Source organism: Martes martes (assembly GCF_963455335.1).
Source record: "Martes martes genome assembly, chromosome: 6".
Classification (NCBI taxonomy): domain Eukaryota; kingdom Metazoa; phylum Chordata; class Mammalia; order Carnivora; family Mustelidae; genus Martes; species Martes martes.
In genome coordinates, this window is record NC_137893.1 from 16,712,976 (window position 1) to 16,785,064 (window position 72,089).

The window sequence follows — 72,089 nt, forward strand, 5'->3', positions numbered from 1 at the left end:
GGACTGGACGTATGAGAGGTGGCTTGGTGCACCCCTGCACCTGAAGCCCCATGGCCATGGCAAGGTGCAGGGACTGGGAGGGAAGACCCGACCAGAGGCCATCCTGGCTCCACGGCGGCTGCAGGACCCCTCCCACCCCCACCAGGCGTGTCTGTTGAGAACCAGGAAGAAAGCCTTTCCCCTTGAAAACGCTTCGTTCTTTTTAAAGAGGGTTGCTGAGCATGGACACAGAAATCACCCAATATAAAACTGGAGCCACTCACAGCTGAAAATGACCCAGAAGTTATCAAACTGCGGTGACCACAAAAAGAGGACCTTGTGTCCCCAGGCGGGCCTCCTGTGTGCGGGTGCAGCTGGGGCCCTGGAAATGCCCGTGGAGGCAGGGCTGGGCTCCACGGTCTCCCTCGAGGGGACAGAAGTAGGAATCTGCTTTGACAGCTCTGCTCAGGACAGCACCCCCTGATGGAGACAGGGACAGCGCCTCATGAGTCCTAGATGTCCTGGTGATTCTTGGGCACAGCCTGAATCTCAGCTTCTTCATGAAGGGCGGGGAGGGCCGCTCAACCACCATAGGTCCCACAGGTCCTCCAGGGGACAGCCCAGCCACCGCAGGTCCCACAGGTCCTCCAGGGATAACACCTTGGTGGGCTTGTGGTCCAGCAGGTGCCTGTTCAAGTGGCTCTTGTCACACCACACAACCTTGATCCCATTGGCCAGGTCGACCCCCATCACTGGGTGACAGACCAAGGTCAGTCAGTGAACCTCCACCACCAACCCCCCAAAAAAGGCCCCCATGTAGTAAATGTCACCCTGGTCCCTGGGGATGTGGGCCGGGGACTGTGGCCAGCGCTGGTAGCTGAAGTCTTCATGGAACGCCCGGTAGAAACTGGGGTGCAGGGTGCCAAAGAGGGAGGACAGGATCTCCATGCCCACATGGTCACGGAACTTCCTGTCCACACCCGCACATGCTAGGTCCTCCACCTCACGGAGGAAGCGCTGCTCACAGAAGCAGCTGACCTTCACCATGTGCTGCATGGACACATCCTGCCAGTGTGGGGCGCCAGGGACCTCGAGGGCTGCCACCCTCCAGCCTTCTCAGGAGGGCACGTGGGCCTGGCAGCCCACTGGTCGGTGATGACCTCGTAGGTGAACCTGTGTCCCACCATGATGGGCTTCTCTGCCCTCTGCAAGGACAGCTCCAGGAAGACCACCTATCTACAGGGATGAGGGACAAGGTGGGAGGAGGTCACTGTCAGAGGCTGGCGGCAGGGACCCAGAGCTGGGGGCCATAGACGTGTGCACCTGCTTCAAGGGGGCAGGCCCTGGGCTGCTTTAAGCTACAGCCACTCTCCCAGCCTGTCCCAAGCAAGTCTGCTTGTGTTGCCTCCCTACTTTCTGCTCCCAGAGATGGGGGGCCATCAGCACCCCATCATACAAAGGGGAGCCTGAGGATTCAGAGGCGGGAAGCCAGCCCCACAGTCAGCACGCTCCCCCATGCCAAGTTCCCAGGCAGGTGTCCTCCCCTGGCTGACCCCCTGCAGGTTCTGTCCCCACCTGCCAGGAGTGAGCACCTTTGGGCACAGCCCTCCTTTCTATGGCCTACAGACTGGCTAGAATCAGCAGGGCTGGCCTCCTGCTCCACTTTGCTTTGGGGGGCTGTCGCAGCCCCGCACAGAGCTGTCTCCACCACCACAGGCTCCTTCCTTGAAGGCTACTGGGCCTCTTGCTGACAAGGTCCATCAGTCAACCGCTGCTATTCCTAGGAATGGTCACTCTCGGACTCCCCCAGATCAGGAATCAGGTCTAGCCCATGGGCAGGGAAGGGGAAAGAGGACCGCTGGAAGAAGAGGGGGCTTGCTTAGGTCCCAGCCGTGAATCCAAGAGTGGAAGCTTCCAGGTCCAGGTCTACATCTCCCAGGCCCCAAGAAGTTGGAAGTCTTGTCTCTCTGAGGGGACTACCTGTGGGGACAGCAGCTCCCCCATTGTCAGCAAGGGTGGTGAGCCCCTCTGAGACGGATTTTTGTTAATGTTCTATTTATTTGTTTGACAGAGAGAGAGAGAGACAGCTAGAGGGGGAACACAGGCTGGGGGAGTAGGAGAGGGAGAAGCATGCTCCCCACTGAGCAGGGAGCCCAACATGGTGGGATTCGATCCCAGGACCCCGGGATCATGACCGGAGCCGAAGGCAGTTGCTTAATGACCGAGCTACCCTGAGACTGATTTTTTCACACAGGCGCTAAGGCTACTTCCCAGTGCCTGCCCCATACCTGGCAGCTTAGTAAATCGCTCACACAGGGAAAGTGGGCACTACATTTAAATAGGTGACAAGGCCACACCCAGCTGACAGACATGAGTCAGCTCACTGGGGGGGCAAGTCCAGGTCTAGCCAACAGGGGAACAAGCCAGACATGAAGCACGGGGAGAGAAGAGTGCTCCTGGCAGAGGGCAGAGAGAACGTAAAGGCCTGGAGTCGGGCCCGAGGCACATGTGGGACAACCACACACCTGGAAGCCCCAAGGGGGTTGGGGGGATACGGTGGGAGAGAAAAGGCTGGAGAGGACAGGCAGCTGGGGAGCAGATCACAGAGAGATTCAAAGGTTATGTGCTGAAAAGATCACTCTGCTGGTTACTGGAGATGAATGGGCTCTGTACAGTGGCAGGGAGACCCCCAACCTAAGCCCTAACCCTAACCCCACCCTAACCCTAATCAAACACTGTGCTCAATTTTGAGGACTGACAGCTCTACTCTGAGATCACAAACAAGTCCTTCATGCTGCTTTCACTCCTTGCTCAGTGTTGCACTGAAAGTTCTACCCAGAACAGTAAGGCAAGAAATAAGGAATCCACATGTGAAAGGAAACAGTAGAACTAGGTCTATTCGGAGACCAGAGATGACATCATCTTACATAGAGAGTTTCCTAAAGAATCAACCAAAAATGATCACAGCCAGGTCCCTAATTCTGCAAAGTTACAGGATAAAATATCAATACACAAAAATCTCTCGTATCTGTATACACTAGCAATGAATCATCCAAAAAGGAATTTATTGTTTTTTTTTTAAGATTTTATTTATTTATTTGACAGACAGAAATCACAAGTAGGCAGAGAAACAGGCAGAGAGAGGGGGGAAGCAGGCTCCCTGCTGAGCAGAGAGCCCGATGCGGGGCTCGATCCCAGGACCCTGAGATCATGACCTGAGCCGACGAAGGCAGAGGCTTTAACCCACTGAGCCACCCAGGTGCCCCCAAAAAGGAATTTAAAAAAACAATTCCACTTTAGGGAATATCAACTTGGACAAAATACTTAGAAATAGATGTAATCAATGTGTATGTCTTATACACCAAAAATTACAAAACATTGCTGAAAGAAAGTAAGGGAAACCTAAATAAATCTGAGGATACCCCATGGTGACGAAAAGGCATACTATTGATAAGGTGGCAACCGTAAAAAAGCAATGTGGAAATTCAGTATGCTCCCAAGAAATTTCACAAAGGCCTTTGGGAAGAAATGCAGAAGCTAGTCTTAACAGTCATATGGAATTTTAAGGGACCACAAGATAGCCAAAACCACCTTGAAAAAGAAAATCAAAGGTGAAAGGTCATACTTTCAAAGTTCAAATCTTAAAACAGAGCAACAGTAAATAAAACATTATGATACTGTCATAAAGGCATGCATACAACCTGAAAGAAATAATATATTATATGTTAATTATATTATATGTTAATTAATCAATTAATTAATTGATTTTTAAATTTACAAAAATATTTAAATAAATAAAATAAATTTCTTTTTAAGAGTATGCATACAGATCAGTGGGATTTAACTGAGAGCCCAGAAATAAACCCCTTCATCTATGGTTCACTGAATTTTGACAAGGGTGGGCAACATTACACTGGGGAAACAGAATGGTCTTTTCAGCAAAGGGTGCTAGACAATCGGCTATCCATGTACGGAGGAACGGAGCTGGACCTCACACCACATATACACATTAATTCAAAATAAGTTAAAGGCTTAAATGTAAGAGGTAAAATTATAAACCCTAGAAGAAACAAATGGGGATAAACCTTTATAACCTTGGATTTAGCAATGCTTTTAGATCTGACACCAAAGCGTAAGAAGGGAGAGGGGAAAAAAAAAAACAGATAAATATCCTCAAAATTAAAAATCTGTCCCAGGTGCCTCAGTGGCTCAGTTGGTTAACCGTCTGACTCTTAATTTTGGCTCAGATCATGATCTCAAGTTCATGAGATTGAGCCCCACGTCAGGCACGACACTGAGTGTGGGGCTTGCTTAAGATTCTCTTTCCTTCTCCCTCTGCCCCTAACCACTTGCTTACTCTCTCTCACTCAGTCTTAAAAGAGAAATGTAAAAAATTTAAGAATATTTGTACATCAGAAAATACTATCCAGAAAGTGAAAAGACAGCCCCCAGAATGGAAGGAAATATTTATACATTATTTATCTAATAAGAGTCTGTTGCCCAGAATATGTAAAGAACTTTTACAACTCAACAAAAAGACAACCCCATTTTTAAAATGGACAAAGGACTTGGATAGACCCTTCTCCAGAGAAATCATATAAATGGTGAAAAGCACATGAATAGATGTTAAACATCATTAGTCTTTATGGAAACGAAGATTTAAACCAGTTAGATGTCCTTCTACACAAGTAGAATCACTATGATCAAGAAAACAAGAAATAACAAAGGGATGTTGAGAAATTGAAACCCTTAAACTTCACTTGTGAAAAATGGTGAAGTCTACACATAAAATAGTTTGACATTTACTCAAATAGATCCAAGCAGAACTACCATAGGGTTTAACAATTGTACTCCTAGATATATACCCCCCAAATTGACAACACTGGTTCAAACAAACAAAAATGTACAGGAATATTCATAGCAGCCATGTTCGCAACAGGCAAAAACCAGAAATGTCCATCCATGGGGAAAAGGATGTCCTTTTGCAAACGACATATGCAAATGTCCATCCATGGGGAAAAGGATAAACAAAATGAGGTAGACCCATAAATGGCTATCTTGTTCTGCCCTATGAAGGAATGAAGTAAAATGGTTCATTTGTTGGGGGGGAAATATGGTGGTTCCTTAAAATATTAAATACAGGGGCACCTGGGTGGCTCAGTGGGATAAAGCCTCTGCCTGCGGCTCAGGTCATGATCCCAGGGTCCTGGGATCGAGCCCCACATCTGGCTCTCTGCTCAGCAGGGAGCCTCCTTCCTCCACTCTCTCTCTCTCTCTCTCTCTGCCTACTTGTGACCTCTGTCTGTCAAATAAATAAAATCTTTAAAATATTAAACACAGAATTCCACTACAGCCTATATGCCCCCCAAAATTGAAAGTAGAACTACCCATATTCAGAGCAGCATTTCTCACAACGGCCAAAAGGTGAAAGCCGCCCAAGTGTCCATTGACAGATGAACAGATAAACAAAATGTGGTTTATACACCATGGAACATGATTCAGCCTTAAAAACGAAGGGAGTTCTGACACAGGCTACAACACAGGTTGAACGTGGAAGTCATTACACTGAGTGAAATCAGCCAGTCACGGAAGGACAGATACTGTATGATCCCACTTGGATGAGGTATCTGGGACCCAAAGCTGGATATGGCTGCAGGGGGCCGAGGGGAAAGGACAGTGGGGAGTTGGTGTTTCATGCATACAGCCTCCCTCATGGAGAATGAGAAAATTCTGGAGAATGATATATGACCGTGGGAACTCAGTTAAGGCCAGAGAATTGTGTACTTGATATGTTTTAAGGGGTCAATGTTCTTATGTTCAGTCACTGTGAAAAAGTGAATGAAGGACCGATGCATGTCACAACGTGGATGGACACTGAAAACAGCCCCAGTGACATGAGTCAATAGAAATACCACTCAGATGGGAGCCATCTGTGCTCCTTAATTAAGTCCATCAAGGTTACCCAAATAAGGGAAAGTCCTGGAAGAAGTTTCAGAAGAAGAAAACTGGATCCAAATGGAGAAGACATTTCAGACCATTGGGCAGGTGGTGACAGCTGAAGTGGGCCCATGGTCTGGGTTCAAATGTGGGAACCATCATGATTTCCTCACTTGGGGTTATGTGGTGGTTCCACGGGACACTGTCCCTGTTTGGGATAAAATGCACCGAAGTAGCCTGTGTAAAGAGGCAAACGTGGTAAACAAACAACAGCTGGGGAGTCTGAGTGTGGAAATAAAGCATATTTGTGCTGCTGTGACAAGTTACTGCAGATTTGAAATCACCGCAGAGTAAATGACTCTTCCAAACATCCACGTTAGCACCACGTCACAGAAGCAGAGAGGACATCAGACTTCAGGACGGAGGCCAAGCCCTCCCAGATCCAGTTCACCCACCGTGAACAGGCCACTCACCCTTGGAGGAGGCCACATGTTAGCAAGAGACTCACGGGAGGATTAATCGGGTGCCCCCATGTCTTGGGTGCAGTAGAAGCAGTGGGATTTGGAATTCCAATTCTCCACGACGCTCCACCACAACCTGGTTAGAACTGTGAAAAAGCATGAAGGGAAGCCTCAGGAAAGTGGACTGGGAATGCTAGAAGAGGAGGCTGGAAGGGGGCACCTGGAATTCAGTGCCCAACAGACCCCACATTACAATTCCCCATGGGAGAGACTCATCCATTCCAGGCCCCACAGGAGAAGCTGGGGGCTTCATCTCCTACAAGAAATCTACCATCCCCACAGCTCAGCCAGTGAGAATCCTCCATCCCCCCGAACCCTTGCCTTGCTCCAGTGGACTTTCCTTCCAAGCACCCCTCCCAACTTCTTCCTCCTCCTCCATGAAATAGTGTTCCGCTCCTTTGTTTCTTGCACTTGCCTGTGATGTGCCTGTATATTGTTCATCCCAGGTTGCCATTCTCTGCGATTCCCAAATAAACCCATTCTACTGGTCAAATAACTGTCAGTTTGAGTTTAAGGCAAACAGAACTAATAAATTCGAGAAACTTGCAAGGAACAAAACCGATATACACAAGTCAACTGCATTTCTGCGTGTTCCAAAGGAACCATCAGAAAGAGACTATGGAGAACAACCTCATTTACTACTGCATGCAAAAGAACAAGATCCCTAGGAGTCCCCTGAACCAAAAGGGGTGACAGACCTGTCCTCTGACAGCCATGGGACACTGATGACACACAGGGAGGGAGACACATGGAGATGGGAAGACACCCTGTGCTCAGGGTGCCTGGGAAAATACCTACTCTCCCCAAAGCCATTACACAGTCTGTGCTGTCGCTCTCGAACTTCCAGACTCTGGACTAACCCTGGGAACATGGGGACATGGGAAGGACCTTGCGGGGCCGAGGCAGGGGGAGGATGAGCACCAAGGGCGGCCGCCGCTCCCTGACTACAGACTGTCTCAGGAGCCCCAGGAACTGAATCCGCACACAAACACAGACGCGGGACCCGGGGCACACATCCAAGCCCAGAAAGGGGGGAACCCACAGCCCCACAAACAGCACAGAAGGAAGCCACGTCACCACACACAAAACCGAAGAAGCCCCAGTATCTACACAGCGCACCCTTCCTCTTTGGGGTCCTGAGACCACGCACCCCCTCACCAGTCCCCACTCAGGCGGGTTCTTCTCACCTTCTCCAGTAGCCAGTCCTGAGGGGGCGAGAGTGCTGCCAGTGTGGACATGTCCCCCACCCTCCACAGTGGGTCCTGTCAGTGTGGATGTGGGCCCACATCCTCCCCAGCTTGTCCTGTCAGCATGGGGGCAGCCCACGACCTCCAGAAGTCTCCACAGCGGGTCGAGGAGGCCTGACTCCTGTCCCAGCTGCGGATGCGCAGGCCAGGCTTAGGGCGGGAGCTGGGGTCCTGTGCCCTCTGCAGGCAGTGGGGAGCAGTGCAGGACTAGGGAAGCTCACCCTTCAACAGAAGCACCTGCTCCCTCCCGGGGTCCAGGTGGAGCCATTTCATTCTAATTTCAAGCTGTATGGAGCCAAATATCCTCCAAATTCTCCAAAAATAGCTAAGGAAAAATGAATTGGAAACAATATGGAATGACAACAGTCCCTGACCCAAACGATGGCACCAAACATGACCCTAGCCCTGATGCAGACCCCCACTCTGACCTGAACTTGCTCTCAATCCTAGCCCTGACCCCAATCCAAGACCCTAACCCTATCCCCCTACCCAAACAGTGTTCACAAGAATCAAAAGGTAGAAACTGCAAATATCCATCAGTGGTGAATGGATAAACAAAGTGTGGCGAAGGGTTTCATTCGGGTTGAGGTTCAGGTTTGAGCCAGAATTCTAGATCAGGCTTTGGGGATAGCGTCAGGGGAGGATTTAGAGTGAGGGGCAAGGGAACAGTTAGAGTTTAGGGCTTCAGGTTTATGATTTAGAGTTTAAGACTCAGGGCTTCTGGGATAAAGTTCAAGGTCAAATTTGGGGTTTGGGTTCATGCTGGGATTTGGGTTCAGCGTTCATGGCTCAGAGTTCTGGTTTAGGGTTTGGGTTCATGGTTCAGGGCTTGGATCCAGGGCTCAGGTTCAGAGTGTAGGCTTCGGGTTCAATTTCAGGTTTGGGTTTCGGGGTTCCAGTTTCGGCTTTAAGGTCAGATTTGGTTTCAATTTTAGAGGTTAAGGTTAGGTTTAGAGACGACACATTTTCTTCAATTGTCAGCATGGACACAAAATTTCTATCTGAACTTTCTAAATCTGAAATGCATTTCACCTGGGTGTCAGGAGCTCGTTTAGAATTTAAGATCTCAGTAACTCCCCACCAACAGCATTCTGATCCCAGGGTCTCCCAGTCACTGAGAATCCGCTTTTGTCTTGGCTCAAGCATACCCTTGGCAGACAAGGGCAAGCGGCTGCCAAAGTTGGGATGATTTCCTGATGGTAGAGGTGTGAACCCAAATACTATGGAACTGTTCATGGAAAATGAAACAGGTGACAAATAATTGGTCGACTCCTGATTCTTCCACAAAGATCAAGTCTCCAATAGAATCTGATAATGTTCCCTAGGAAAGCCTACTGTACTCATTACCAGTATTTAAAGGGAGCCCCCTCCCCTGCTTTAAACTAAGAATCATGGCAGGATACATCCTACTTTGTGTCAAAAATAAAATTTTATTATTTGGATGTTCCAGTGTACAATTTGCAGAAGCACTGACAACATTTTCCTTTCTTGAATCCTCATCAACACAAGAGTAAAATGCAGACAGTGTTGTAATGCACTGCTCATTGGAATACCAAGTACAAGGTGGGCTATTAGAAGCAATAAAAAGATATTGAATATAAAGCTCAGAAAAAGCACCCTTGATGGGCACTTAATGAGGATCCCTAACCATAAGATCTAACATCTCACCCTATGGAATTCACCCATAAAAATCACCAATAACAATAGCCTGCTGACCACTGTAACCACCTCACCATTGACCTCTAAGCTTGTAATACACACTCCAACCGCTAGAGACACACTTCTCAGCAGCAGAACAGGACTTGCCCACTCCCAGTGACCAACTCTTACAGTGAAGCCAAAAAATCCCATCCTTTGGAAATCCCAGCCATGAGGACACAATCACAGAAACCACACCCAGAACTCAATAGAGGACAGACATCTCATGAAGCAGATGCTGAGATCACCAACCCTCCCACGAAGTAGCTCTACAGTGGACCCCAGGATCACAAGGGGCACTGCATTCTTCCAAGACTCCATCCTCAGAACAAAACCGTGACTGGCCTCATCAGTCTTGCGTGCAGGCACATAGGGAGCCCTGCGAAACCCAGACACCTTCTTGAGAGCACTCAACCTCTCACGCCTATCCTAGTAGATGGAGGTTGCTGCTCTCCATGACTTCCGTACCACCTAGAGAATGCTTGGAACAAGTCTTGCCATACTCCACGCAAAAGGCATATTCTCCATTTACAAAATGATGAATGCTGAAACACCAGGACTCCCTGCACCTTCTTGAACCTAGATAAGCTGGAGCTACAGCTTGGCCAGAGCTATTATCCCCAACCCCCTACACACACACACACACACACCCTTCCCTTGTGCCCTCCAGACGAGTTTCCATCCACCTTGTTCATTCTCAGCCATTGTCTCTGCAGAGTGGTACAGTAGTACTGAGGTCCTGGGACTGAGGTGCTAGGTGCTAAGACAGCACCTTCAACCAATTACTATCATAAATTAATATTTGTTTTATTAACAGAGGCATCACAGAAGATCTTGCAACCATAGCCAATAGAAAAGTCATTGCAACAGAGGTCCTAACAAACTGCCAAATTACACGTCTCCGCTCCTGGCTCTGGGGATTGGCTTATAAATGGGCATGTGACCTGGTCCCAGCCAATAAGGAGGGAGGAACTTTAAGTCTCAGCCTATAGAGCTAATCATAATGTGGACCTCCCAGGACAGGGGCTTATCCATGGCGACTGCACCAGTGGCCTAGGCCAGGCCTGTGCCAGTGCCACAGAGGACCCAGGAAGCCAGATGCTGCATAACATTGCTGAGGGCTGAATAGACTCATCCTGAAGCCCACACATGCTAGATCCTCTGCTAACTCAGGAGAACCCCAAATGTGCTCATGGTCTTGGCCTGAACAAGACAAGCATCTGTGTGGTGTAGAACCCACAAGATATACCCGCCAGACAATGGGGACTAACTCAGCCAAACAATACCTACATGGGATTCAGCCACAGGCAAACGTGTTGTGGGAAGCTCGAGGCCCACAGAGAAATGGGGGGGGGTGGGTAGGGCGGGGAGAGGGGATTCCTGAGGCCTTCATTGTTGGCCAATCTCACTATCATCTTTTTTTTTCCTCTCACGTGCAGGGGCCAGGGTCAGGCAGGATAGATCCCAGTGTCTTCTCACTCTGCCACTAGAAAAGAAGAGCCCTCTCCCTGATCATCCATCGTGTTGCAGATCTGGGGTGTGGGAAACTACCACCCATGGGCCAAATGGACCTCCCCCCATATTCTTGCAATCCAGTGTGTCTGGAACATGAGTTACAGATGGTCTGTGGCTGCTTTCAAGCCACAGTGCAAGAGTGGAGTCATTGCCGGAGACACCACATGGACACCACATGGACAGCAACACCTAACAGAAAACCTTTACAGAAGACTTCCCAGAAGAGTCTGTGCCGATCCCTGGTCTCAAAGATCCTAGGATCGTGTCCCTTCTTTGAGTAGAACATAGCGCCTTCTGGGTCCAATCTAATTTCTTCAACCCCAGAGGCAAGGACTTCCATCCTTTTAGCCAGAACTCCATCTCCATCCTCCTCTACTGGCACCTTGAACGGCACGTCTACAGGTCTGCAGCCAAACGGGAATTCACTGTCATTTCCATTGTAGTGATGCTCAGAAACGGAGGCGTAAGTGTGAACTTGTGAGGGTGAATGTGTGTTTCCTCATTGGTAGCCACCGTGTGCAAGGAGACTACAATAGAGTAGCATGCTTCTGTCCCACAGGAATGGCCACGCACTGTGGTTGCACAGTGATCTCAGAAGGAAGCCACCTTCACAGAACAGACCGAGTCCCTTGTCCTGGACACTAGGTTCCACCGAAGCTGGCGGCACACAGAGGGACAGAGACTTCCCCTGCCTCTCAGGGTTTTGAGGGACGCCTGCTGCTCCAGTGCCAAAGATCCTGAAACCATTCATCTGCCTGTCATCCAGCCAGGCATCTGTGAGAGAGATCTACTCCAAGCAGAAAGGACAGACCGAGAGACAGCAAATGACAGCCTTGTGTGACAAGTGCCATGACAGAGGACACTCAGGAGGACTGGGGGTGTGCAGGGTTGGCCAGATGTGGGGGTGGAGGGACAGGGAACACTCCAGAAGGGCGATCACAGCTGTGTTCGATGGGGGATACTCGGGAGGACTGGGGTGTGCAGGGTTGGCCAGACCAGGGGGGTAGGGGGGCCAGCAGTGCTCCAGGAGGAAGTCACAGCTGTGCCCTAGGGTGGGTACACGTGTCCGTGTGACTGGGCATTGGCCAGACCGGAAGTGACAGCATGGGCGAGGGGTGGTGTCCTTAAACTGTCTTCTGCAAGGCAAAAGTTCAGTAACGAGATGTCTTTCAGTACGATTTCATGTTACATATGTCCATGAGTCCCTAAAGCTGATTGTGTAGAACATGAAGTCTGTAGTAGGCCATGGCTTTCAAACCTGAGGTGCCCGGGATAGAGCACATTCGGTATTTCTTTTGGCTGCTTCCAGAGTAGGATGACTTTTCCCACCTTCACCTCCGACCCCAGGACAGGGAACAACGGCAACACACATCTACACTTCGAAATGTCCACAGAAATCTGCAAACCCAAGTTCTTCCAGGAGCTAAAGGTTCAGGACCAGTGTGACAGAAAGGGGAGGCTGACAGCAAGGAACCACGGGAACACGTCACGTGCATGTGAGCAGGCCCACTTCTCTGCCTGTTGGAAGCGAGCCGTGCCTGACAGGAGGGAGTCCCACCTGCACCTGGTGCGTCTGGTTGCTGCCCTTGAGCAGAGCAGAGGATGGGCTGAGCTGGGTGTGGTTGTTGGGGGGAGATGGCCGGCTGGCCGCAGAGGCCACCTGCCAAGTCCCTAGAGGACCAGCTCCTGGTCCTACTACGTCAGTAGTACTACATACGTCAGTATGTGTAGTGACGTATTTCTGGGGACAGTTCATGTGCTCAGTGATTTGGTGACTCTATATCCTCTCCTACTGTATTTTTTAAAAACAGCTTAGACAGGAAAGATTGACATACACAAAGCTGTCCATAGTTAATGTATATAACTTGACACTGACCCTGAGCCTAATATCTAGTTAAGATATACTCGATTTAGAATATTGCTTGTAAATTAGAGGATGGTTTTTAGGAGCTAAGGAATTCAGGGACCCACCTCCTTCGGTCTTATTCTCCCTTGAATCCTGCAAATGGGAACACATTCGGCCACGTGCTATTGGGAGAGTGGCCACACGGGGGCAACGGGGAGTCAACAGTGTCCCAAATCCACTGAAAAGCCCATTCTTCCTTCATCCTGTCAAACCCTGTTCATTCAATGCTTGCAGGTCATTGCATAGATGATGAAAAGTGTGACGTTGTCGAATTTTTAAAAAACCGAACTAATTCTTTCACCCTGTTGAGAATTGAAGATGTTTTCTAAAATCTTGGCCTTGGAGAGCCCGTGAAGGCCCAGGGGCCTGGGAAAGGGCTATGACTATGGAATCCATTCAGGTCTACTCAGGAAACAAGGATGGCTTCTATTCCACTTCTCTTCAGGAAGAACTTGTGTCAACTAACAGCCCTGAATCCACACCAATGAAACAGTGCAAAATGGTGCAGCTCGGAGGAAAATAGAATCAACAGCCTCCAAAGGCACAGAAAGAGCCACACCCAGGAAGAAAGAAGAGGTACCAGGAAGGCTGTGCTCAGGCCAATTGGCATTTCTGTAGATCCTCTGGAGCTAGAATGTCCCCAGTGCCCCCAGGGGTCATGGGTCAGGCAGAGCACACACCCTGACGCTGCCCTGTTGGAACCCCTGAGGAGCCTCCTGGTCCCTTCCTCCATTTGACACCCCCTACCCCCTGACGACTCCAGCCTGCTTCTTGGAACTCCCACTCCCCTTTCTGACCCCATCCTTCACTTTTCCCACCACTGCCATCATACAGAATGTGATGAAATACTTACTCTTCTGTCATTTACATTTTTTTGGTCATGTTTGCTGTGAAACGAGACCTTGTATCATCTACCCTGATGGAGAATCTCTTGTCGCCTTGCCTGACTTTGCTGTGCCCTCACAGTGTCATGGGGCTAGTGTCCTGGGCAAGGTCCTCGCTAAGCCGGCTCAGCGGTTGCAGTGATGACCTGACCCAGCCACTGCTATTTTTGTGCAAGTCAGGCAGCACAGCCAAAACCTTGGTTTGGGTTCAAGATGGCTTGTGGCCCCTCAGCCACATCAGATGGCCTGGAGGCACACCCTGAAGACACTGGCTAGTCCAGTGTTGCCCTGGGGAATCTCCATGGAACAGCCATTATGTCCAATGGGGGAACTCCATGGGAGCGGGGACAATGAGGGTCCGAACTCCTGAGATAGAATCCATCCCAGAGACTGCCCAGAACTTCCTAGGAGTTCATTCCATTGTCTTGCATGAATCAATTCATCGAAAACCATTTCTTCCTTTTGGAAAGCATGAGCCTCAAGCTCCAGTGAAGGGACTCTCCTCAGTCGTATTGGCCGTCAGCGAAAGAGCCACACTGAGATGAGAGATGTCCTCCAGCATGATCCCCCAGAGAGGCTTTAGCTAGAGCCACAATCACCCACTGATCTTTCCTGGACTCCAATTCTCGCAAGCTTTCTGCCCAAAACAATGTCAATTTGGGCAGAAAGCTGGTGAGAATTCTCTGGGAAATCCTGGTGATCCTGCTTCTCATGGCGAAGGCCTTCCGGGAGCCACCTGGGCCCAGCTAGAGGTCCCAGCCTGAAGATTATGATAAAGCCCTCTACAGGCTGGGAGCACAGGTGGCCTGGATTGCCTCTGAACACCAGCCAAACACGCCCTCTACTCATCTGTCCCCAGGGGAGCCCGCCTCAGGGCCTTTTGATGGGGCCTGCCATGCCCCTAGGTCCTAACCCTAACCCTGGGTTGTGTTCTCAGTCTTCCACCCCCAGGGGCCTGGCCATCCCGAGCCTTCCAGATTGGGTACCCCTGAGCCACACCCCAGAACTCAGCCTGCCACCCAGCAGGAAGCCAGTGCCTTTGGGAGCTGCCCCAAACCCTCAAAGCTGGAGAGGCCTGCATGCCCCCTCAGGCCACCCCAAGCTTCGGGGCCTCCCGGGCCAGAAACCCAGAGCCTGATGCTCAGTCTCACCCTCTCCCTCAACTCTGTCCCCAGAGAGTTCGCCTCCACGAGGGCCCTCAGGGAGCAGCATGGGACTGGCTCACAGTTCCCCAAGGCCCCAACACGCACCTAAGCGAGAAAGAGCTCCCAGTAGGGGGGCAGGCACGTGGCCCAAATCGCCACCCAACACCTGCCAATTCTAAAGAGTTTTCTGCCCCAATTGACATGGATTTGGGCAGAAATCTTGTGAGAATCGGCCAGAAACCCCCAGCGAACTCGCTTCCGGGTTCTGGGACTCAGGGGAGCCTCCAGCGCCTGGCCCGTGGTCTTGAGTGGTCTCGGCACAAACCCTGCGAGGAGGTGCTCTAAAAGCCATGCCCACACGTGGCCAAACACTCTGCCTACTCAGCCCTCTGGTGTGCCCATCTCAGCGCTGGCAGATCAGGCCTCACATTCCCCTAGGCCCTAACCAGAACCCTAGGTTGAGTATTCAGCCTTCTGTCCCCAGGGGCCTGTCCCCCAAGCTCTCCAGATTGGGGACTCCGGGCCCACACCCCAGGAGTCTACCTGCCATCCAGATGGAAATTGCCATCTGGAGCTGCGCAGAACTCTCAGACAGGGAGAAACCTGCAGGCCTCCCTGAGGCCACCCCAACTTTAGGAGGCCCCCCGGTCACCAACCCAGAGCCTGACACGCCCCATGATGTCCTCAACTCTGCCCCCCGGGGATCCTGCCTTAGCACCAGCAGATTGGACCTACCATGCCCCTAGCCCCTAACCCTAATTCTAAATTGGGTTTTCAGGCTCCCATCCCAAGAGGCCTGGTCCCCAAGCCCTCCATATTGGGGACCTCTGAGCCACAACCTAGGACTCCGCCTGCCATCCAGGAGGATACTGTGCCATTTTGAGCTGCACAAAACTCTCAGAGTGGGAGAAATCAGCATGACCCCCGGAGGCCACCCCTACCTTCAGCGCCCCACCGGGCCACCAACATGGAGCCTGAGCCTTGGCCTGAGCCCCTCCCTCAACTCTGGCCCTGGAAAGCTCCCCTCAGCTGTGGCCCTCAGTGGAGTCGAGTGGGTCCATCCTGAGTTCCCAGATGGTCCCAACACACCCGTAGCGAGAAAGTGCTCTGAATAGCAGGCATGAGCGCAGCCCAAATCACTGCACAACGCCAGCCAATTCTCACGAGCTTGCTACCCAAGTAGATATTGATTTGGGCACAATGCTCATGAGATTTGGCCAGAAACCCTTGGCCAACTCGCTTTTGGCTGTGTGGACCTTCAAGGAGGCCACCTGGGCCTGGCTGGAGGTCCCGAGTGGTTGCGGCCCGAACCCTGTGAGAAAACGCTCTAAAAGCCAGGACGCCTGTAGCCAAACCCTCCCTCTACTCAGCCCCCTTGGGGTTTCCTTTTCAGCGCTGGCAGATCGGGCCTCCCCTGATGCTAGGCCCTACCCCGAACCCTAGGTTCGGTTTTCAGGCTTCCATCCCCAGGGGTCTGTCCCCCAAGCCCTCCAGATTCAGGACCCCAGAGCCACACCCCAGGAGTCTGCTTGCCACCCAGATGGAAACTGTGCCATTTGGAGCTGTGCAGAACCCTTCAGAGCCTGAGAAACCTGCATGCCCCTTGAGGACACCCCGACCTTCTGCAGCCTCCAGCTACAAACCCGCAGCCTGACACGCCGCCTGACCCCACCCACAACTCAGCACCCCAGGGAACCCACCTCAGCCCTGGAAGATCGGGTCTGCCATGCCCTTAGCTCAGCTCACCTCAGGGACCCCTGTCAGCTCTAGGCAGACCTGGAACTCCCAACTGCGGCAAAGCTCTGGGATCCCCCTTCCTTCTTTCAAAATTACACTGGCCTGAGTCTTTCATGAAAAAGGGAGAAGACTGCCTTCTGAATGCTTAACACCTCCTTTCCTCTTCTGCCATATTTCTCTCCACTTACCTTGTACCTGGGCCAACTGGAAGGAACGTATCAGTGGGACATGTACATGCTCTGAGATCTGAATCTTTCCTGGCGGCTTTCTGAGGGCTCCTTACACAATCAGAAACTAGCCTATCCTACCACAGTGTGTTTGAAAATGATCATCCAAAGAACAGGAGAGCGAAAGTCACTCCATTTTTACCTCACTCTTCATGAGGCACAACGTGGTCTTCTTCTTTCCTTCATTGACTTCAATTCCAATTTGTTTCCGTGCAGTGGTAAGTCCTTTGCTTCAGGGGTAGGATTTCATGATTCCTCATCTGCATAGAATACCCAGAGCTCATCACAACAAGTGTCCTCCCTAACAGCTGTCACCCATTGAACCCTTCCCCCCACACCCCTGCCCTCTAGCAACCCAACAGCCCGCATGCCCACCAACAGTGCAGGTGGGTTCTGCTTTAAGCAGAACATTCCTTGCCAGCAATTGCCTAAGGAGGAAATGGAAAACCTGTGGGATAACCTGACTCATGCATTCAGGCATGAAATTCACCCCAGGGTTCCTGATGCCAAGCTCCTTGAAGCCACCAGCATGCCTCTATCCAGGAGAATTCCCAAACACTCTCCTTCTGACTTCACCACCCATGAAACTGGGTGTCCCCAGCCAGAGTTCCCAGATGTTTGCAACACATCTGGCCAGAAAGCGCTCTCAACAGCAGGCACGAGTGTGGCCTGAATCGCTGCGCAAGGCCGGCCAATTCTCACGAGCTTTCTGCCCAAATCATGTCAATTTGGGCAGAAAGCTCGTGAGAATTGGCTGGAAAGCCTGGGCGAACTCGCTTCGGGCCAAGGGGGCCTTGAGGGAGCTGCCTGGGCCTGCCCGGGGGTCCCGTGTGCTGTCCCCCAAAGCCTACAGGAAAGTGCTCTAAAGGGCGAGTGCACGTGCAGCCCAGTTGGTCTCCTCAGAATGCCGGCCACACCCGCCCTCTACTCAGGCGCCGAGGGAGCCGCCTCACACCCACACCCTAACTCCTAATTTCATTGCACAGCTCTTTGCTCATCAGCGATGGATCCAAATATGGCTACAACATGTTCTTAAAAGTCAAAATTGTTGCAATAATTAGTAAAAGGGTGGGAAAAAATGAGCAGATGATCTCAAAGGCAATTGGAATTGAAATTACAATTGGAAAATTTTGTTTAAAAAACATAGCGTAGCACGTTGTCCATAGCTTTGCCTATGAAGTAAAACCAACCTTTTAACCTTCTTTTCTCTAGAACAAAGATCTCTTTGTCCCCACCTATGGAGCTCTGGCTGCCCAACTGTGTAAAGATTATGAAAAAGATGAAGATGTGAACAAATACTTAAATAAAATGTAAGTAGAATTTTTTATTCTCATGGAATGTATATTGTTTGTTAACATCCCTGAATTTTGTCCACCTCTAATGACTTCGTTTCATTTCACGAGCTTTTCTATTACTTCAATAAATCACATTTTCGAACTGAACATCATTTCTGGCAACTGCCATTTGGGTTGTCATAAGTATAAAGTAAGAGGGAGGAAAGTTTTTTCTATGAAAATCAAGCATGGAACTTTTTTTTTTTTTTTTTTTTTTTTTTAGGTAGAACTCATCTCTTTGCTGGTCACTTATGAGCAAAAGTATGGTAAAAAGAGATTTTTCCTTTAACAAATGTGACGGATCATCAAATTTCATTCTTTTCAGAAGTCGTTTGTACTAATATAATTCCTTCTAAAATAAACATATGCTTACCTAAGTACAGACCATCTGGGAAGGATATACAAAGAATTACTAATGGCATCTGCCTGAGAGAACTTGGATACAGGGGATGACATGTAGAAGACAGATTTACTTCTTCCTATGCAGTGTTTTTATTGTTTGAATGCTTTTGCCGTTGCTATGCTTTATTTAAAAATATATTAAAGGGAGAAACCCACCCCTTCCTTTTAAAATAAAGTTCATTATCCTTGTCTTTATTAATGGAGATTCCTCCTGCACAAATTCAACCTTAAATTTTCTCAGAATAATTATACGATCATCAGATTATTGCACAATAATATCTGTCAACATTTTTGGAGCCTCTTAATTATGGATCCTGAAAAGGAATCTAGCAGGGCAATGACTAGAAAGCCTGTACTAACTAGAAAACTTAGTTAGAAAGGTTGAAGGGGAAATTTAGCCTACAGGAGCATTTTAGAGCTTTTAAAAAGGGTTCATTGTGTTTTTAGTTGGAAAACAGAAAAAAAGACAACGTAAAGGAAAGCTTGAAAGGTTTTTTTTTTTTTTTAATTTTTATTTATTTTTTAAATTTCTTTTCAGCGTTCCAGGATTCATTGTTTATGCACCACACCCAGTGCTCCATGCAATACGTGCCCTCCATAATACCCTCCAACAGGCTCACCCAACCCCTCACCCCCCTCCCTCCAAAACCCTCAGTTAGTTCCTCCGAGTCCCCAGTCTCTCATGGTTCATCTCCCCATCCAATTTCTTCCAACTCCCTTCTCCTTTCCATCTCCCCATGTCCTCTGTGTTATTCCTTATGCTCCACAAGTAAGTGAAACCATATGATAATTGACTCTCTCTGCTTGACTTACTTCATTCAGCAAAATCTCTTCCAGTCCCATCGATGTTGATACAAAAGTTGGGTATTCATCCTTTCTGATGGAGGCATAATACTCCATTGTAAACATGGAGCATGTCTTCTTTATCCATTCATCCGTTGATGGGCATCTTGGTTCTTTCCACAGTTTGGCGACCGTGGCCATGGCTGCTATAAACATTGGGGTACAGATGGCCCTTCTTTTCACTACATCTGTATCTTTGGAATTAATACCCAGTAGTGCAATTGCAGGGTCATAGGGAAGCTCTATTTTTAATTTCTTAAGGAATCTCCACACTGTTTTCCAAAGTGGCTGCACCAACTTGCATTCCCACCAGCAGTGTAAGAGGGTTCCCCTTTCTCCACATCCTCTCCAACACTTGTTGTTTGCTGTCTTGTTAATTTTGGCCATTCTAACTGATGTAAGGTGGTATCTCAATGTGGTTTTGATTTGAGTCTCCCTGATGGCTAATGATGATGAACATTTTTTCATGTGTCTTTTAGCCATTTGTATGTCTTCATTGGAGAAGTGTCTATTCATGTCTTTGGACCATTTTTTGACATGATTATTGGTTTTGTGTGTGTTGAGTTTGAGTTCTTCATAGATCTTGGATATCAGCCCTTTGTCTGTACTGTCATTTGTAAATATCTTCTCCCATTCCTTGGGTTGCCTCTTTGTTTTGTTGACTGTTTCCTTTGCTGTGCAGAAGCTTTTAATCTTGATGAAGTCCCAAAAGTTCATTTTCACTTTTGTTTCCTTTGCCTTTGGAGACATATCTTGAAAGAAGTTGCTGTGGCCAATGTCGAAGAATTTACTGCCTATGTTCTCCTCTAGGATTCTGATGGATTCCTGACTCACATTGAGGTCTTTTATCCATTTCGAGTTTATCTTTGTGTATGGTGTAAGAGAATGGTCGAGTTTCATTCTTCTACACATAGCTATCCAATTTCCCCAGCACCATTTATTGAAAGGTTATTTTTGAACCCTGGTTTCCTCCCTTTCTAAGCTTCTTCTTCTTCCACTCGGAAGTTCTTTTTCATTGTCCTATATTTATTTTGGTCCATGCAACTTTTTTTTTTCACTGAGTACTTGCTAAGGTAAAGTGTCTTTAATAGTGGGTGCTGCTTAACCTGTTTTACCCTTAGGTCATCCTTAAACATGTGATACAGCATTTCCAGAATACACATCATTTTATGTAGCTTATGTTAAATTTGCATTGTTTTGTGGAACAACTGTAGAAAATGAAAAAACTCATTTATTTGACTGAAAAAAAAAACCCTTGGTTAACTACTTGGGTGCACGTTTTAACAAATAAGAATGAAATATTAAGGAATAAATTTTGAGAGGCTACCGAAAGGCCTTGCCTTGAGAAAAGCAATAATTTGCATTTGGATTTCTTTACTACCTTCTGCTAAAAACATCTTGGATTTTTGTTTATTTATTTTTTATAAAGATTTTATTTATTTATTCGACAGACAGAGATCACAAGCAGGCAGAGAAACAGGCAGAGAGAAAGAGGAGGAAGCAGGCTCCCTGCTGAGCAGAGAGCCCAATTCGGGGCTCAATCCCAGGACCCTGGTACCATGACCTGAGCCGAAGGCGGAGGCTTTAACCCACTGAGCCACCCAGGCACCCCAACATCTTGCATTTTTAATCTTATGTATAAACTATCTACTTTACACAAACAGACCCTTTGACCAAAGCAAAATGTGTGTGTACGTGTGTGTGTGCTGTGTATATGTGTGTGCTGTGTATATGTGTGTGTGCAGACACACACACACACACACACACGCACATGCTGCACTGACCATAACATTCTGGCTTTCTCTCTCTCTCTCTTTTTAAGATTTTGTTCACTTATTTAAGAGAGAGCAGAGCAGGAAAGAGAGCACACATGAATGAGGGAGGAGGGGCAGAGAGAGGAATAAACAGGCTCCCCACTTGAACAGGAAGCTTGATATGGGGCTAGATCCCAGGACCCCAGGATCATGATCTGAGCCTATGGCAAACCACTTAACCAACTGAGCCACCCAGGCACCCCAGCATTCTGGCTTTCTATCACTGCCCACTGTCCATGGCTGTAGATATACATTAAAAGTAGGAAACACTGGCAACATTTTTTAAATCCTCGTACAACTATTTCCACAAGGCATACATTTTGTTCTTCAAAAGTTTTTTTTCAGTGTGAACTTTCTAGCTGGACTCACAAAATAGTTTCCTCAGAAGGCAAGTAAGCCAAACCGAATGTCTCTACCTACTCCGAAATAGCAATAGAATAGCTCATAGATGTCGTGAAGTAATGAGCACTCTGACATCAAACCCGTCTCCCCCAACCACCCAACCACCAAGTATCTTCCCCCTTTTAGGCCCCACGGGACAGACATTCCCTTTACGCACGTGGTGTCTTTATCTCAGTGGGCCTTCTGTTGCTCCATTCACATCATTTCACTTGTCTATGTACATGTGGTTGTGAAATCAAAAGACCAATGTCGTGCCAGTTGCTCAGCAAAAGCAGTCTTCTTCCTTTTTATTCCCACCACGGAGGTCATATTTGCTCCACTAGATGGAAAGTTCTTAGCTCCGTGTTGTCGGAAGTGTCTGCTCAGCCATTTCAGCCTCGTACTCTGCTGTGTTGTGACATCTCGGATGCCTTCAGCTTTGTACGTCAGGAACCACTCAGCCCGTGTGCAGGAGGGTGGGGCCAACAGATAATGCAAGGACTTTCTCCCAAGTCCCCTAGATTCAGTTTCCCTAGAATGAAAAATGAATTTTCTGAATGTCGCTTTTTTTTTTCTTTTCACTAAACTTCAGAGTTCTAACTGCAGAAACCTACACGGGCAACAAAAACGGGTTTTTCTTTTCCCTTCTTCCTCTCTTCCTGGAGCCCCTCCTGGACATGTCTCTCCTCTTACCATGATAACTATGCTAAGGGAAGAATGAGCGCCCAAGGGCCACACCTACGGCAGACAAGGTAGCTAGAGCCCCATTCAGTTTCCATCAACAGCTGCTGATGACAAAGTTAGTTGCCAATAAGACACATTAGGCTACAAACACCAACCTCCCTTAGCTTTAACACACACTGCCAGATTTGGGCCAGGCTTACCTCCTCAGGCTTCTCTGCTCATAGGAAACTAGTTACTATTTCCCGGATAATTGTTCTCTGCTTCTGTGTCTGTAAGACAAAAAAAGAGCTCACTGCCAAATAGCCACTGATTGAACTTGTCAAATTTGCTTTACTTTGTAATCCATGCCAGTGCAAAACAGTGGACTCCATTCTTAAACACTGATAGAGTTCCCTACTCAAATATTATTTTTAGACCATACTCTTTCCTTCATCACAGGGGATACCGCATTGGGACAGGGCTGGTGGAAGACTTTTTGGCTCGGTCTTGTGTAAAAAGATGCCGTAGTTATTCAGAAATTACAGACATAATTGCCCAGGTAAGTGCATTTATAGCTCTTTCAAGATGTTTTGAAAATCTTTGATTTGTCCTCAGTTCTGTGGCTTTCTGCTCTGGTTGGGTAGGTTCTATCTGTATTCATTAGCAGGTGCTAAGAGATTCTGATTGAAAAGCATTTTATTTCATCCCAGGAATAAAGCTATTGTGAACAGAGATAAGTGCTTTTAGGCACTTAAGCATCTATAGATTTTTCTGACCACACAGTGTGTGTGGAGTGTATGTCGCACACTGGGAAAAATGTTTTGAGACAGTAAACTGAAAGGGAGGGTAATAAGGGCAACGTCATAACCTGACGCCCAAACCGGGTTCTTTGTATAATCACTTTAGCACATGGAGGAGGTGGTCTTTGGCTGTCTCGGAGAATATTGTTGTGGCCATTTTATTCCCAGAGCAATGTCTCCCCAAGGGAAAAACAAAGCTTCCTGTAAAAGTACATGCTGTAAGAACTTTCACAGCCCTGATACACGAGAGACAACTTGGAATCATCTGAGACCAGCTCAAACATTGTAGGTAGAAGATGAGGCAGGAAATGCATCCTTAACCAGAATCCCTTTGATCTGCTGGTCTGTGATTATTATCCTCGTGTCGTTCATTTGGGGGAGACTTGGAAAATATACATGGGTATCAGATATGTATAAGGCTCAAGTATATTGTCTCCAGATTCTCACAACAGACCTATTAAGTTGGTCTCATTCTTCTTTTCTCTACTGACCCTTAATATTATTATTTCCATACTGACTCTTCACATGAGTGGCAAAAACCATTCTACATAGTGTTTTGTGACTCTAAATGCAGTTTTATGTATTCTCCTGTCTTTTACTCTTCCAGTATCCCTGTGAAGTAAGCAGAGTAGGAGTTGTTCCCATTTTCTAGATAAGAAAACTGCATCCCAGAAAAATATGATAAAAATTGAATACTAACATATCAAAAAAAGTATGCATTCAAAAACACAATCCAAATGAAAGATTTTCCCAATCCTTGTTATGATCACTCTCATTATTTCATTTCATTTCTCATTATTTCCTGAATAATGTGGTTGAAATTGAAATCCAGGTCATCTAGTCTCAGTGTAGTGAGTTTACCACAAAACTAAACTGATTAAAAAAATTCTCTTTCCCTATTTGCTGAATATAACTGAAATAATGAAGCAGTAATTTGAAAAGTAAAATAATTTTTCACTAAGCCAAGTTTATGGGCAATGCTAGAAAAATACTAGGTGTTTTAATGGGAAATATTTGAAATATATAAATGTAGATGGTTGTATTCTGTTTCTGTAAAAATGTCATGGGGGGTTGATGGGTACTAATTCCATTGAGTTAATAGATCGCTTTGGGTAGTATGGACATTTCAATATTAAATCTATCAACCTATGAACATAGGATGTCATTCCATTCGTTTGTTTTGTTTAATTTCTTAATATACAAGTCTTTCACCTTCTTGCTTCAGTTTATTCCTTGGCATCTTAACCTTTTTCACTGTTACTGTGAATGCGATTGTTTTCTTAATTTTTTTTCTGGATCATTTGTTGTTAGTGTATAGAAACACAATGGATTTTGTATCCTGCAACTTTACTGAAATCACTTCTTAGTTCTAGATTTTTGTGGAGTAGTTAGGGGTTTCCCACATAGGAGATTGTTTCATCTGTAAAAAGAGATAATTTTACTTTTTTCTTTCTGGTGTATATGCCTTTTATTTCTTTTTCTTGACTAACTACTCTAGCTACGACTTCTAGTACTATGTTGAGTAGAAACGGTGAGAGGAAGCATCCTTCTTGTTCTTGATCTTAGAGAAAAAGTTTTCCATTTTGTTACCATTGAGTATGGCAATGAGGAAAGGACTGTCTTTTCAGTAAATTGTTCTGGGAAAACTGGCTGTCCACATACAAAGGAATAAAATTAGACCCTTACACCATATACAAACATGAACTCAAATGGATTAAAATATAAACATAAGACACCAAACTGTAAAACTCCCAGAACAGGGGTGCAGGTGGCTCAGTTAGTTAAGCATCTGACTCCTGGTTTCAGCTCAGGTCATAATCTTAGGGACACACGTGTGCACGCGTGCACACACACACACACACACACACGTTTTGGTGAAGATGTGGAGACATTGGAACCCTTGCATACTATTAGCAGGAATTCAAAATGGTATAGCCGCTATGGAAAACAGTTTGAAAGTTCATTAAAAAATTAAAAATAGAATTACCATACGACCTACCACTCCCACTTCTGGGTATTTATCCAAAAAAATTGAAATCGGGATCTTGAAGAGATGTTAACACCCTATATTCATTGCAGCACTTCACACAATAGCCAAGATGTGGAAACAACATAAAAGGCAGTTGACCAATTAATGGATTTTTTAAAATGTGGTATATACATATAATGGCTTACTTTTTAAAAAGGGACATTCTGCAATGTGAAACAACATGGTTGAACCCAGACACAAAAAGACAAATACTGCAGGATTCTTCCTAGATGAGGTATCTGAAATACTCAAATTTATAGAACCAAAGTGGGGAATGATGGTTTCAGGGAGAAGGAAATAGGGAGTTATTAACCAATGGGCATAAAGTTTCAGTCAAGCAAGATGAATGAACTTTAGAAGTCTGTGGTACAACATTGTACCAGTCATCAATAATATATTGTACATTTATAAATGTGTTAGGAAGGTAGATCTCATGTTAAGGGTTCTGATCCCAATTTTTAAAAAGCTTGAAAGAAACAGGTCTGTTTGATGTAAAACTAAGAACATTCACTTTCCAAATATCTCTCCTCTAAACTTTTTTTTTTTTTCTCCTCTAAACTTTTTACATCTTTTTTATTTTTCTCATGTCACGGAAATTCTTATCTGTTCCTCCTGTCCTCAACAAACCGGGGAAGTTCTACTCCTTTGCAAGATTCCTTCTTGCAATGAAGAGAATGTTTTGACACCCTTACCCTTCTCTTGTGCAGAGGGGTTGTCTCCTGGCCTTTGCACTCTCTTTCAGAGGTCCGATTTCCTCCCTCTTTGCCATTTTCATCTCTCCAGCAGAATGTTCTTTCACATGTGGGAATGATGTCACCCAATTCAGAAGCACTTTAACACAGAGGAAGGGGCAGACCTTAGTTACATACTCGCCTACTGATAACTGGTTTTTATAACTGGCAGGTTTCATTAGAAGGTGTGGTCTTCAGCAGCAGCATCTCATTCATCCTTGTAAACTCTCCTGAGAGGAGGCAGGTGTCAAATGTTAGAGTCAGTTTTGGAGGGGAGTGGAGCAAGGTCGGAGGAAATTTACCATAGTCACGTGCTGCCGGTGGAACCTAGCAAGGTCAGGAATAGTACCTAAACCTTGTGACTTTGGTTTGGCTGACCCCTCAGACCATGCCCTCATACAGAACACGGCCATCATCCTTGCGTATCAGCATTTTGACGAGCTTTAGACTTCAGACGGCGCCATCTAGTGGTGGGAAGAGAAATCCCATGACAGAGGCCAAACCTGTTCCAAAAAAGTCCCTCATCAGGCCTTACATTTCATATAAAAAAGAGACGACAGGCTAATTCTAAAGCCATATTCCGGCAACGTTAAAATGTGTCCATTTAAAAAATATGATTTAATCACATACAAGTCTATTTTTGTTTTAATTGCCTCAAAGTACTTCGTATTTTAAATAAGATATATAATTTATAAAGGTTGTCAACAGCATTATAACACAATGTTAAAAAACTGTTAGCAATACAACACCTTTCTTTAGAAAAGCTCAAAGTAATTGCCACCTATTATTTTTTTGCCTTTCAATATTCTTGTGAAGTAAAAATGATAGTCATCATTAGCCTCATTTTACTGATGACATAATTGAGTCTTAGGATATGTCACCATAGTTACATAGACCAAAAAGCCCGCTGAGAATTTAATTTTTCTGATCTTATTCCTGTGCTTTTCCCAAATTAATTGTTTCTTCAAAATGTACCTGTGGGCTACATTTCACTTTATACTTTACACCTTACACTTGCATGACTTTACACTTTGCGTGACTCAGTCGGTTAAGCGTCTGCCTTCTGCTCAGGTCATGATCCCGGGGTCCTGGGATCGAGCCCCACATCTCAGGCTCTCTGCTGAGTGGGGAGCCTGCTTCTCCCTCTCCCTCTGCCTGCCACTCCCCCTACTTGTGTGCGTGCTCTCTCTCTGTCAAATAAGTAAATAAAGTCTTTTTTAAAAAGGATATTAAAATGTACTTTTAAAGATTTTCTCCTGTTATGATCACTGCCCTGAGAAAATTGAAAATGTGGAATTTGCAGTAGAGTCACCATAGTAATGAAATATTGTAGAGTTTAAATGTAATCTAAAACATAAATCTTTCCGTTTATTATAAAAGCGAGTTGAAAATACAATTGTGCCTCACTCTGGTCTGAGGTCTACACCACACCTCCTTAGTGACCCAAAAATATATTTCACGGTTTCCAAACACATCCGTGATAAATGTTTTATTATGAAGAGAAACTAATTAGAGATCAACGTCATCCTTTAAAGTCAAGATGACCACAAAAGTCATCTTATTTTATTATACCTCTGTCTTTTAAAAGTAACTGAAATGCAAGAAGCTCCGACCCTCATCAGATAAGTGATCATCTAGCCAAGTCCAGTGTAGTCGAGATGAAGAGAAGAGTCCACTTCCTACTCACCCTCATTCCCATCGCCTGCCCCTGAGCAAGTCCTTAAGCCTGTCTGAACCTCAGTTTCCCTGTCTGTCAGGTGGCACCTCCTTCAGCGGGAGTTCTTGTGAGTTTCAGGCTTTGCTTTCCCTAGGCAGAATGTGGATGAGGAACTATAATCACACGGAGCTGAGTGTGATGAGTCAAGTTTCCAAAGCCTCCCACAGAGCATCCATACCGTCCAGGTACTGGTGCCACTTACAACTGCTGGGCTTAGCACAAAGTCTGCTCATCAAAGCTGGGAAATTTTTTTACTATTACGTCAATGTCATCATGACGTCATTATAAGGGTTAGAAGGAATGTATGATTTTTCAGTATAAACGTCACATCAGGGTGTTGTCCCAGTCAGATGAAATTTTTAGAGAAAAATATATGATACGTGAAAAATAGAAAAAGACTTGTAAAACTCGAAATTCCAATCTTTAGGTTAAAAAAAATTGGACCCCCAATATATTGTCCCTGGAAATTCTGAAAAGCAAAAATGCAATCTTTTCCTTTTAATAACATAAACTCAAATTTTACCTTAATTATATAATGGGAGAAATTTTTTTTTTTTTTTTTTGGTGAGTGATATAAAATCAATGAAATAACCGAAAGGAAGTATTCGTAGGAGGCCATATAAGCAAGGATGCCTAAAGCAGGGAGGAAATCTAAATGGTGAATGTCAGAAGCATGAACTCAAGGGCAAAAGATTTAGGAATATAATCCAAAGAGGAACTTGAATGGCAGAAGGGTTATTTTTTAACTGGACGACCATTTTTATATCAATAAATCGGTCCATTTAAGATTAGAGTTGAGGCTACACAGAAGGATTCCAACAAAACATGCCAGCCTTATTTCTTCTTTTATCTTGTTCCGATCTGAATACACAAAACTACCATGGCTGGATGGATGTAGATAATTCGAATATTTTGAAACATAAAACTCCTGAGTCATTTCAGAATTGGGGCAGCTGCAGAGCCATAGAATTCCAATCTCCAATACAGATTTGTACCCAAAGCTCTGATTTTATGCTTCTGCAAGGACATCCAAATCTGACTTTATTAGACATTTTCAGAGGAGTGTGCCATGGCTTGAGAGGTAGACCAGGGAGGGCGCCATCAAGAGAAAGAAACCGCAGGATCATTTCAATCGAGAAGTTTAATAGAAAGCATTATTAATTATGTATATGGGACTAGCTACTGAGAAAGGGGGGAAAATGCTAAAGAATTTCTTCGTGCTGAGAGAAAGCACCCAAAGAAATACCACAGTTTGGAGAGGGACCCTTTTCCCATGGTTGGGGTTCAGAGACACGGGATTGCAGCCCACGGGGGCTGGAGAGGGACTCTGGCTTGTCAGGCCGAGACGGGGATAGGGAATTATGGATCAAAATGGTAAACAGCAACCCCCCACAGGGGTGCGAGTGGGCTGAGGCTGGCCTTGAGGGAGCCACGGGAAGGGAGCCGGAACTCGGAAGGGAGGGCCACTGGGTGTCCCAGGCCCAGCCAGTCACCATTTCCAGCAGGAAGTCAGCCAGGAAAAGGCACTCCAGGGCCAGGAAGAGGAGTCTGTCCTCCTGCCGTATCCCCACAGAACCCTCTCCTGCCTAAGGAGAAATGTGTGCAAGGTCTACGTCCGGCCTCCTGAGCAAGGCAAGGAAGAGTAGGTTTGGAGCCGAGGGGCGGACATCGGACACCCAGCTCAGAAGGCCTGTGTCGGTGTGATTGTCACGAACATTTCCGTGGCCATTTTTTTGACTTCGGTGGTCTCGTGTTTGACCCTGTCCATGCTGCTGGGTCCAGGAACTACTCCCACCTCTCAGCACGGTCCGCTCACGCTGCCTGGGGGATGCGGGATGAGAGGAAGAAGGCTGCATTCTTCTCTTAGCAGGCTGCTGCCACATCCTTACGAACAATCTGCAAACTCCTGACATACAAAGTGCCCGTTACACGCTGACATCTGTTAAATCCAGCCACTGCCTATTCCCAGATTTCTCTATAACCAAATCTCTTCTGTCTCCCATGACTCTTAAATCTCTCCTCTCTTTCATTACTGTCCGAAGTGCCATTAAGTGACCTCATGGGCCTCGAACCTCAGAACAGGACTGGCTCGCCACCTGTGCTCTCTTCCCTGAAGTCCAAAGCAGGGAGAGGAAGGCACTGGGGTACATTAGCACCCCAGCGGCCGCCCCGTCAAAGGTATAACAGGGCCTAGACTCACCATCTGGGGAAGGGGGTCCTACGTTCGAAATGGACCAGCTCTGTTTTTTGAAATGTGCCAAAGGGTGAAACTTAGTATTCTTTGTAGGAGGCAGGAGTTGACGTCTCCGTGAGTAAGCAAACATGACCGAACAACTTCAGAAACATAAGGGAACCCATGATTATTACCCTTACTGAGAACCTTTTTATTGTGAAAAAAAGAATAAGGCAAGTCTGCATTTTAGCTTAATGTGTTAGTCTGTGAATAGAATTTTACTGGGTTTGGGGCCTGCTGATCTTTCAAGAATTTGCGGTTGTCCAGCTTTTTTCTTTGCTTTCTTTCTTTCTTTCTTTTTTTTTTTTTTTTGGTATATATTTCTATTCTCCATGTAACTAACTACAACCAAAGTATTGTACAAAGAACGGAAATAGTACAGAATTTTCTTGAGTTTCTTTGATTTGACCCCGGAGTGAAGTTATATTTCATTTCTGGGAAATTTCATTGCCCTGTCCCATCTGTAAGCTTTTCAAAAGGAGGGGTAATGTCAAACGTTCTTGGGGTTTGGCCCACAGGGCCATGGCAAGCCAGAACAAAAAATTTGGAAAATATTTGTAGATCTTTTCCCTCAAGGACAGGCTGTTGCGCCTCCTCTTCTGTCCAGCAGAGGGCAGTGGTCCACATTCATCTCCAAATTAAAGCCTCCTACCCCACCCGTCCTGGCTCCCACCACCTGCAGAAACTCTCTTATTTCAAGCAGTACTTACTACATTGAAAACCCAGCGCTCCAAACGTGTCTGTTGGCTCGCAACAGCCGATCTGCAATAACACGATTGAACCGAAATAGGATCCCGGACAGGAAAAGAGCTGATTCTTATTAAATAATGGACACTGAACTCATCTTGGTAATTTTATTGAAACACTCGGGGTTTTTTCACCACTATTTGTATGAGTGTAGAGAGTTCTAGGAGAAGAGGAAGATTCAGTCTTGCTACCCTGAGGTCAATCATGACTACAAAATGCAAGGATTAAATAGATAATCGAATCATTAGCTACCACATTTCACTTAAGTTCTCAACAGGCATTCATCACTTCCGGTTTATATAAGGGCAGATAGAAAATACAATTATACCTTTCTCTAGTCCAAGAGCTAAAAATCATCTCCTTAGTTGCACAAAAACATATTTCGTACTTTCCAAAACCACGAACGGTAAGATTTCATGATGAAGAGAAGCTAATTAAAGATAAAATTGATCATTTAAATAAATCATTTCCACGTATTATAGAAAATATTTGAAATGTTTCCTAAAGTTCATCATAGAGCCAAATTGGGTTGGGTAGACTCCTTTACTCCGCTGGCTGGTGGGTGATGTGAGGTCGTCTGGTTGATGTAAGGATGTTCTGGGACACAACAGCTAGGCCTCATGGCAGAGCAGAAGTCAGGGAGTCCCTCAGTCATCCCGGTCGTGTCAGGAGCGGGCATCTGTGGTCCCTTGCTTCAGTCCTGGTCGTTTAAGTGACTCGACTATTCTCTGTTTATTTTGCTCTTGCTACTACCTGCTGACGTCTCCTATTCTGTATCTTCTCTACGCCCCTGTGACTCTGCTGCCTCAGGACTTCTGCTTACTCTCCTTTACTCTCCTCTCTCTGGTGTCTTTTGTCTTCTGGGACTCTCTGCGTCTCATAGTCAACGTCCCAAAAAGAGCGTCTAACCTGTCCAGTCAATCACTTGGCCTCTGTGGGTAACGCTCGCATGCCACGCGTCTTCCGGCCCGTGGCCAAGCTGTGGACTGACCGCCCAGGCTTCCACATGCCCATCCTCGTCCATGACCTGTGGCCAGAATGGCCGTGGAGTGAGACGCAGAGCCTGGTCATCACAGGGAGACCCCCAAGAAGGGGACTCGGGCACGACACACATTCCGAGACCCCCCAGAATGGGGCAAAGCAGTTGGAAAAGACCTCGTCCTTCCTGTCTAGGAAGCTATTTATGATCTTCCTTACCTTATGAAACCTCTGCTCATGTTCCTTGTCTTACCGAGGCTGGTGCGGGTTTTCCTTTGTTCCAGAGGGTAGAATTCCTGTGTAGAAGAGTGTAGCAGGCTCCAGGTAGCATGTTAACTGTAGGATATGGAAATCAGGAGAAATGTCCTTGCCACGTGTTTTGCAGGTAATAATCAAGTAAGAAAACTTAAAAAAAAAAAAAAATGCCCCCCCCCCCTCCACCGGAGGCAATCCAAGCCAAACCACATTATTTGTTGGAAATACGTCTTTTAGACCACTAGCTAAGGGTGGGGCAGACATTTCTCAGAACAGTAAACTCAGAGGGGTGCTTCAATGGCGGGGAGGTAGCCAGATGAAAAACGATGCTGTGCTACAACACACAGGATTAGGTTTTCTTTTGAATTTCTTATAAAGGAATCAATCATAACAGTTTATTCTGGTCCTCTAATCCCATGGGGCTTTTGCATTTGTTTCTTTTTCTAAATCTTTTTCAGTCCCTTTTCTTGGCATCCTCTGTTTTTCGTTTATTTTTCAAAGAATGTTACCAGAGATGACCTGATTTTTTATGTGAATAGGAGAACCGCCCAGGTGACATGAACTTGAACCAGACCATTCAACACAGAGACATCAGCCTATCTTAGGTTTCTCTCTTTCTCTTAAAAACAAAACAAAACAGGTTTTGTTCCTTATGTTTCTCTATTTTACTTTCCCTCCTTTCTTTTTTTAAATTTTTTGAAAGATTTATTTTAGAAAGAGAGAGAGTGTGCGTGCATGGAGGGAGGGGGCTGCAGAGGGAGAGAGAGAATTCCAAGCAGACTCCCCGCTGGGCGCAGAACCCCATCTCACAACCCTGAGATCATGACCTGAGCCGAAAATCAAGAGTCAGACGCTTAACCCACTGAGCCACTCAAGAGCCCCTCCTTTCTTTTTTTCTGATTATATTTGTCTTCCTTCATTTTCTCAATGCTGTACATGTTTAAAAGGAATGCTTTTCCTAAGAGGCATCATATCTCACAATTCTGGGTGTAAGCTTAAGGGTAATGCACCCAGCACAACGCACAACCCTTGAATTGTGTCCACATCCTAATTCTTTGCACAAAATTGAGAGATTCTTTTCTGTCCTTTGAATATGCTTGCTTTAACCAGGATGAAAGTTTAAATCTCCATTCTAAAGTTACCTCCATTCCAACCCACCACCCCCATCGTCCTCCTCCCCACCCATCCATGCACACACCCTCCTCCTCCTTACACACAATTTATTTGAAGGGTTGGACTAAGAAATGTGACCTGAATGGCACAGAATAGAGGGAAACCTGGAAGCTTTTTATTACCAGGCAACAGCTGCCCTTTGTTAAAATCTCCCACGGATGGCGGAGGTCTGGTCTTTGCTGATGATCCTCTCCGAAGGTACGGATCTCTTCAGGGCTGGGAGCCCCTCACTGCCCCGCCCCGATGTCGGCATCATCACATGATACGCCCCGGCTCAGCCTTCTGCCTTCCAGGACGCAGAGAGGAGGCTGGGTGCTCCCCACTCAGATGCTAATGGAGGGAAACTTCTACTCAGGCAATGCAGGTAATTCGGGTGAGAAGCAGGGATTGGGTACAGGGTGGCTAACCACTCACCTCAACTACATCAGCCAGCAGTTGGGACTGTCGGTTCAAAGACCCACCCCTACACACCGCCATCCCAAAATGTTTAGGTGTCCTGCCACTGTCTTATGCCAGAATACTCTGTAAATAGATGTTTGAGAATGTGGCCTTAATTGTATGTGCCTCCCACCCGCACCCAGAGGACTGAAGTGGGAAACGGAGGCATTAGAACAGCAGAGTCCTCAGAGCCTGGGATGGATTTGGGCCCCGGGCACTCATCATGTGACCTATGTGGGGAGCCGGGGGGTGGGGAGAAAACCAGTGAAAGGCTGAGCCATCCGTCCAAAGGGTCTGGACGGTAGTGGCACATGCACGTTCACAGGTGACAGGGTACAACTGGAGAGACCAGGTCACAGAGAGCGCCTACCCCTCCTCCTCCACCCTGCCCCGAGGAGCAGGTAGGGCTGGATCCCAGGGGAGGGCACTGTCCGGGCCTCACCCGCAGCCGTCCTAGAATTATGCTTCCTTTCTTTGCTTCCCCAACCATGAAAGCTAATCACATTAATTAAGCCCAGGCAGAATATCTTCTTTTGCTATTAGTTACTATGTTTCTTTCCTTTTTAAAAATTTATTTATTTGACAGAGAAACAGCCAGAGAGGGAACGCAAGCAGGGAGAGTGGGAGAGGGAGAAGCAGACTCCCCGCTGAGCAGGGAGCCTGAGGCAGGGCTGGATCCCAGGACCCTGGGACCATGACCTGAGCCGAAGACAGACACTTAAGGACTGAGTCACTCAGGAACCCCTAATTACTGTTTTTCAAAGGCTAACTCACAATGCAGCATCGAGGGCCTATTGAATTGCTTTACTTTTTCCATTTTTCCAACAGATGATATTAAAATAAATGGGAGCCCTTGATAAACAGGGATTGAATTCCATGCAAGTCACAGCCCAGCACCACACAGCATTCCAGAGAAGCCCAGCCGCACAGCTCACTGAATGTCAGGCCATTTTCCTATTTAGTAACATTTCTGAGCAGGGAAGAAGGGAGTGGAAAAAATTAAATGGGAAAAAAAAACCCTTTATAGTCCTAAAATCCTCCGTATTCAAAAAATGATGAATATTAACAGCAAAAGGAACTCAACGAGTATTTTCAGAAATCTTTCCCTTGGGGCCAGAAATATAGCAGATGGATTATTAAAAGTAAGAAACTTGTTTAAAGGGATATCACTGGTTAGGCTTAATTCCTCCCACTGAGTAGACAAGCGCTGCCTCACATAAACACCCACACGTGCTTGATCTATTCCCCTTTGTACCTCTGGGAGGGGTGAGAGAAGAGAGCGTAGGAAGATTTCTTTTGAGGGAGAGCGTGTGCACACAGCCAGCCACAAGGTCTGGGGACTCTGCCGACTGCTTAGGCCTAACCCAGCAGCGCACATCAGTTACTCACGGCAGAGCTCCCAGATGAAAGCGAGGCACCTGGGGGAAAATTACCCCGTAAGCTTTTATTAGGACGACACTTGTGTCATATTATTTTCCCTTTAGTCTCAGAAAAGTGTCTCTCAAGGTTCAGTTGTCCGTAAATTCTGCAACGTGTCCCTCCCCTTTCCTACGCAGGTCCAACTTCGTTTTCTGCGTATCATCAGGTGTCCTAGCACATCTGGCTTTTTCTAGGCGTCTTATCTCCTTGGCGCCGTTACCAAGGATGCCTCAATGCTCCAGATATGCCAGCCCATGAAGATCTCGGCTGTCCTAACTTTCCATTGGAGAGTCTCAGCTGTATTTCTTTTTTTTTTTTTTTAAGATTTTATTTACTTATTTGACAGAGATCACAAGTAGGCAGAGAGGCAGGCAGAGACAGAGCGGAAAGCAGGCTCCCCGCTGAGCAGAGAGCCCGATGCGGGGCCCGATCCCAGCACCCTGGGATCATGACCTGAGCCGAAGGCAGAGGTTTTAACCCACTGAGCCACCCCGGCGCCCCTCAGCTATATTTCTATCCCTTAACTCATTTGGTTGAGATTCATGAGAGCCTGACTTACGAAACAACCCCTAAGTGTGTGTATTGAAAACAGCCATAAGGTTGGGAGCATCTCGTTACTGTAACTATTTACAAGGGAATTCCTTCCCAGGAGATGAAAACGGCTGAGGGAATACTCTGGGAGAACCAAAGCCCAAAGGCTAAAGAGGTACACCTGGGCCTAAGGGTTCAGAGACACATCAGGGAGACAGACACTCTGGGGCCTCCCTGCTAGGTATTCTTAATGCAGGTCAGAAGATTTTGTTCAAACTCGCGCTGACCTCTCAGTGGTGCTCCAGGGTAATGGTTCTCAATTCTTACTGTTCCATAGAATCACTTAGAGCTTAAAAAAAAAAAAAAAAAAAAATCCAGATGCCCAGGCCCTACGTTTGCCCAGCTGAGTGATGGTCTCTGCAAATCAGACCCAGGCATCACAACTTTTAAAATGCTCCCAAGCCATCTTCGTGGGCCCCTTCCGCTTTAAAGCAAGAGTTTGCAAACTGTGTTCCTGGGCTGGTGCTGTAGGGTGATTGCTGGAAAGGCAGGGGCGCTATGTGAAGGCTGCTCCTCTCCAGATTCTCAGTCCCAATCCTTCCAGAGCTGCGTCTCCTTTTGTCTCTTTAAGTGTTTCAAATAAAATAAAACGTCATTGGAAAAAAAAATGGATAATCTTGATTGAAACAAAGCCCACCCCACCAGTGGCTGGGATGACTAGCTTACCTCTTGGGAAGGAGGTAGGAAGAGAAGTTGGGTCTTCTAGGACATCACTTCAAAGTCGGTGGAAAATGATCGAACACTGGTTTGTGACTATATATATATATATTTTTTTTTTAACTGCTTATTTCCTATGCAGCGTCAGTGAGACCCACTCATAGTTAGGCAGGTGTTTAGGGAAGCGAGTTTTTTAAAACACTAATTACTTTCCCTCATGTTTCCTCCCACGATTCAAACACCAAAAAACAAAACAAAACAAAACAAAAACCCTGGGAGAAAGAACCTTGTTCTGTTGATACCAACAGCAATCATTATTAATGCTGACACACATCCATTCATGTTAAAATCTAGGAATAGGGCTCAGTTGGTTAAGCGACTGCCTTTGGCTCAGGTCATGATGTCCTGGAGTCCCAATATCCAGTCCCACATCGGGCTCCCTGCTCAGCATGGAGTCCGAGTCTCCCTCTGAGCCTCTCCCTGCCTCGTGCTCTCTCTCTTTTTTTCTCTCTCTCTCAAATAAGTAAAATCTTTAAAAACATATATAGGAATAAAATGTTGTTATAGTGCAACTAGTAACTATTTCATGGGTTATGTACTCTGCCCAGAGATGTATTTATTTTGAGGTATCGTTCTTAAGCAGAATTACTCATATCACCAGAGTTCATCGTTTTCTTACTTAATCCTATTCCTGGAGATGATCTAGAGAATGTGATTAGGTAAAATAATGAATTCATTTTCCCCCATTTTCATCTCAGTTTTCATTACAATTTAAAACTTCTAAAGATGTCTCTCTAGCATGGGTGTGGCTGTAGGGCCCGGAAATCTGAAACCATAAAAAGGTGGTTTGTCCTTAAGAGACTCTTAATCTCACAAAACAAACAGGGTTGCCGGGGCCAGAGGAGGAGGGAGAGGATGGTTGTGTTATAGACATTGGGGAGGGTATGTGCTATGGTGAGTGCTGTGAAGTGTGTAAGCCTGGCGATTCACAGACCTGTACCCCTGGGGCTAATAATACATTATATTTAAAAAACTGGAAAAAAAAAAGGTGGTTTGTCATATGCACAGACAGAAAGGTGGGCTCGGACAATATAAAAATTAAAGTCTAGAAACTACTCCAGATCTTTTGTGAACTTCCCAGAGCTAAAATCCCTTCTTTATTAAGTATAATTTTTATCAAACGAAATATTGGGAAGTTGACCTTATTGATACAGGGAACTGGAGGCATAGTTTGAGCACAGCTATTGCAAATAATTTAGAAACCCAAGGTGGAAAAGCTGTGCCAAATGGGAAAGAGGCCAGGAACCTTGGAGCTAGACATTAATTCCCAGGAGTACCCCGAGAAGCCCATTGATGGAATTCATGTGCTACTGGCTGTAAGATTTAGGACAACAGAGTTGAAACTCAGAGATGTCCTTATCCAACACTCCGATTTTAACAACGAGGAAACATGTTGTTAAAAGTTAAATAATTACTTGAGAAGACACCAACATGAGACAACATTTCTGGGGTGGAAGTTAAGAGATCAGACGAACCCAGGTCCAAATTTGGGCTCTATTCTCTTACCCGAAGCTTAACCTTGACCTGATTGAACTTCAGTGTTCTTCATAAAAATAGAAACAATAATCCCTCCTCCCCAGTATGTTTGAGAAATTTTAAATATAAACCAGAGGTAAAGTATCCGTCGCATAACAGGTCATCAATAAACATTAATTCTGCCTTCCCTCTTTAGTGGAGGAGCAAAATTTAGAATATGATCTCTCTTACAGCTGCTAAGTGTTCTTTCTGCGTAACTCAACCTTAACCAACTGAACAGTGAAAATATTATTGGAGGGGGGCCTGGCTGGGTGGCTCATTCTGTTAAGCGTCTGCCTTCTGCTCAGATCACGACCTCAGGGTCCTGGGATCAAGTCCCACATTGGGGGTGGGGGGTGGCTTCTCCCTCTGTGCTCTCTCTTTCTCTCTCTCTCTGTCAAATAAATAAATAAATAAAATCTTTAAAAAAAGAAAAAGAAAATATTATTGAAGCTGCCTAAAAGTAGATTTCCTTCCAGACTCAAATAGGACGTTTTATATTTGTAATAAATATGTTCCAATTCTGAAAGGGATTAAACTAAGTCAATGCTCTTGATCAAAATCCTGCTCAAATCAGTGTCAGTGCAAAGCCCCACTACATCTCTTGCTTGAAGGTTTCTTTCTGGGGCTTCCCTCCATGCTCAGGCTCCAGCCTCCGTAGCTCAGCTTGTCCGCTTGTCTCTCTGAAAATCTCACTGTGTCCCAGGACACATTTTGGGCTTCATTAAGGTTTAGTCAGAAACCACGGCTCTAATGATTAGAACCAGAGCCAGATCCTTTCTTACGTCAGCACCTCAAGGCAGTCTAGGCTCCCTTGGGAACTTCGGGCAATGATGGGATTGGGTTAAATATACGGTAACAGTCAAGACCACAACCACACACAGAGGGAAGTCTTCACCCTTGCAGCTACCATAGACGAGGTCCATATGTGGATCCCCTGCTCTTTGCTGTTTACCTCATAGGTCAGGGGCTACAAATGTCAAAAAGTAGTGACTCTGTTCTGGTTTTAGAGGCAGGCAGAGGGAAGGGAGAGGGTAGGAATAGATGAATAAGAATCAAGACCACAAGATTAATGTAGTTTTTAAAAATTACTAAATTAATGAAATCCCAGTAAGAGCATAGCAGTGGCTTAGTTCTGAACCCAAAACCATGAAGTTTCTTGAAAATCATACGATGCAACAAGGAGAAAAAGGGGAAATTTACAAATCCCAGTTTCTTAAAACAAGAGAAAATGTTTCTCCACAATGAAAGAATGTAACTTGGAGCCAGAAAAGCCGATCCAAGAGACCTACCTGAAGGCCAATCTAGTAACACTATTGGACTTTAGAGACTTTAAAGATGTGAAACTACACGTTGCCTGGGTGGCTCAGTCGGTTACGTGTGCCTGCCTTGACACACTTGATCTCAAGGTCCTGGGATAGAGCCTAGCACTAGGGATTAGTCCGCTTCTCCTTCTCCCTTTGCCCCTCCCCCAACCACCCCCCCACCCCCGCTCATGCTCTCTTACTCTCTCTCTCAAATAAATAATAAAATCTTAAAAAAAAAAAAGAAAGTGAAAATACAGGCAAAAACATTATGTTAGAAATAAATCAGGATGGCATTGGATTTTTCCTCAGCAACGTCCAGTAACGAAAGAAAACGGACTAACACGTAAAATATACTCAAGCAGAGAAAGTGTGAACCAGCTAAGCTGTCCTTCAAGCAGAGAACACGCCAACATGTGACTAAGAATGCAGGGAAGAGTGTTCCTGAGAACCTTTGCTGAGAATGATACTAGAGGACCCCACCAGGCAAGCAGGAGCTGACTGACAACACTTCAGCAGAAGAACTGAGGTGAGCATACCATTTATTTCACCGCATAACTCTTATGAAAATTTTCAAGCATACACAAATGTAAAGAGAATGTTTTATAAATCCCACATACTACCTATCCAGGTTCAATAACTATCCACCTTTTGCCATTTCTCGCTTCATCTTTCAGCTACCCCCCTTTTTGTGCTGAAATATTTTATTTTTTTAGGATTTTATTTCTTTATATCAGAGAGAGCGCGTGCGCGCGCAAGTGGGGGGGGGGGCCAAGGGAGAAGCAGACTCCTCACTGAGCTGGGAGCAAAGGGAGGCAAAGACAGATGTTTAATGGCCTGAGCCACCCAGGCACCCCTGTGCTGAAATACTATAAAGAAAATTCTTTTTCTCTAAGAGTTTATCTATTTATTTGAAAGAGAGAGAGATCACAAGTAGAGGGAGGGGCAGAGGGAGAAGCAGACTCCCACTTTAGCGAGGATCCTCATGTGGGACTCTGATCCCAGGACCCTGAGATCATGACCCGAGCCGAAGGCAGATGTTTAACGGACTGAGCCACCCAGGCGTCCTTAAAGAAGATTCTAAACATTACATTAATTTACACAGAAATAATATGCATCTGTAACTGGAAAGGACTTTTAAAAAAATATAAACCACCATGCTATTATACATAACATGGTATCTATTTTCTATACATGAGTTTAATTTGTAATATTATTATAAATAATTCCCTGCAATCATCTAACACCCATTTAATACTCATTCATCTTTCCCTAGATATCGCAAAGCTATCCTATTAGAGCTGGCTGTGTGAGACAGTTCCCACACACGGCTCATGTGTTGCTTCTGTTGTTATGTCTCTCCCGTCTCTTTTCTTCCCCCTTTTTTCATGCCATCAGCCTGTAGAAGACTGTGTCACGTGTCACATAGAATGTCCTATATCGCCGATTTACTTGGTTGCTTCCTCATTAACTTGTTCCCTTTGGCCTGTATCTCCTATGAAGCAGTAATTGGGTCTCAATACTCGATTTGATTCAGACCGAATTTTTCAGGGCACATTTGACAGGTGATCCGGGGGACTTGCTCTCACACTGTGCAGCATAGGGAGGCACGGAACCTCTGGCCGTCCCATTTTGAGTGACGCTAAGAAACACGAGGGGCTTCAAGTGGTGTGGGCCGCATCCCACTGTGCTTTCCCCTAGGAGCTGAGAATTTATTTCTTGTGTAGGTCCATTATGTCCGTAGGGGTAGCACAATGGTTATTTTCTAATTCTGAAGAGCTCTACAAAGAATAAAATCACGACATAGCTTTTTCATGTACTCGACTAAGCACGACTTAGAAGATACCATGGGAAAAAGAAACCATGGACTAGAGCAGAAAAGAATGCCTAGAAATACAGAAAACTTACAAAACTTGCGTGAGGAAAACTTTAAACTATTTCTGAAGGACAAAGGGTAGCTTCGAATAAATGGAAAAGAAATGGAAGGGCATCCCAAGTTCCCAGATAGGTTGATAACATCATAACCGAGGTGTCTAATTTAGGAGCTCTGGGGTGGGACCCAAGATTCTGAATCTCGTCTAGCCTGCCCTCCCCAGCATGGCCTCTTTGTGTTTTCCAGCAGCTCTCAAGGTGTGGTCTCTGGGCCAAGAGCACGAGCATCTGCTGAGAACTTGGTGACAAATGCAAATTCTCTTGCCTCCCCCCAGACCTACCAAATCACTCTGGTCTCAGCAGTCTCCATGTTAACAAGTCCTCTGGAGGGTTCTGACATGAGCTAAAAGTTTGAGAACCACGGCTCTAGCGTTTCTAAAATTTAAGTTGTGTGGGAATCACCTACGGTCCGGTCAGACTGAAGACTTGATTCAACACGTCTGGGATGGGGTCTGACTCTGCCCAGCTGGCCACCTCCCTCATGGTGCTGATGGTCTGAGACAACACTTGGAGGAACGAGACTAGAGGAACAATCTGTTTCTAGTTCACCCAAGGCCAACTCATCCTGTCCCCTCCGCTCCCGTTTTGTTCTAGGTATTAACGACAGATCATATGTTACTTCTCGCGGTGGTATGTTTATTTTAAACAGAATTTAACCTACAGAAGTGTGTTCCTCTCACAACAAATTTAGCCAGAAGTAATTGGAAATTAATCTCAGGCTTTGGTGGAACAGTTTTGGAGGGACACTGTCTGCCATCTGTTAAATCGTGCCATTGAGGATAGACTGTTAAACGGAATCTAGATGAACAAATTTTAGGGAAAAGCTTATGCATGAAGAGAATCTTTGTATAAATCTATGTCTAAATTTAATTCACCTCCACTCTCTCTCCCTTAATAAATTCTGATTTTTCCTGAATTAGGTTTAGGCTATCTATTGCTTCCTGGTGCCCCCGTACTTGGTGGTTTAAAACAACCAACATTTATTTGAGCTCACGATTTCCTGGGTCAGGGATTTAGGCAAGACACAACAGGCAGTGCCCTGCAATGTCTGCAGCCTCCAAAGGGGCAGCTCAAAAGTCTGGGTGTCTGGAAGGGCTCCACGAGGACCAAAGACCTGTGATCTTTGTTCTGGCTGTTGGCTGGGTTCTCTGGTTCTTCTCCATGTCATGTCTACTGAGGCTGGCTGGAATGACTTCTTCACTGATGCATCTGGCATCTAAGCTAGAATGACTGGGACAGCTGGGCTGACCAGGCTCCTCTCTCTCTCTGTCTCTCTCTCCTAGTTAGCTTGGCCTTCTTCAGAACTTGGAGCTTTCAGGGTAATTGGACTTCTTGGATGGCGGCTGGCTTCTGCTAGGTCGAGCACTGCCAGAGACAAGGCACAAGCTGCAACACTTGCACAGTCTGGATTCACTCTGCCAGATGCTGTTGGCTGAGGAAGGCCAGATTCAAGGGGCAAAAGATAAGACTCCATCTTTCGATTGGATCCCATGAGCTGTGTTACCATGGTTCGGTTTTATTAAAGTGAAACCCAGATGCACCAAAGATGCAATGAAGTTGGTTGGTTAGAATCAATGTAAATTAAAAAAAAAAAAAAAAAAAAAGCTAGCTTTATGAGCTTCTTTGAAAGGCTCAAGAGAGCCTGTGGTTAGCATCTCTTCCTCACTCTGCCTTCAGTGATCTCACCTGGGTAACTTGAATCTGTGCCATAGAAATTGGCAAACAGTTCAAATCGGGATTTTTTTAAAGAGCCAGTTGTTAAATATTAATCACACACCATGTGTAAAATCCAAGTAATATACCAAACAGATTGCAAATAGATTGCCACTTTCCATCCTCCACCTTCCACTGTCCCACCTAAACACACACACACACACACACACACACACACACCCCTGAGCCTACTCTGAGTTCCCAAGGATATATTCCGGGTCTTAATACCTTTAGGGTCCTTTCTTCAACTGGGGATAAGGTCCATGGTCATAAGGGTTCAGTCCCCAGATTCTCCAGCTAGGGGGCCAGGACTCTTTGTGGTATAAGGTGTGAGCCATAGCATAAGATATAGTGTCTCTTCCTTACACATCAATTCTGCTAAGAGATATAGGGGGAACTTAAATATAGACATATACATATATATAATATATACATATATACAATATGTATATATGTATAGATTGAAACTAACGTATATGTTAGTAAATATGTATAGATTTAAGCTATACATATATGTATATATACATATAACCTTGGACCCCCCATACATATATGTATATGTTTAAATATAGATATATACATATATGTATATGTCTATACATATACATATACATATATATATGTTTAAATATAGATATATACATATATGTATAGACATATATGTATATATCTATATTTAAACTAACATGGGTATATTACATAATACAATATGCAAAATTTGCATTATTTCTGATAAACATAAAACTGCAGAACAGTTCTACACTAGCACTGCCTTGACAGTTTCCCCAAACATCTGGTCAGGGCCAACTTACCCATTCGTCATAGTTTAGGTACTACGCCTAGGGCCCATGATACTTGTAGGGGTTCATGAATGTGTTTTTAATTTCTTTTAAAATCAGAAGAAAATAAATGAACTTTTGGGTTGAAAAAATGTTTTAGTAAATAATATTAATATACCTGTCTTTATATTAACATATTCATAAATGTGTCTGCGTGTTTTAATGTAGAAAGGGGTCCATGAGAGCAGAAGTGCCTAGGGCCCCCAAAAGCCATAATACGGTCCTCCCTGTAGGGACATACTTTCAGTGCACGGTGGAATCATGTGAAAAGCTCTGAATTTTAGGCATCATATCCTTTCAATGTGTTATTCTTGAGAACTGCTGACTTCAGATTCCAAGGAAATGAATTCCAAATGGTAGAATTTCATATGTTCTTAAAAGGCAGTAGAATAGATTTGCAGGACAAGGATTTCCTCTGACTACACCACAGATCCCACTGTCTACGGCCGTCTGTTAAGAGTCTTGTACTTAGTCCCAAGTTACCACTTTTGCCCCCAGATGCCACAACCAATATTTACATAAAGTGGCCGAACTTCTGGCATGAGTCCCGCTGTCAAACCATCAAATCTTAGAACTTGAAGCCACTGGGGATGCCCGGGTGGCTCAGTCCATGAAGCATCTGCCTTTGGCTCAGGTCACGATCCTGGCATCCTGGGATCAAGCCCCGAGTCATCATTGGGCTCCCCGCTCAATGGAGAATCTACTTCTCCCTCTCCCCCTCTGCCCCTCCCCCCACCGCATGCATGTTCCCTCTTTCTCTCTCAAATGAATAAACAAAATTTATTTAAAAAAAAAAAAAAACAACAGAAGAACCTGAAGCCACTGAGCCCCACCCCGCATCAGTGGAAGGGCCCCTTCCTCACCATCCTTGACCACACACTCTGCATCCGTTTCAGCACATCCAGACACTGCCAGCCCTTGGGAGCTACAAATCTCTTCCCTTCAGGTTCCTGTCCTCAAGGAAATACCATGAGAAAACACAGAGACACGGTGGTTGCTACTGATGCAGCAAAAATGTCAGAATGAGTGTACCGCTGAACGCCACGAGTCCACGGCCATGGATGCACTACACACTGTGGGCAGTACCCACAAGCACCATTGTGGTCTCATCATCCTCAGGGCCAAGGTCCAGGCCGTCCTCCACCACCCTATGCAGGGTGCTGTAGTGCTGCTGGTTTTGGTGGAAAGAATGGAGCTTGGAAGCCGCCTCCCAGGCTGCAAAGGTGGGCATGGGGAAGACATCTGGCCTCTTTTTTTCAAAAAAGCATTTCACGTTTCTCTCACTCAGCTTGTTGGCGTACTCCAGGAATGTATTTTCCAACTGCTCCTTCTCCTTTTGTGCATACGTCTTCCAAAAATTCAGCTGAAGGTAGCTAACTTTAGATCGGCAGCGAGCACAACAAGTGGTGAGCAGAGAGAAGAAAGATGCTGAACAAATGATGAACCAACCTAGAATCTAAGAAAGAAAGATACTGAGGACGTGCAAAGGCACAGCCACTTCCCAGGGGGCGGAGATGGTGTTACCGGTCAGCGTACCACCCAGTTAATACCACAGTCATTGCCGTTATCTCAGTGGAAATCCTTCATAATCATTTTTTAATCATACTTTTTTAATGATCAAAGGAAAGTGCGGGTTTACCTAATCCCTATCATTCATCCCACCCACCACTGCTGGTATGCAAAGATATAACCAGAAGGCAGACAAATGGAAAAGAGCAAAAATATAAATTATCCAAGAATCAGCTAAACCACCCCCTGAAAGAGTATTAATTGTTAAAGGAAAGAATTCCATGCGTGAGTGAATATGATCATTGGAGGAAATGAGCATTTCCTCAGCCCGGAGTTGTCAGCATTGGTAAGTACATGTTCATGGCTAGTGACTGATTTTTCCATATTACGTTTACAGAGAAAAACAGATCCTCTCTGAGAGAAATCCCATGAGTGATCATCCATGATAAAGTGAGAGAGACATAATACAATGGGGAAACTGAAGCTAGAAGAATTGAAAGGCTTCATAAAAGCCAAGGGAAAAAAAAAATTAGAGTCATTCTAAACCTTCAGGATAGTTGGTTCTGAATTTTGGTAATTGGGAAAAAAAATTCCTTTCTGAGTACAAACTGGTTCAACTGGCTTTTTTTTTCCCCTGAATTTTAAGAGCAGAACTCTAAATAGCTCAACTGACCTTCTAAACTTTCTTGTTGTTCTTAATTATATTTGTCACAATTGGAATTAATCTCCTATTTGGACAACTATTTGAGCCCTTACACAGTCTCTTTTGACATTTTCATTAAATGACTCTTGGAATTTCTCAGCAAATGGGCCTATTTGAAAATAGAAGCAATAATCCGCAAATGAACCCATTCAGACCATAACAGAACTACCAACAAGCCCTGATGCTTTAAATCTGGAGTTCCCACACGCTGGCTCACACTGTGGCGCCATTGTGAAGGCCCCAGACTCCCATGAACGCCAACTCTGGAACGGGCACTAGGTGGGTTTAAATCTCAACCTTCCCCTCCCTATGGGCGTTCTCATTTCCTATGGGTGCCTCATTTCCTCAACTGTAAAATGGCGGTTCCCCACCTCAGAGGGGAGTTTGGGGGATTCAAATAAGACAATGTAGACACACATATGCATTCAGGAAGCGTTAGCTGGTATCACATGCTGCTCTTTTTCAAACATACTGACATTTACGTAAAAGCGTTTCTGAACTCATGGTTCTTTGTGGCCTGATTTATGAATGAGGCACCGCTCCTGTCGTGTGGAAGTCCCATCGTTACCTGAATCACTTGTGATCTTCCCAGTCTCTTCATCTTCTACCTTCCTCTTTCCACACAGCCGGGCCTCCTATGGGCCAGCAGGCCATCTCACCTCACTATCCGAGCCAATTCTGCTCGAGTTATACTATTTGATGGACCACAGATCTCGGTCTGATCTCAGCGTCACCTTGCTCTCACCTGAGGGCTGAGCCCTGAGCCCTCTTGCTCGTCCCCAGTGCACAGTACGGAGACTCTGGCTAGACGTGGTGGACGCTCCCGCCCCAGCCCTCCGCATGTTCCATTCGGCATGACTCCCCTCTCTCAGACCCCGGCACTTTGCTCATTCATTTAGAACTCAGACTGTGCGCCAGCAGCTTCACGCCCATGTATGTCCATCATCTCTACACCTTCCAGCAACCTCCCAAGGTAGGTGTTATTAGTCCCAACTATGAGGAAACAGGGGCTCAGAGGGGTCAAACCATGAGCTTGGGGTCGCAGAGTGCTAAGTGGTTAACTCAGGATTCAAACCCCAAGCTGGTCAACTCGAAGACCAACCTCTGGCCACTAGTCCTCCCGACTTGCTTAAAATAGAGAGCTGCCCAGCTGGATTTCTTGTTTCTTTGGCCCAGCCACGGATGGGGTGCTTTTTCCACCCCCACCCACACACCCAACTATTGATCTGGACTGTTTGTCACTCCTTCCTGGCTGAACCACTGCGGTCAGCACCTGCCGCTGGCACCGCTCCCCTTGTCCACATCCCACACGCATCCTCCCCTAGCAGTCAGCCCCAGGTCCTTCTCATTCTGCTGAAAAGTAAACAGGTGGTGTGCCCGGGCTAAGCGATGACAGGATGTGCATGATTTCCTTATGCCTGTGTTTAGAGAAGAAAAGCTCACACGGTGATAAGTGTTTGGACCTGGCACTGCCTGAATAGAGTCTGGTGCCTGAGGACATAAATCATAAATCACTCATTGTATCATAACATTCGGAATTAATACCTTCCTTCAACAAAAGAAGGAAGACGTTTGGGATCCTGGCATGTTTTTATCTCAGATGTGCTTTATGCATTAAACAAAAGCTTTTGTCTGGGGGCATTTTTAAGCTTATCTGTTCGTGTAAAAAGTACGGTGTGGCTCTTCTGCTGACCAGCTTTGGAAAGTATGATTTTAAAACCAGACTGCCCAGATGGGTTGCTGAAAAGGCAAGTCCTTGTTGAAAAAGTAAAATTATACTACTTTCAGTGCACCCTTTTTTTTTCTGAAACAAATGGCATTCCTGACAGATTGTGGGTCTGTTTATCTACTCTGATTAGCTGTTGTGGTTTGGGGAATGTAACCCCACGACTCACGACTCACGAGGAGGAACTCAGTCTTTTCCTGAGGCCAGGGAAGGCGTCCCATCTGGATTTGTGCACAGGTTCCTGGAAGGATGACAAGCTACTTCCTGGTGTCAGTTAGGTAAAGCTACGGTTTCCCTCTGTTAAATAATACAGTGTCCCAAATAAAGCATTACTTGAGCTGCTCAAGTAACGTAAGAACTTCTTCAGCTGTAGCGGGTAGAAAGAGCAGAGGACGCAGCCTCCCTAGAGAATACGGTCTCTTTTCACTAACGGCTATTTAAAGACTGCCAACGCCCATTTAACACAGGAAATTTTTCTCAATCTTGACAATATTTATACACAGAGATAACAGTCACCAGAAATCATTTGAGGGGATCTCTACACTAATTATATTAAGTGCCTCTTTGAAAAACATTTGGTTCAGCTCTATTTTAATAGATGAATGCTATCTGCACGTGTTTTTCTGAGAAACCAGTTTGAAAATAAATAATTGATAGGAGGCAGTGATTTCTAATTACAGCTCTGCCATTAACACTCAATTATGTGTTAGTGTCATGCATTATTTACCAAGTCAACCCAGAGAGATTGTTCTAAAAGCACTTAAGGATTTACATATGCATAACCCAGAAGATATTTTCTTTTTTTTTTTTTTTTTTTTTAAAAAGGAAGATTCCAGCCTCCCTGTTCTCTTTCCACCATTTTTTTTAAGATTTTATTTATTTATTTGACAGACAGAGATCACAAGGAGACAGAGAAGCAGGCAGAGAGGGGAGGAAGCAGGCTCCCTGCTGAGCAGAGAGCCCGATGTGGGGCTCGATCCCAGGACCCTGGGATCATGACCCGAGCTGAAGGCAGAGGCTTTAACCCACTGAGCCACCCAGAAGATATTTTCTTTTCGGGAGTAGGAAAGACCATCCCATCAGCAATTTTACCGAACCACCAACCCCTAAAAAGCTTTTCCTGAGATTGTCTTCACGCTGCATTGTGTTCCAATTTTCCTTTCGTTTCGAAATGTTCTAGCAGGATTCAGACTCAGCTCTGCCTGAAAGGAGTCCCCGAGAGAAGAGAGAATCCTTCAACTCCTACTGGGAGAGAAAGGCGAGTCTGTCCTTCCTTACCTGAGACTGGGCTTGAAGGGACAGCTTCACTTCTTCGTTGTCCGCGGGGGTCATGCTGGTTTTGCCACAAGAGACTTTGTGAAGTTCATCCCAGCACTCTTGGGGTTTGCCCTTGCAAATCAGTCCCAGGAGTCTGGAACTTTTGGTCCCGCTCATGGCACATTCATAAAACGTCCCGTTGAGCAGAGCCACAGAAAGCCACATCGTCGGAGCCACCAATGAACTCAGAGCGATCTGGCCGAGGACATAGGCAAAGCGGCAACTGTGGCCTTTGGCGAGGATTTTCCTGGGATTCACACAGCAGCCTGTGAAGAGCCTCCAGAACTTGCTGTTCAGAAAGAATCCCAGAATCAGCAACACCCAAGCAGGAGCAAACAGGAAAACCAGCCCATAGACCAAGTTCTCAGTGCTGCAGGGACACTTAAAAGCCACCAGCGAAAAGAGACGCTCACTCCCCAGGGTCAGCAGAGCCATGAAGCTGTAGCCAATAACAGTTTTCTGGTTGAAGAAGAATTTTAAAATCCCTTGAAAAGCATCCATGCTGAAGGTACACCAAGGGAAAAGGCTTTGCTTATTTATCTGGGGAGCAGCTGTGGCTGCGGCCAGGGGTGGAGCTCTTTCTGCATTAGACACAAACATTCCTCCTTCTCAGACTAAATTCAGCCAGATAAGGAAACAATGTCATTCCCCAGGAATGACTCTTTCCCAACTGTGTCCAGATAATGCCTCCTGCTGGTGGATTTCGCACCGTGGAACCTGGGCGGAAACACAGAGACTCGGAGTAGATTCAAAGGGCACTGCTTCCATTTTCTATTATTTTCACGTGGCTTGGATTCTCAATCACAGCAATAATAGTCCAGGAATTTTCCAGCCAGAGGAATCAACATGAGCAGAACGAGGTTTCAGCCAGTTCCTTGGGAGCCAAAGCACGTCTCCAGGCGGGGAGTTTCATGATGGCTTTTCCCTCGCTGCTTAAGATCTGCTGCTTTGCCTTTAGGTCTGAAAGATTCATTTTGCATCCCCTTAAACTAACTAGTGTCAAGAGATTTGAGTCAAATTTTCGGATTTGGGCTATTTGTAATTTAGATGGAAAAGTTTAGGGAACATTTGAGTTTGAATGAAAGACAAAATGAGAAGGGTCCTCATGGTTTCTTTCCCAGGAGATCATAGCAACCTCTCAATTAGTATCTCTGCCTTTGACCTCACGTCCACTCCTACCCTCAACCCTAACGGTGACTAGTATTTTAATTTCTTACCCTCCTGAATGATATTTCTTTTTGAAAATGATTTTTTGAGAAATAATGCTTAACTCTGCTTCATAAAGCATATTGTTTCGACAGAAAACGGGTCCCTTAGGATATTCCATAAAAATGAAAGGGTTTAAGATGTGTACAGGTCACAGGGTCAGTACATTTCAAAGCTGCATATAAGCCCAGACTTCCCGACTACAAACTCTACATGCTTAACTATCATGCTGCCCTGCCTGGAAACAGAATATTTGGGTGCTCTGCTAATAGATATTTGTTCTAGACCAAGTTTTGTAGTATTTTTTTTCCCTCTTTATTAGGTTGCCTTTAAGATGTACTTGGGGATTACACCAAGCGTGACGTGTAACAACTCAAGCAGGACTGAATTTTCCCTGATCCTAGACAAGAATCCGCTGGTGGAGTTTGTGGAGGCGCTCCCCGCCGGGTGATCCTTTCTGTGCTACTGCAATTTATTCTGTGGGATTATCAGAGGTGCCGTGGAAATGGTAAAGCACGTATTTCATTGGGCCAAGTTTATGTGTCAGCCAGTGCTGTGTAACAAATGACCCTTCCCTCAAAAAAATACAACTGCTTAAAACAACAAACACTTATTATCTCACACAGTTTCTAAGGATCTGAAAGCTGGGAAGGGTTTTGCTAAGAGCCTGTAGCTCTAGGAGCCTTTCAGAGCTTAATCCCCATGCAGTCCAGCCCTTGGTCAGGGCCACCGTGGTGAAGACTGGATCCAGGCTAAGAGAACCCACCTCCATGCTTACATGGCCTCAGTGCCTGGCTGGCTGTTGGCTAAAGGCCTCATGAAATTCCTTGCCACATACGCGCCTCGGTAGATCCAGTCACAACAGGTGCTGTCTTCCCTGGTGCAGTGTGGGAGGGCGCTACCTGCAGGTGTAAGAGGAGGCGGAGATCGTTGGAGTCTGTTTGGGAGGCTGGCTTCCACACCTGGATTATTCATTGGCTTAACAAAGGCAGTGATCAGCATCTGTTCAAAGGCACTGGGCATGCAGGATGAGTTAGACATAGTCACTGCCCTTCTGGAGTTTCTGTCCAGTAGAGAAGTCAGATGTGTAAAGAAGTATGGATAATGGCTATGAGGAGCTGGGTTAGGCTGGGTGGTGGGGTAGGGACGACTTCCTAGAGAAACTCTGGGCTGGTTCATGAAGGATAAAGAGGAGTTGGGGGAAGCAAGGCCTTTGGGTGAGGGGGAAATAATATTCCCAGTAAACAGAGGAGCGTGTCCAAAAGCGCAAGAAGAAAGTTTCATTCAAGGAAGAAGGCACTTGAATGAGTCAGTATGGGTGACATAAGAGGAGAGAATCTCCAGTCAGTATGGGTAGATTGAGGGAGATATTGTCATGAAAAAGGAAGTTTCACTTCTTTACAGAGGCCTGATTTTTGAGAAGTGGTAGGAGGCATTTATATGACCCAAGCTTGGGAATTTAGACTTCTGTGATGAACACAGCAGAGACCCATTATAGGTTGATAAACAGGGAATGATATTTTGAAATTTGTGGTTTAGGAATTTCATTCCTTTGTTGTCAAACTGAAAGCATACAGGAGGGTACGAAGCTGGAGGGAACAGAGGGCAGTTGGGAAGCTGTGATGGTAACCTCAAGAAAAACCAGAATACAGTCCTGACAATAGGAGTGGAGGGGAGAAGACCGATTTGAACAACATTAAGAAGGAGATTAGTAATCAGACTGAAGACTAGGTTATCAGTTAACTGAAAAAGACAAGATTGAGAAAAAGAGTCAGGAATTATTCGGGGTTCTGAGCAAACCAAGGAGAGGTACAGGGGGGGTTAGGAGAGACGACACGAGGAGTTCAGCTTGGGAGTTCTGGCGTTGAGGTCTCTCACACACAGGCAAGTGACAACATCCAATAAGCAGTTGTTACACATGTATGAAAGCCGCAGAGAGATGTGGACCAAAGAGGCATTGGAACTGTCAAAAGATGCGTCACGGTGTGTAGAGGAAGAAGGGAAAGGAGTCACAGGGGGAGATCTAGGAAGCAATGACATGGAATAAGTAAGTTGGAGAGAGAATACAAAGGCTGCAAAGGATACCAAGAAGGAAGAATCAGAGGTGGGAAAATACTAGGACGGAACGGAGTCAGAAACAAAGGAGGAGAGGATCTCAAGAGGGAGGGATCCACAAGATAAGGACAGCGGAGAAGCTGAGTAAAACAAGACCTGACGAATAGTCAAAACTCGTAGGGATGGAAAAGTCAGGAAGGACCTCAGTAAAACCTGGTTTGGGAAAGCGAAGAATGAAGAAGGCAATCTGTCAAGACTGTCGAGCCAAGGGCAATTCAGAGAGAGGTAATAGTCCACAAAATCTCGTTTTTCTACAAGTTTAGCTATTAACAGTGATGGGACCAGAGAGTAGCCAAAGACTAAACACGTGTTGACCTACCCAATAATGAGGCATTCATGTAATTTTCAATTATCGGTGATAATTAGAGGAAGGATATAATAACAGGGAATCCGAAAGAGTAAAACAATTGGAATAATGTATTATTCACATGGATCTTCCATGCTTCTCTCTTACCAAATGTTTAGGTTTGCCCTATAATCCAGTAATCAAGAAAGGAAAAGAGAAATATTCTGAGAGTTTATAAGCAAAGGGATGAACCATAAAACAAAGGGGCGCCTGGGTGGCTCAGTGGGTTAAAGCCTCTGCCTTCGGCTCAGGTCATGATCCCAGGGTCCTGGGATCGAGCCCCGCATCAGGCTCTCTGCTTAGCAGGGAGCCTGCTTCCGCCTCTCTCTCTGCCTGCCTCTCTTCCTACTTGTGACCTCTGTCAAATAAATAAATAAAATCTTAAAAAAAAAAAAAGGCAAAAATAGGATAAAGAATTCTCCAGCTTTCATGGATAACACTTGATTCTAGCACTATATGACAAACAGGTATGAGACCTCGTGTGGCCTCAAACACACATCCAAATAGCTTCAACGTAGCCTCCTGGTTTATCTTACTGGACCTTCTGTTAAATTTTGACAAAGACAAAAAAGATCTCATGGGGTGGGGGGAACGAGGGTCAATATAGCTTCTATATTTCAAATGCCTACTAGACCCAGGCTTTATCACTTATTATTTGCTTTTACCAACCAGGTACTTTTGCTTGGTTATCTTATTTATACCAATGACTTAAAATAGCTGAATGGAAACTCTGCTGAGGGTAGTAGGTCAGCAATATGCTGCTCTTATGTGAATACATTTTAATGAATAGAGAAGTAAGCCCTGTGGGATTACTTCAATGTATGGGAAGTGGGAAATGCTTTACAGTGGAAAAGAAGGGCTGGCCATCAAATATTCATCTCTGTAATTTCAATCTTTAATTTTATATTTGTAATTATTTAGTTGAGGCTTTTTCAAAGCTCTCAAAGCCCTAAGTGATTGCTCAGTGTTGTTAGGACAAGTGATTCTGTTATTAATCTGATGACAGAATGATTGAATGCAAGTCAGTTGGAAAGAACTTGTTTAAGAATCCATTTATCCTTGAAGTTCTGCTTGACAAGGCACATTGGGTCAAACCCATCTTTGAGTTAGGAATTTGTGTTCTTCTTGAGATGGACCCATGGTTCAGCTGTGCCGGAGTGGGCCCATATCTCTGGGCTGGCCCCAGAATCGTCTGGGTTGGGCCTGGCCTGGCCCACCTTTCTCTTTGCAGACTCACACCACAGAGCTGACACACAGCCCAATCATCCCTGGAGGACACGCAGGAAAGGGGCCTTCATCCACACAGCCAGTTCTGTTCTGTCATTCCATAAGGAAAGTCAGCCCCTTACTGAGTGAATAAAGCTGAAAACAGAGAAAAATTTAGAGAGTTTTTTTCTTAAACCTAAATGACACAGGCCTGGTTTTTTTTCCCCTTTCTTAGGTTCGTTTGGCTGCTGATGTTACATTCTTGCAAGACAGACTGAATGGCGACCGTGTGACAGAAATAGGAATAACATTTCTGAAAAAGCCAGATGAGAAAAAATACAGACGGAAAAAATGAAGCATTGCATGGAAAATGCCACAGGATGGCCAGCTGAGGAGTTAATATTATCTAAACATACAGAGCCATAGAAATTCCCAGTTGTTTAATAACTGCATGCGTCGTAAAAGGCTTATATATCAGCCAGAAGTTTGAAGTGCAGGACACTAGGGTTTAAATCTGTTTTTTTTTTTTCTTTGCTGATAAGGTATACATTTTCAATCTTACGTCCATAAGATTTCATGTACAAATAACTCCTTATAAGATAGCATACATGAATTCACACATCACATAGTCCGTCCTCACAGAGTCCCCTGATTTCTCTCACTTATGGTAATAGGAAAAAAAAATACCAACTACACAGTTGGTGTATTTATCTATTCTCATTGGAAAAAATAGATGAAATGATATAATATAGAGTTCACTGTAGACAATTTCTAGATTCTCTATAGAAACAGTGCTATTTATAATACTTTCCCATATTTTTGAATAACTATGGATATGATTTCTCTCATATATTGGCTTGGTTTATCTCTTCAGCCTCATAAAGCTACTCTCTCTTGATAATTTATAATTACCAAGACAAGCTGTTTATTTGCATGCTAATTCTGAAATATTTTTAAATAGCATTTAGTTTTAATTCATGTAATTTTTAGATGGTATTAACCAAATGTCTTCCTATTCTCTTGAAACATTGCCGATGGTCAGGCTAGGAAAAAATGAGCGGTAAATAATGTACTACACTTGATCTTAGCCAAAAGGCCGAGAAGCGATTGAGCAGTAAATAATGTTTTTTGAAAATACTTTCTTACCCCAAAGCTCATTCAGTTAGAATTTTTGCTGTCATTTTTATTCTCCTAAAAAAACTTTACAAAGCATGCTTTGTCTGTGACCAGAACATATTTAAAATTCAAAATGTACTGGATTAAATAAACAATAATCTTTACCAAACCATCAGCACACACAGATGAGCTCTATGCAGTCCAGAATCTACTGGGCTCTGCAGAGAACTGAAATTCCAAGTATTACAAGTAGTGTGGACCCTTCAGTTAGAACTGGTATAAGCGATATGATCATGGTAGACCTCAGCTAGGACTCAGGGCCCTGAAGACACAGTCCCAGGTCTGTTTCTAGTGGATTCAGCTGATCCTAAACAATGGCCTCTCTCATGTATAAAAATGGCATAATTGAATATGACAAGTATCTTAAATTATATAAATGAGTTTAAATGGCATCAAAAATGACTGAAATTCTGCATTTTTGGATTTTGAAGACTCTGAGGAAATGGTTTGTTTTCTACCTGTGCGGCTGTCTATTCAAGGGACATCAAGGTCAGTCCTAAGGACTGACGAGGGTCCCTGGGGCAGCTGTGGCAACCACGGAAGGAACTTCAAGCCAGTTCCACAGAAGACCGGGGGTCGAATCAAGAAGATGAATGTTACCTGACATCAGAAGGGATATCACAATGCCGTGTATTTTAAACTGATGCCTCCAGAAGAATGTTTGCCGCCACCCATCCCAAAGCTTCTTTTTGGGATGTTTCCATCCTCTGTTCTGTTGCCTCTTTCCCTACATTCACCCCTCCCGGAACCCCAAATACTCCTGTCTAAGGGCCTCCCTCTTAAATCAGTACCCATCTAGCCCTCTTGAAAATGCTCTGGAGTATTCTGCTACCTGGCCACACCTTGCTCTCCTTTCTGTTCCAACCCAACTGCCTTGGCCCGCTGTCAGCATTGCCTGCCCACCTGAAGATGACTAAATCTGATACTCTCAATGATGTGGAATGTTAGACCCGGTGATGGCTTCAGGATAAGGCTCGTTCTCCATCCTTTTCTTCCCCCTCACCTTAGAGAGGGAGACCAATCTTTGGATTGAACTTGTGGTATGGGCAAGTGACCTACTTAACCAAGAGAGAAAACTGAGTGGTAGTCCCCCATTACCCACAAGGGGTATGTTCCGAGACCCCCAGTGGATGCCTGAAGCCACGGATAGTACTAAACCCTATATGTACTATGTTTTTCCTATATGTGATAAAGTTTAATTTTTAAATTAGGCACAGTAAGAGATTTATAACAATAAAACAAAACAATTACAACAATATAACATAATAAAAGTTATAGAAATGTGGGCATTCCTTTATCAAAATATCTTACTGTACTACATTCACCTTTCTGAGGTGATGGGAGATGAAAGAATGCCTATGTGATGAGATGAAGTGAGGTCACCGATGTAGGCATTGTGATGGGGAGTTGGGTTACTGCGGATCTTCTGACCGGAAGTCAGAGGGAGGATAATCAACTTTCGGATTGTGGTTAACTGTGGAAAGCAAAACTGCAGGTAAACAGAGACGACTGTACTCAGTAAGTGCTCTATCCTGAGGAAGGGGAGAATCTAAAAAGTGTTGTTTATTAGAAGTAGAACCACGTATATGAATTTTCTAATAGGCCCATTCAAAAAGTCAAAAGGAGGGGCACCTGGTGGCTCAGTCAGTTGAGTGTCTGACTCTTGATTTCAGCTCAGGTCATGATCCTGGGGTCGCGGGATAGAGCCCTGCATCAGGCTCTGTGCTCAGTGCGGAACCCTCTGAAGATTCTCTTTCTCTCCCTCTGCCCTTCCCCCCACCTCAAATAAACAAATAAAAACTTTAAAAAGTAAAAAGGAGCAGGGAGCATTAATTTTAATAATATACTTTATTTAGACTAATTATCCAAAATTTTTAAAATAGGCTATCCAAAATATTATTATTTCAACATTTGGTCAATATAAAAATTATTGAGACCATTTACATCACATCCTCTTTCTAAATGTCTTTAAACTATGTAGTATTTTATACTTTTAGCACATCTCAATCTGATGCTAAATTTTCAAAGCCTCCATTACAATGTAGTGCTACCAAAACAATAAAACTGTGCTTAGCATTGTTTAATAGCTCCAATTTTAACATTTAAATGCACTAAAATTAATTTAAAAATTCATTTCCTCGGTCACACTAGTCACACTTCAAGTGTTCAATAGCCATGTGTGGCTAGCGGCTGCTCTAATGTACAGCACAGGTCTGTAATTCCCAGCCGAAGATCTATTGGGTCTCCTTGACCTTGGACACAAAGAATTAAGGGGGAGTATCTGGGTTAACAGGGAGGAAAGAGACAGAAAGGAAAAGGTAAGAAAGACCATCAGGGATGAATGAAACGCTGAGAGGTGACCCCTAAAACCAGAAACGTTTCCGTGTAGAGGTTTCATACTAAAGAAAGGCTGCACACCATCCTCAGGATTCCAAGTGTACTTTCACCTCCTTTGTGTGAAGCGGAGCCTTTCTGATAAAGGCCTTGTGGAAGTTGCACGACATAACTACAGAGTTACACGATATTTTTATTTTATAAAAGTCTTCACTCTGAACCCCAAATCTTGATCAGTGCAAGATTTTTATCACCTTAGCAAAGCCAAAAGGGAAGAAAATTTGGGGCAGAGAGAGGGTTTATTGCTATTCAAATGACATCACCAGGTGGCTGCCTGCGCTGTCCACCGGCGAGACCTGCTGTGGTGGCCTCTTCACTACTCAGCGCTGCCAGGAATCAGAAATCCTTCCCTCAGCAGCCCGCACACTCGTTTATTGTCTCCTCAAATCTCTTCTCGGTTCATCCGTTAGTTATTAGAAGCCTGGATCTCTTTAGCAGTTGGAACGGACTATTAGGAATAAGTGGAAAGTTCCCTTTTCTCTGTGTATGAAGGACCAGCGTAGAAATATGGAAAACCAGATGCGTGAAGTCAGAGAATGACATTAAAACTCTTATAACCCAAGAGACCGTTTTAATCAAGTTGTGCTAAATGTTAACTAACACAGTAAACGTTCAAAGAGATAGTATTAGTCATTGTTAAGGGTCTGTCAGTGGGGACGCTAGACTCGGAGTGGTTGTTATGTTTCGCAGCCTCCTCCGTCAGCTATGGAAGCTAATTCCTTCCTCCTTGGTAACACCGAAGTCTCCATGATAGGCACTGACCCAACCCTAGAAACTTGGTAGGTCAAACACTTGCTTCTTTAAAAAGAGAGCCGAGTGGGGCACTGGGTGGCTGTCGGTTGGGCATCTGCCTTGGGCTCAGATCATGATCTCAGGGTCCTGGGATTGTGTCCCGTGTTGGGCTCCCTGCTCAGCAGGAAACCTGCCTCTCCCTCTCCTTCTGTCTCTCCCACCACTCGTTCTCTCTCACTCACTCTCTCAAATAAATAAATAAAATCTTAAAAAAAAAAAAAAAAAAGGAGAGCAAAGTTTGCTTATGCTGCTTAGTTGACTATTAAAAAAAAGAAAAAATTCTGTCCAGTTGCTGTACTTCTTCATTCTGGTAAACCTTCCAGAACTTAAGTTGGATGTTAACAGTGGTTGACCAGCAGTGGCGAGAGCAAATAAGCAGATGGAAGGAAAGGGGATGTGGCAGTATAATACACAGTCTATAATCTGAGGAGACACCCAGTTCTTATTCAACCAGCAACAGTCACCCTACAACGGAGAATAAGGCAAAGCCACAGCAATCATTAGCAAAACTTTCTTTTTCAAGTGTTTCACTATGAAAGGAGGAACTAAACAAAACACATCGAAAGTTGGAAATCCTTCACTAAAAACAAATAAGAAATAAATGTCCTAGGATAATTCCTTGTTCCCCCTCAAACTTAAACTCTGTCTTTCCCCAATTAAATCTTTCTTTGTTTTTCTTTTCTTTTGTCTTCCATTTTTTTCCTTCTAGGATCTCTGTTGCCACTATCTCTGCTTCTTTTCCTTTTTTCCCCAAAGATTCTTCTTGCAACTCCTTTAGTTCATTCTTTATTCCCCTTCTACTTCCTTTGCTTTCATTCTGCTTCATGACATAGGTATTTGTTGGCTGCCTAAACCTCCACTAATAGAATGATGTCTTTCCTTTTCAGCTGCCCACCATTTTATTAGGCAGCCCATCCTTCAGCAAAAGTCATCGTTATCCCCTGCTCCACTGCTATCCCCTGGGCACAGTGGCTCTTTCCCAGTTGAAAGTTACCGATTGGCCAGTCAGAGCTAAGGCAGTCAGGACGTGGTGTTCCCCATGTTTCCCCAAATTTGGCTTTACAATCGCGCCCCTCCTCACAGAAAGGAAAGGGTCACAAGAGAGACCTAGAAACCATGCAAGATAGTGTACATCTGTCCAGCACACAAGTCGCAGGAAAGGTAGACGCCATAGGGAGAAGACATTTTGAATCAGTGGTAGCTCTTTAGAAACAAACAAAACTCGTACATTTCTGGTACTTTGACTATTTTTCCTGGAAACTTAAATCCCATCAGGAGTCACCCAAGGATTCCAAAGCCAGGACAATCCTGATTTCTGGAACCTCCCAGTGACCTATGTCTTTCAAGCCAGCAGACTACTTAGTGACTTGGTGTTTCTGAGCAGCGTACGAATCACATGGATTTTAATGGCTTAAAAGAGGAAGTGCTAATTCCCTGTGGTCTGTATATGCCTAACAATAGAAGCCCCTGGAAATGCTGCTTTCTTGGTTTGGGATTCAATTAAGATTTTTACCTGATGCCAGGCACATCCATTATGTGGTATGTCACTTAACTTTCATAACTACCTGTGAGACACAAGGTGGGTAACAAAGACAAAGAGCTGGATATGAAATGACAAAGGAACTAAACTTGCTGGTGCTTGAAGCACATTAAGACCAGGCTGGTGAGTGGAGGGAGGGTCCTGCGAGTCTCCTGTCTCCCTTGAGAGGGTGAACGAGGGACCACAAGAAGAGGAGACGGCTTAGGAAAGAAGCTAAAAAGCTGTGACTATTCTGAGTCTGAGGTACCTTTGAAACATTCAAACAACCTCAGAAGCTCAAGAGAGGCCTGGACTGAAGTCCAGGCTTTGAAGTCATCGGTGCATGGATAATGATAAAAGCAGTGGGTGTGGATGGCAACATCTGGGGAGAGCGTGGACTTCAGGAAATGCAAGGAAGAAAGGATCTCAACAAATACCACCAATGAAGAGGCAGCAGAGAAAGAAGAACACAGGTGAGGCTGACCTTCCCGTCACAGAAGGACAAGGGAGAACCTGGTGACATGAAACCTGAGAGAGTCTCAAGAAGAGTAGAGTGGCCAGAGGCAGTAGATGCCGCAGAGAAAAGCCAAGAAAGGCCAGAGAAGGGGCATTGGGTTTGATAAGGAGAGGGTCTCTGCCTCAGAGCAATCTCAAGGCAAGATGGAGGCAGCAGACCCGCTGTAGTGGATTGAGGAGTCAGCAGGAGGAGAGGTACCACGTGATTATTCCAGATGGTTCTTGGAACTTGATTGTAAGTAGAAAGAGATGGAGAATACCTGGGTAAAGCTGGGTGGCTGTTTGCTCTTTATTAATTCATTTATTTTTTTTTTAAAGAATGCAGGCATTTGAAGATCCAGGAGAGAAAGAATGATCGAGGAAGCAAGGCTCGGGGGAGGTAGAAGGGGTCAGGATCCAGATCAGACCAGTTTGAACAGCACAAAGGCGACGCCATCCCCTGAGAGAAGAGCGAAGAAGGCGAGAGGGGGCAGGGCTGGGACTGGGACGGGAGGTGTTAGAGGAAGACCTCGACAGAGCGCATAGTCTGTGGCCTCGATCGTCCCTGTGAAGCAGGGTCTTCGTGGAGATGGCGGTGGAGGGAAGCCAGAGGAGGTTACCTTCTGCGGCGGGCCGTGGCTCACGCTCTCCCACTCACACCCAGAAATAGAAAAGAGCCCAGGCTTCAGGTGGAGTGATCACCCACATGCCCCGGGAGAAAATATCAGTCACCTACACTTCTGTGCTCCAATGACCCGTTCTCCACCCGCACCCCAACGCAGAGGGAATAACATCCTGACGGCAGGTGCTTACCTGAGACTCCACCTGGATCACAAGCAGGATCTCCTCGGTCTCCAAGGCAAGAGACGCATTTGGTCGTGTAGCCCTCTTGGAGCGCTCTCCCACGCAGCAAATGGATCTGTGGCTTCCAAGTTGCCCAGCTTCTCCTGCGCTCTGCTGGTGCACAGAGAAACGATCCTTCGGGAATGCAACTGCCCCTCAGAACAATGTATTACTTAAAATATAACCCATGGGAAATTTTACTGGTTACCAAGCATGTTTAGATATAGCCTCAAGAAAAACAGGTACTGGCAACAGGCCTCTGGAGGAGAGGACGATATATATACGGCCTTGAAGCCCAGCAGCTGGGGACGCCCGGCCCGCTCAGGGCTGAACGCCGCCTCCTTCATTTTCCGTTATCTCCCCTCCCCCCTCCGCCCCAGAGCACCTGTGGCTAATTAGATAAGGCCTTTGAACGTGCTTGCTCAACTATAAACTTTATACTGCTTGACCAGACATATTTTGCCTGCCTTCTTGTTTATCTACAAGGCCTATGACTAACGTTTAGCCTTCTCCGGCTTTTCTGTTGATTACTGTCTATATCTAATAAAAACGGGACAGAGGAGTTGTTGGGGCCACAGTCTTTGCTACTGTCGTCCCCTGCTCCCTTTCTCTTGCGGCTGACTTGTTTGTGCCTCATTCTTCTCCCGTGCGCCGTCAGGAAGCGGCAAGGAAAGCCACAGAAACCCCCAAAACCGGACTACCAAGGCTTGTTGGGCGAATTTCCCGAAGATGTAAAAGAAATGACATTGTTTCCCTTTGGGTTCATAGAGGATTTTGTGAAAAGCTAGCAAATGCCACCATTGGGGGGAAAAAAATAAAACCATTCCAGGGAAAGCCACACAAAAGCCGGAGTTAATAAGTAAAAGTGTCCATAGACATAATTTTTACTGCTGCAGACACTTAAAACCAACAGGAAGAAGCAAATCCCCTCCCCCACCATCAGTAGTTCCTGTCAAGTGTGACCTGTAACTGTCTTCTGGCTGCCCAGGGCATTTCTGGTGGCCAGGAAAAGCTCTGGGTATAAACAATATATTTTTCAACCTCCTCGTGATGTGAAAAACTGGCTTTTTAAGCTTTTCTGAACACCTGCTGGGTGGAGTCCCTCACGGGGGTGTCAAATGCAAAGAATGACTGAGAGGAAAGGAGCCCTCAAACCAGTCGCTTGAGTTTCAACAATTCAAAAGGCAATTCTTTGCCAAGAATTCAACTACTTCAGGCCCGGCAGTTGATTAAGATGGTGTTTCTGTGCATAGATGGGGCCAACTGTCTCTTGGCAAAGATTTATATTCCGTAATCTAAAGTTAAATATAGTTGAACAGAGTAGAACTAAGTCCTGATGCTGTGTCCGGTGGCCAGCTTCTAGAGGCAGAAACATCTGCAGCAGGTTTGGCCGGGAGGCAGGGAAAGAGACGTACAATAACTCAGAAAGAGCTTTTCAGTTCTGGGATGGTGCACTTTACAGAAAAAGCTATGGAAAGAGAAGCTTAGGACCAAACATGGTCTTGGAGAGATCTAAAGTGTACTACTTTTTTTACATTAATAAGGTTACTGAGACCTGAAAGGTGATAATGGTGTCATGAGAAAGACCCCAGAAAACAGCAAACTGAATAAATAAATACTAACCTGTGGAATTGCTTGTTCTGACACAGACCCAGGCGTATTCGAGTTCCCACTACCTCACTGGGGACCTTACTCTGTCACTGAACCACTTTCATCCTCCATTGGGCTCCTTCTCACAAGCCTAAAAATATACTCAAGACTCTACCATCCTAGGAAAAAAAAGTTCTCTTAACACCGTTTCCCTTCTTCACTGGCAAACCTTAAGAAAGTATGATGTAGCGAGAAAATGTTCTATGGCCTGAATCTTTGCCTCTCCCCCACTCTCCCCCATTTCATATGTTGAAACCCTAATTCCCAACGTGATGGTTTTTGGAGGTGGGACCTTTGGGATGTGATTGGGGTTACATTAGGTCTTGAGGGTTGGGCCCTCATCATGGGATTAATTCTTAGAAAAAGAGAAAGAGACACAAGATCTCTCTCTCCCCACTCCGTGTGACGATACAACAGGACAGCCACCGGTAAACCAAGGAGAAGGTCCTCTCCAGACACTTGATCTTGACTATCCCAGCCTCCAGAACTGTGAGAAATAAATGTCTGCTGTTGTGTAAGCCACCAAGTCTGTGGAGTTCAGGTACAGGAGCCCGAATTGCCGAAGAGAGCCGGCTTCGAAAGTGTCTAATTCTATGTTAAAATGCTTACCGGTGCTTACCTTAAATTTCTCAATCCTGACTCCTTTCTTATATTTCAGCTGACTGTTGATTCTAAGTCTCTCTCATTCTTCTCCAGTTCCTCTTCCTTCCCCAAATTTTGCTATACGCAGGCTCAGTGTTTGGCACTTTGCTCAAGGTAGACATTGTCCCTGGGTAGTACCACCTGGGCCAGAAAACCTCTCCTCTCTACCCTCTTCATCCAACTGCTCCTATTCCCTACTCCACCTACATGTCCCAGAAGCATATATTTGGTGAATCCCAAAGCCAGCGCATCATGTCCTCTCCCTCCCCGCAAAACCTCTTCTCCCTCCAACACCCTATGTCCTAAATAAGCATCCGATTGTTAAAGCTAAAAGCCTCTTGTTAATTTCTGATTCCTCCTTCCCTCTTACACTTACATCTAATTTGTCACCAAACCCTGTTAATCCTACATCCTAAACTCCTCCTGATCTTTCTTTTCCTCTTAGTTCAGGACCTCATCTGTACTCTTTAAGCTGCTTCCTGATGTGATTTTTCATGTCTATTTCTCTCCACTCTGGAATCAAGTGATCTCTATCATAAACAAATCAGATACCGCTGCAGCCACACTGCAAACCTCTGTTTTCCTGTCTATGGGATACAGCTTCTAGACCATACTATAGTCCTTACCCATTAGGTGAAGTCCAGTTCCACCTCCTAGGTATGTCCACTACTCGGTAAAGACTATCCTAAGTGGCGCATCTCCCTGCCCCATCCCCCGGACTGAGTGAGTTGCCCACTAATTTCTGGTCTCTTTAGTACCTTCTACATATCTCTACCCTGTATGCTGAGTATTTTCTCACATGGCTTTTTCCCCCAGTTAGTCTGTGAGTTCTTCTTTGGCAAAGAGCACATCTTATCTATCTTGGTCTTACAGCCCCTGACACAGGCCCTGACAATCCACACTTACCGGGATTTTTTGAGTGGAAAATGTACTGAGTGCGTGAGTGAATGAATGACTGAGATGTTAACTTCTAGGTCTCACTGGCCCACTTTGGAAGATTGTTCTGCATTTTGTCTTCTTTGTGTGGCCTTCTATCGCTAAGGTCAAGCTTTTAGGAAAAGGCTTCCCGAAATACCAGTATAAAGCACATGGAATGTGTCTGTGAAGTTACAGACTCCTCCGGCCATGCGGATCGCTAGGGCGCCTTCACTGATCGCTAGGCAGACTCTGCTTTGCTCAAGAAGGAGCCGATTAGGCAAGAGAACCAACTTCGCTGCAGATTTGCTCTGCCCCTGAATTTTCTGGCGTGACCAGGGGCTCCACGACAAATAGGGTGAATGTTCCTTACGCTACTTGTCCTTTGGCTCCCTCAAGGGTTCATTTTCCTCAAGGCACATGTTCTAAAATTAAGAAACATAGGGGCTATAATAAAATGAAAGTGCACACATTCTCAAAAGAGATTTTTATTGACCCTCATAGGTGAATTGAAGTAATTTTTTAAAAACCCAAGTAAGAGTGCTCATTCTATCACCCAGTCTTGCTAAATAATACCCCGCCTTCTCTAAACATCTCTGGAATCAAGTTCCTCTTTTCCCTACACTACCACTGCCTTCGTTTGCATCCTTATCGCCACAGCAGTGATCCTCTCGTCTGGCTCTCTCCTGAAAAGCCACCACTGTTTTCTTCCTTCTGTTGTGTGTGAGAGTGGTATGGTAGTCCTTTAGGATATTGCATCTCTTTACAGATAGATGTTAAACAACTTTCGGAAAAGACAACATATTTGTATTTTTCTTTAAACTAAGTCACAAAAATATTAATCAAACATGGCAAAATATTAAGATGTTTGCACAAGGTGATTCATCTGTATTAACTAAAAACAAAACAAAACAAATGTCTGCCTGTAGAGGGCTGATCAAATAAACTACAGTTTATTGGAGTACTATATTGCTATCAAAAAGAAATGAGTAATATCTTATTTATTGTATGACATGATGACTTCTAGAATATATTGTCACATCAGGCTTTTTGCTCAGCAGGGAGCCTGCTCCTCTCTCTGCCTGCCACTCCCCCTGCTTGTACTCTTTCTCTCTGACAAGTAAATAAAATCTTTAAAAAAAACAAAAACCTTTTAGTCCAGAATTTGAGTTGGAAACTATCAATATAATGTATCTTAATCTTAAAAAAATCCAGCTATGATACCAAAAACACAGGCAAAAATAGAAAAAAAATAGACAAATTGTATTAAAAATTCTGTGCATCAGGGTACCTGGGTGGCTCAGTTGGTTGAGGAACTGCCTTCAGCTCAGGTCATGATCCTGGAGTTCCTGGATGGAGACCCGAATTGGGGGGCGGGGGGGGGCGCCTGCTCAGCAGGGGGTCTGCTTCTCCCTCTGCCCTTCCCCCTATCATGCTCTTTCTCTCTCTCAAATAAATAAATAAAATTTTTTTAAAAAATTCTGTGCATCAAAGTACACAGCAGTGAAAAGGCACCCTGTGAAGTAGTAGAATATATTTTCAGATAATATATCTGATAACGGGCTAACATCCAGAATATGTAAAGAATTCCTACCGTTCAGGGATGCCTGGGTGGCTCAGTTGGTTAAGCAGCTGCGTTTGGCTCAGGTCATGATCCCAGTCTCCTGGGATCGAGTCCCACATTGGGCTCCTTGCTCTGTAGGGAGCCTGCTTCTCCCTCTGCCTTTGCCTGCCGCTCTGTCTCCCTGTGTTCACACTCTCTCTCTCTCTCTCTCTAACAAATAAATAAATAAAATCTTAAAAAAAAAGAGAATTCCTACCATTCAACAATAAAAAATAAACAACTCAGTGAAAAAAATGGGCAAATACCTTGAATGGTTTGATCATCAGGGTAATGCAAATTAAAACCGCAATGAGATAACTACCTCGTGCCCCTTAGGACGGCTATTACCAAGAAACAAACAAAATAGAAATTTTTTTTTAACAAGTATGTTGAGGATATGGAGAACCTGGAATCCTTGTGTAGTGTTAGTGGGGATGGGAACTGGCGCAGCCTCCATGGGAAACAATGTGGTCATTCCTCAAAAAGTTAAAAATTGGACTAAAAATATGATTCAGCAATTCCAATTCTCAGTATATACCCAAAAGAATCAAAAACAGAGTCTCAAAGAGATGTCTGTACCCCCATGTTTATAGCAGCATTATTCACAATAACCAAAAAGTTAAAACAGCCCAAGTGTCCATCAAAGGATAAATGAATACACAAAATGTGGGATATACTTATGATGGCGTATTATTCAGCCTTAAAAAGGAAGTAAGTCCTGAGAGAAGCTACAATGTGAATGAACCTTGAATACATTATGCTAACTGAAATAAGCCAGTCACAAAAAGTCAGATACCGCGTGATTCGACTCCCGTGAGGTTCCTAGAGCAGTCAAATGCATAGAAACAGAAAATAGAATGGAGGTTACCAGCGGCTCAGGGGGTTGGGAAGTCATCGTTTAATGAGTATGGAGTTTCAGTTTTGCAAGATGCAGATGGAGATGGATAGTGGTGATGATTGCACAACAATGTGAAATACTTACTACTACTGAACAGTACACTTAAAAATGATTAAGATGGTAAATTTTATGTTATGTATATTTTACCACAATTAATAATTTTTAAAATATTGAATCAAATGACTACAATAAAGAATTGATATTTTGGGGGTGCCTGAGTGGCTCAGTTAGTTAAGCATCTGCCTTCAGTCATGATCTCAGGACCCAGGATGGAGTCCCCTGAGTTGGGCTCCCTGCTCAGCGGGGAGCCTGCTTCTCCCTCTCCCTCTGCCTGCCGCTCCTCCTGCTTGTGCTCTCTCTCTCTGTCAAGTAAATAAATAAAAGCTTAAAAAAATAACTGATATTTTAAAAAGACATTTATTTGTTTATTTATTTGACAGACAGAGATCACAAGTAGGCAGAGAGGCAGGCAGAGAAAGAGAGGGAGGGAAGCAGGCTCCCCGCTGAGCAGAGAGCCCGACGCAGGGCTCGATCCCAGGACCCTGGGATCATGACCTGAGCTGAAGGCAGAGGCTTTAACCCACTGAGCCACCCAGGCGCCCCTTAAAAAGACATTTAAGGAACAAACCAATGTAGTATATGGACCTTATTTGAATCCCAGTTTAAACAAGTAATACCTTAGGAGCACCTGACTGGCTCAGTCAGAAGACTGCGTGACTTTTGATCTCAGGGTCATGAGTGTGAGCCCCATGTTGGGTGTAGAGATTACTAGAGCATAAACAAACTTAAAAAAAAAAGAATGAAGTAAAACCTGTATGAGGGTTGTGGGAACTTAAATACTGACTGGATATTTAATAATATTAAGGAATTATTGTTGTTCAGGTGTGCTAATAGTATAGTGGATTTTCTTTGTTTGCTTTTTGGGGTGGTTTTTGTTTTAGTTTTTGTTTTAATTAAGAGTTTGTGCTTTACGGGTGTCTGGGTGGCTCAGTCAGTTGAGTGTCTGCCTTTGGCTGAGGTCATGATCCCGGGGTCCTGGGATGGAGCCCCACATTGGGTTCCCTGCTCAGCGTGGAGTCTGCTTGTCCCTCTACCCCTCCCCCTGCATGCTCTCTCTTTCTCTCTCTCTCAAATAAATAAATAAAATCCTTAAAAGAAAAAGACTTTTTAAAAGCAGTTTTAGGCTCACAGCAAAACTGAGGGGAAGGTACAGAACTTTCCCATTTACCAGCCCCCCCAACACACACACATGCACGGCACCCCCCATTACTAACCTTCTCCAGCAGAGTGGTATGTTTGTTAGACTCATGAGCTTCTACTGATCCATCACAATCCACCAGAGTCTGCAGTCCACACCGATCACACCCAGTGGTATACATCCTGTGGGTGTTTCAAGTACTCCTTTCTAAGACGTATACTCATATATTTACCGGTGGAATTGTATGACATTCCGGATGTGCCTCAGAACAATCTGGGAATGGAGGGAAGTGTGTTGGAGTGTAGATAAGATGCGTAATGAGTTGATAATTGTTGAAACTGACTTAGGGGTACAAGAGGCTTCCGCACATTATTTTCTCTATTTATGTTTATTCTTGAAACTTTGGCATAATGAACACTTAAAAAATGTTTACAGCTCTGACATCTATGTTTATAGTGACTCATTATACTATTCTCTTTTCCGCTGTGTTTATAAAATTTTCATAATACCAAGTTTAAAAAAAAATCCTTCGCCAGGATGATCATCTCTACCCAATGGTATCACCACTTTCCTTCCTATCTCTCCACTGTCTGCAGGGCCAAGTGTAAGTTCCCTGTGATGACACCTGAGGCCCTCCATGACCTGCCCTCTGCTCTGCTTCCCAGCCCTTGCCTTCAGGGCAATGCTAAAGTAATTTGGTCCCAAAGTACATAGTACTGTTGGTGCCTCTGCCTTTTCATGTGGTCTTCCTTGTTCCTGCAATGTTCTTCCCCTCCTCACACACCTGGGGAGCAATTCATCTTCCAAAAACCTCATCAGGGCTCATGTTCTCTAAAACCTTCCCTTCTCACCTCTCTCAACTCCTTAAATATCTGAGGCAGCTCCTAGGCAAATTATCACTCTCCCATTTCTCTGACGTATACAGACATTAATCTTCACACAAATTTCACTACATTATAATTATTTGATTATGGGGTTGCCCCCCTCACTAGGTTATGATCATACCATGGATGCATGGTAAGTATTTATTAAATCAACCTGGCTCCTGCTTCAAAACTTTCTGAGTGACGTGGCAAAGAGAAGGGAAGGCTAAAATGAAAAAAAACCTATTCAATAACCAGAATGGGTTTTTTTTCATACTCTAAATCAATAGAGAAAACAAAACAGTCACCAGAACTAATTCAAGAGGTCATTAAAGATTTTGTGTCATCTCAGGAAACAAACAAACAAAAAATTCTTCTCTACGGCAGATCATTATGGCTCCAAGTCACAAAATTATTTTTAATCACCTCAGAAAACACAGGAAGATCTCAAGTGGAAGCCGATGTCATGTAGATATTCCTCTCGGTAGATTAAGAACCTTATTTGGAGGACCCCTGAAAGCGACTCGGGCTTTGCTGAAGATGGAAAGCGCCAGTTAAGAACATTGGTAACATTTGCGGATTCTCGCCACGCATTTTAATTGATCATCTGAGTAACTCTCTTGTTTCTCTTTTCTTTCTAAGTTTACTTTTTAAAAATGTATTCACACCCTTCGAGGTCCAATGAGAATATAAACCATTTCCGACTTCTTCTCCTTGACCTCCCCCACTCCTGCCTTCGCTTATTTCCTGAGTCCCATCAGCACCTCCTTTCTACTCCTGTCAACCGACTCTTCTAACACCTACCTTCTATTTTTTTATGTCATAGTCTTACATAGCTCTTCCTGATTTCTCAGCTGGAGGCATCATTTTTTATTTCCACCTAGAAATATAAGGCTTTCTCACACACCAGCCTTCATCCTAACCACACATATAGGCCAACTTCCTGACCCTCGTCCCTCCTATTATAGGGGACTGGACTGAGACCCATATTCCGTGGTTCCACTGCCGTGACTGTGTAAACACTATAGACCACTGGACCATGCAGCATCCTAAGAGGAGATTTCCTTTCCTCCACAACCTTTGGTTTTCCCTGGAGTTAACAATAGAACATTTTCATATTTTCTTAGCTTTCTCTACGCTTTCTCAAATTCGTGACTTGCATACATGTTCCCTCAATGTTTTCAAATCCATTTTGTTTTCTATCAATTTACCTTCTTAAAGAAGTCTCAAGCCTTCTAATGTTGCCTTGCTGCTTAGCTATTACAGTCAGGGGAAAAAAATTACTCAAAATTTAAACTAAGATCTCGATATTGCTGAGAACTGCACACTGGAAAGATGGAGAGATGCTCACACCAGTCGGTAGCTGGTCATATGCAAATCGCATTTCCTTAACCCGTCAAAATTATAGTTCTTTTTAGACATGAGTAGAGTCTAAAACTCTCTTGAAAAATTGCCCCATGGCCAGCAGAAGAAAAGTCTATGATACTCAGGTAGAGGAAATGAGATGTCATGTCACTTAGCAAACAATGTATTATCCCACTGTCTCTGTGGGTCAAGAATTTAGGAACAGGGATGCCTGGGTGGCTCAGTCGGTTAAGCTTCTGCCTTTAGCTCAGATCATGATCCCAGGGTCCTGGGATTGAGGCCCACATCAGGCTACTTGCCCAGCAGGGAGCCTGCTTCCCCCTCTCGCTCTGCCTGCGGCTCCCCGTGCTGTGCTCACACTCTCTATGACAAAAAAATAATAAAATCTTTAAAAATAATAACGATAATTTAAGAGCAGCTCAGCCGGATGGTTCCTGTTCAGGGTTTCTCTCAAGGCTGCCATCAGGGTATCAGTTAAGTCCACTGTCATATGAAGCCTTGCCAACAGCCGGAAGATTTAATTTCAAGACAGGCCACTCACGTGGCTATGGGCAGGAGGGTTTGGTTTGTCACCACAGGGGCCTCTGCAGCAGTTGCTTCATCATCCTCACAGCCTGGAGTGAATTCCATCAAGAGAGCCGTCCGGGAGGGAGTGAGAGGCAGGAGGCTGCAGCGCCTTTTATGGCCCATGCTCTGAATATGCATATCGTCCTTTCCACTTTTTCTTATTCCTCAGAAACAAGTCACTAAGTCCAGCACAAAGCCAAGGGAGGGAATTCATCTCTACCTCTTGAAGGAAGGCATTTCACAGAATATGTGGACATGTTTTAAAGCACCGTACACTATTTGAAAGAGGTTGCAGTGATTTTCCAGTAAAATATTAAAACTCAAAATTTGTTAGAATTTTTATTTTTTCCTGTCTGATCCTTGACTAACCCACACAGGGTTAATCTTGTTAGGGAGGGACGAATTACCACCATTTATATTTATATACATATATATATACATATTTATATATTTTTTAAAAGATTTTATTCTTTTATTTGACAGGCAGAGATCAAAAGTAGGCAGAGAGGCAGGCAGAGAGAGAGGAAGGGAAGCAGGCTCCCTGCTGAGCAGAGAGCCCGATGCGGGGCTCGATCCCAGGACCCTGGGATCATGACTTGAGCCGAAGGCAGAGGCTTTAACCCACTGAGCCACCCAGATGCCCCTACCACCATTTTTTTTAAAGTAATCTCTACACCCAACATGGGGCTTGAACTCACAACATTGAGATCAAGAATCAGCTACTCTATCAACTGAGCCAGCCAGGCACCCCTAAATTGCCATCATTTTTATCTTTTCCTTTTACCATCATTTTAGGAATTCCCTTCTCATCTATCTTCTATGGGATCTCTTGTTTCCCTGATCCTTTGGCCATTGTTTCTTCTCTACACAAGAGTGTATGCTCTAGTAGCTTCCTAATAAAAAGTGAATGGGAGAAAAAGTTGTGAAAATATCATCCAGCTTCCAGTTGTTTTTCCAAAGTTCAGTGCCACTTGATTATCAATTCTTGGTCTGTAATTTCTCTCTGGGAAACTTTGGGGTCTTTTTATCCCCAATGTTCCAAAGTTGCACTATGGTGTACCTCATTGTGGGTTTATATCTTTCCACTTCTAGTTTCTTGATAGAATCTTCATGTAGAAATCCATCGCTTTCTGGGTATCTGGGTGGCTCAGTCGGAAGTGTCTGCCTTCAGCTCAGGTCAAGATCCTGGCGTTCCAGAATGGAACCATGTTGGGCTCCCTGCTCAGCGGGGAGTCTGCTTCTCATTCTGCCCTTCCCTGCTTGTGTTCTCTCTTGCATGCTCAGACTTGGTCTTAAATAAATAAAATCTTTAGGGAAAAAAAAAAAAGAAATCCATGTCCTTCCAGCTGGGGAAACATATTTAATTATTTCTTTGATGATTTCTTATTCTATTCTACTTATTTCCTCTGTTTTCTCCTGGAATCTTATTAGTAGGATGATAGACCTCTGGTCTAGTCTACTAATTTACTTTTCTCTCATTCCCATCTCTTTATTGTAATCCTTTACTTCCTGGAAGATTTCCTACAAATATATCTTCCAATCTTTCTGAATCTTTAATTTCTGGTATCATGCTAATCTCCAAGAACTCTTTTTTTCTCTAAATGTTTTTTTAATACCATTCTATTCTCATTTCATACATGTAATGTCTCCTAATATCTCTAAAATCATTAAGGTGGT

General features: G+C 44.8%; 2 protein-coding genes across 2 annotated transcripts; one reads left to right on the plus strand and one right to left on the minus strand.

Moving 5' to 3' along the window:
• Positions 1–16,032: 16,032 nt before the first annotated feature.
• On the plus strand, positions 16,033–55,027 carry TRAPPC3L (trafficking protein particle complex subunit 3L; the record flags this gene model as incomplete). The annotated part of the gene is given in 6 exon segments (XM_080805879.1): positions 16,033–16,146; positions 18,009–18,106; positions 22,693–22,792; positions 50,148–50,273; positions 50,277–50,333; positions 53,728–55,027. Coding segments are annotated over 6 exon segments (615 nt in total). The 3' UTR covers positions 53,848–55,027.
• CALHM5 (calcium homeostasis modulator family member 5) lies at positions 44,121–49,395 on the minus strand. The gene is made up of 2 exons (XM_080806586.1): positions 48,581–49,395; positions 44,121–44,820 (listed from the first exon to the last, which is right to left on the minus strand). The coding sequence occupies exons 1-2, from the start codon at positions 49,217–49,219 to the stop codon at positions 44,431–44,433; spliced, it is 1,029 nt and encodes a 342-aa protein (XP_080662712.1). The 5' UTR covers positions 49,220–49,395; the 3' UTR covers positions 44,121–44,430.
• Positions 55,028–72,089: the final 17,062 nt, after the last annotated feature.

Coding starts and splice junctions, on each gene's coding strand:
- CALHM5 (XM_080806586.1), bottom strand. CDS start 49,219: ATGTTTGTGTCTAATGCAGAAAGAGCTCCACCCCTGGCCGCAGCCACA. Junction 44,821..48,580: donor CCCTTCAAGCCCAGTCTCAG/GTAAGGAAGGAC, acceptor TTTCTTTCTTAG/ATTCTAGGTTGGTTCATCAT.